A 60,677-nucleotide genomic window follows, 5' to 3' on the forward strand; every position below is an offset into this window, starting at 1 on the left:
AATTTTTTTTTTTTTTTACAGGAAGGTGGGCCCGGATCACTCATGTGGAGTGATCCGGGCCATTCATTGCCCGTGCAGGCAGTGCCTGCACGGGTAAGTTGAAACAAACCAGTTATGTCATGGACAACTGCCTGCACGGGTAAGTTGAAACAAACCAGTTATGTCATGGACGTTTGTCGTACATTGGAAGCGCCTAGGCGCTCGAGGCCCTATTTACGAATGGTTGTGAACCATTTCAAGTTTTTTGCTTTCAATCCAAACAAATGGTATCCTCCGATTTTTTTTTTTTTTTTTTTGGGACCAAGAGACAGCTATATGTTGAAAGAACGTGTTCCCGCGGACAAACAACACAAATAGGAAAATAAAACATCATTTTAATATACTTTCAGATTTTCAAAAAATCATACTTATATTGTTATTGAAGTTCTTCTTTCTTCAAACAAAAGAGACTTTGTATCATTTTTGTTGTGTACTTGTGATTTATTGTGATATTATCACAAGTCAAAGTTTTTGTATCTTTGGAGAAGATTTTCAAATTCCGAAAGCACTAAGAGCTGAGCAAAATCTTCTTAAAGAAATAGTGTTCAACACTAGTCTTAACTTTTTCATTACTCTTAATTGCCTTATTCAAATATTCATAAAACAAATTTACGAAAAAGCTTAAGAAGATTTTCTAATAATTTGAACATATGTTGGACTTAGAGGCCTATTGGGCTTGTTCTTTTTGAATGAGAAATTGGACAAGTAAGGTCTAGTAGATGGTAAGTGGGAAATGTCCCACATAGGAAAATAATCATAGCATTGGTGAGATTATATTGAGTTGCACTTTGTGAAGGTGTAATAATGATTGGTTAAGAGTCTCTCTCTCGCGCACGCCGGCCCAGGTGGTGCAAATCATGGGCCCGATTTGCAATGGAAAAAAGGTTTGACTTGTGTGCAAGCGTACGAGCGCGACCTGTGTGCGTCGAAGTCTGACCGATCAAGGCAAAATTTCCCACCAAGGTTCACTTGGCTTTTGCTATTTTTTATTTTCGAAAATTATATTATGGACTGACCTTTGTTGCTCTAGCTGGACTGGCCTTTGGCCTTTTGGATGGCCAGCAGTGACTGTCCATATGGAAATCCGAGTGCCTATATATAGGCAGCCTCAAGTCCTTCAGAAGTACCCAACACTTTCCTGCATTCTCATTCCTTCAACATTTTGTTGTCTCGGCTGCTGCTCTTTGCTCTGGCTGCTGTCCCTCTGCTCTCGTGATAAAGTTCAGGTACCCTTTTAGTTCATTGTAGTGGTGCCTCGTGCTAGGTTACTGTTAGTTGTTCCGTTGTATCACGAGAAACAGGCGTCCAAGTACATCCTCGAAGCACATAGGGGACAAATCTGTTTTAAGGACACTGTATTTCATACATGTCTCGGTTTGGTTTATTTTAAGCCTTTCTCTACTGTTTTACTTCACTATATTTTTCGCTGGTTTTCTTTGCCAATAGCTTTCTGTACTATACCATTCGATATATTGTTCAACAGGTTCCTCATCAACAACACTCCATTGGCACAAAGAGAAAGAATGGAAAAGTTCAATGGTAAAAACTTTAAAAGATGACAATAGAAAATATTGTTTTCATCTTACAACTTTGAGTCTGATGTGATTTTTTAAGGAAGATCCTCCCATCATATCTAAAGATGAGGTTGATCCTCACAAGATGGCTGTAGAGTATACACGAAATCAAAATGATTTCCTATACAAAAACTGCGTTCTGAATGGACTTGACAATGTATTATATAATGTGTACTATTCAGTTAAAACCAAAAAAGTACTGTGTGACTTGCTTGAAAATAAGTACAAGTCAGAATATGTTGGCCTTAAAAATTTCTCAATAGGATGCTTCATGGATTTCAAAATGGTGTACAAGAATACTAGAACTAATGCACGAGATTCATATGGAAGGGATGAATTTAAGCGAGTCATTTCAAGTTGCTGCACCGATAAAGAAAATCCATCCTTTGTGAAAGAATTTCAAAAATTATTTGAAGGATAAGAAGAAGGAAATGAGATTCAAATATCTGATCTTAACCTACAGACTGAGGAAGACAACTGTGATACAGAAGTCAAAGCCAACAAAATGTCTGCAAAAGTAAACACCGTGGAATACAAAAACAAAGGCAAGAAAAAGAAATTTATGGGTGAACAACAACAACAAAAAAGAAATCTTAAAAAGTTCAAGGGAAATTGCTACAATTGCGGAAAATCAAACAACATGGCAAAAGATTGCAGACGCCCAAAGAAAGGGAATCGACAAAAAAATATGGTTCAAGAAAGGTCAACACCTTTTGATTTTTCTAAACTTGATTTAACTGTATTTGTTTTTTAAACAAACATGGTGGACAACCCAAATGAATGGTAACTTGATACGGTGTTACTCGCCACATATACTCCGATAAAGAGATGTTATCCACATACACTCCAATTTATGGGAAAAAACTTTTCATGAGTAATTCTGTTACATCGGACATTGTAGGAATTGGAAGGTTATGTTAAAAGATAGCTGACATGAAAATAACCCTCGTTGATGTACTTTATGTTCATAAAATTAAAAAAATCTAGTATCTGGGTAATTGTTGGTCAAACATGGATTATAATTTGTATTTAGATATAATAAATTTGTACTGAAATTTTTTATTAACTCAATAAAATACATTATATTTTAGCATTCTTTTCTATTATTGTTGTGCTGCATTTTACTTGTATTCGGTGCTTAGTTTTGTCATCACAAAAAAGAGAGAAATTGTTGGGTTGTAATTCATTGATTTTGATGATAACAAATAGTACCTAATTGTTATAGGATGGTCGAACCGAATTGCTTGAAAACCGGACTTTTCAAATACTAGATCACAATACACATACAAATCGGACCAGAATACTTAAGTACTACAACTAGAATTTATCTAGCCCAACCAGACGCTGCTTGCACTACAAGAAAAAAGGCCTACGACAACGTTTTTTCACCGTTGTCGTAGGTATTTTAAAACTGTTGTTAAAGCCTCTGTTGTTAAAAGGTGCTCTCAAAGACAACAGTTTTTTTCCGTTGTAGCTATAATTTGCGCGTTAGTTCAGTCAAGCTTTCCTACTATACTTATAAAGGGAAAGGAGTTCATAATTGCCTACAAAATTAGCGACGAATTTATGTAAAACCATCGCTATTTAGCGATGGATTAAAAAACCGTCGCCTACAAATATAGCGACGGAATTAAGAAACCATCGCTAAAATTAGTGTGGGGATCCGGACGCCAATCATCTTATTAATCGTCATTGGGACTAATTTAATTAATTATAATAAATAGGGTCTAATTTTTTTTTTTAAAATGCGGAACGTAATGGCATACATCTTAACATACACGTCAGTATTAAAAGTACAAATCTTGCACTATATACAATCAGTCTCAACTAAGGTTTAACAACTACATAACAAGTGTTTAAACCCTAACTCTAGTCCAAGTCCGTAGTCTCCACTCTAACTCAATCTTTCTTAACCTCTGTAACCCTGAACCTGTCCCACATGTTGCCATGCACACATACAGACAAGAAAACAGCCGGATAACTCCGGTGAGATATAAATATCCCAGTATAAACAATGTATCAATGCAATCATATAAACCATATATAAAAGTATAAACAATCATTAAAACATGTATCCAATCTGACTACATGAACCAATACGAATCTGTATTTAAGTCAATGACTTATTATCTTATCTCAACTTATTTCTAACCTAGGGATCCCAATCTAATTTAGACTTTGGTATGCTATATCGAATGTCTACAATAGACGTCGATCTATATCTAAGCTCATCGATACACCGTAAGTCTAGAGTCTTCGCGGTTCTGACAAAGACTCGGCGGTTCTGCCCTAGCTAGGCTGATCTGCCCTAGACTCAAACTCTGGCTCTGCTATAATTCAATAGACTAAACATATCAATATGATAATCTTCAAATATCAATGCAATAAAATAAAGTATGTGATTTTGGGAAACTCAAGTCAAACCTAACTCGAGTTGTGCAATCCCGAATCAACATTTATTTATACCTTTTATTCTGTCGCTCTGATAAGATCGAAGTCTCGACTCAAAGCCTGTCAATGTTCAATCTGGCAATGACAATATCAATATACTGTATCAATATTCTATTCAAATCAAAACATCCCCGTCTTATCAAATTCTGACGGTACAACAGTACAATCTTGCGATACCGGTGATACCACACCAGTATATACTAATTCCAATAATTTATAATCAACCACCGTACAAATCTGACATCACATCTCAGTCAATTTAACTCTGAAATTCATAACAATTCCATAATCAATCTATTTCTTAATCTGACTTCGATTCTATGATGTCTACTATGTCAAGAACACTATATATGAATCGTATCTGATTCTGGACATAGCATAATTTCAAATCTTAACAAAACGTAACAAAACTTACGTCCTGTTGTAGCTGTCGTTGCTAGGAACACAGTACCGAAGTCGGATTCAAAATCTGACGGACGGATCGCAATATAAAGGCGTAAGGATTTTCAACAATTCTCTCGTCCCTTTTCTTATTTTCTGAATTCTGAACGAATTCAATGACACACACACACACACACATATATATATATATATATATATATATCTCGTACATGCAGGAGGACGAGTGGCTCAACCTTTGCAGCACACGTCTCGCGCATATGCGCGACCCCAATCTGCGCATATGCGCGAGACACTCGGTCTCCGCGCGTATCATGCACATCGCCTCGCGCATATGCGCGACTCATCTCCGCGCATATGCGCGAGACTCTCTGGAGTTCCTCACATAGGCTTCGCGCATATGCGCGACATCTTCCGCGCATATGTGCGAGGTCTTCTGCCTTTTTGGCGCATGTGCGCGCATCCGGTCGCGCATGTGCGCCGATGCTACTGTCCTCGCACATCAATTTTCACACGCGATCTCATTTCGTGTATCGGTTAGCCATTTCATAATTATCTCGATTAAAAATCAATAATCGTAATTTAACACGGTATAAAATCTCGGGCATTACAATTAGCGACAGTTTGCTCATATATTCCGTCGCTACGCTTAGCGACAGTTGTATCATGATGTCCGTCGCTAATATTTTCGATAAAATAAAACAAATTTACTCTTAATAATTTAATAAATCTAAAAAAACTTACGATATTATTATGATAACACAATTCCTGATCTTAACTAACACTTAAAAATTTACCAAAAATTAAAGAATTTTTTTTTTACATTAAATTGAAACTAAAATTGTGTAAGAGATGAAAATTTTAAGTGTTGTGAAGTGGTAAAATTGTGTAAGAGAGAAAAATTTTAAGTGTTGTGAGGTGGGGGTAAGAAAATGGATCGAAAGTGACGGTATTTATAGAAAATTTTGCGACAGTTATTGGTTAAACCGTCGCTAATAGCAACGGTTAATGACAAACCCGTCGCTAATTATGGCGGTATTTTAAAATTTTAATTTTTGTGATGGTTTATCTTATGACCGTCGCTATATTTAGCGACGGTAAAGCTATAATCGTCGCTAATATTAGCGACAGGTTTATAAAAACCGTCGCTAAGTGAAAACAGGCGATGGTTTACCTTTACCCGACGCTAAATATAGCGACGGTTTAGTAAAACCGTTGCTAAATATAACGACGATTTTAAGTCAAACCGTCGCAATTTTGAAATAGCGACGGTTTGATTAAATCGTCCCCAAATTTAGCGATGGTTTTGCAAAAACCATCGCTAAATATGGCAACAGCTTACACAACCCGTTGTCGATTATCCAAAAAAAAACGCTAATAGATAACAGTTCACAGAACCGTTGTCATAAATGCTCAAAGACAACGGTTTTATAGAACCTTGTCATTGACCCTAAAAACCGTTGTCTTTGACCCCCAAAAGACAACGATTTTTATAAAACTGTTGTCTTTTTCCTTCAAAACACAACAGTTTTGTTTCAACGGTTTTATAAAACCGTTGTCTTTTGCTTAAAAAAAACACTCTACGACGTTAAAACCGTTGTTAAAAAATTTTTTAACGACAGTTTTAGTTAAAACCATTGTCGTATGTGTGTTGTTGATTTAAAAATTTTTTGCAGTGATGTTTCAGTGAATTTGGTATTAGAATCGGAATCAAAAAGTTTAAAGTTATCTTACCTACCACATGTTGACCAATTATGTACAAGAAACAAGACAAGTACTAAAGCATAATGTCTCCCAATCAGACAAAGAGTTACTATAATATTTTGTTCCATGGAATCAACTTTTCAGACCCATCAATCACTATTTTTGGTAAGATGCCAACAAATCATTAATTGAAGCATAACTATGGTTCAAGAAAGGGCGAAGATAAAGTTACTTTTACATTAGAAAAAACAAAAGTTGATCATTGCAAGGATTTGAATGTTAGATTCAAGAGCAACTACAAATTGAGAGTGTCTTAATTCATTTAAACAAGCACGAACAAACTTACAAGCTTATAAGTTCTCAATTTTCTCAAGATTTTCGAGCACACTTATTTGAATCATCTTCAACTGTTCACAAGCCCCCTCGTTCAAGTTTATTATAGATTTTCAAGGATTAAACTAGGGCTTTGCACAATATCTCAAACCGATATTTAATCACTGCCGAGATTAGTGCGAATCTAAGGATTCATTTACTTATAGTTGTAGTACTGTTGTTCAAGTGAAACTATGATTTTTTATATAGGTCAATGATAAGTCCTAAATTTAAGTGATTTTGTACAAATTGTTGTCAAACCAAATTTTTCTATTGATTTTCTTCTTAAGTGGAATAAGGGAGACATAAAGATTTAACCTTTGAGCATCCATAAAAATCTTCTGCGTTGCTTTCATTGCCTCATTTAATTTTATTCGTTTCACTTTGTTAAAATTTTTGTCATTTGATTATATCATTATCTAGATTCAGCTTCACCTTTGTGAACTTTGAAAAACACTTTTAAATGGTCCAGACACATCTGTCCGGTCGAGAAAATGAATTTTATAGTTAACAATAGTAAAGTCAAGTTTGAGATGTTGGATCAATTATTTATATGGGCTTATATGTGAATAATTATGTGTTGTGGGTTGTCTATTAAGTTAAGCCAAAAATAAAGTGATCAATTAATGGTTCGGGTTATTGGGCTTTAATGTATCTAATGGGTTGTGGGCCTTTAATGTGTAGAGACATAAGTGTAATTTCTGTTTTTATGATGGACTAAAACAGAAATATCAGAAGATATTGGTAAACATTATCTATAAATATGGGTCATGGTCCCCAGATCTCGCGTTATCACTTCCACTATTCTCTCCCCCATTAAGAAAATAGTTCTGAAGAGAAAGTAAAGGATTCTCTCAAGGAAAGAGCGCGTAGATCTGGAAGATCAAGACACGTTTTAAAGAATTCAGGATTATTTATGGCTTCAGGTACGCTTCCGCTTAAGATTTCAGTCAAATTCTTGATGATTTATCATGATGGATTCTGCGGTTTATGAGTTTTCCCCAACAAGTGGTATCAGAGCCATTCATGTTTAAATCATTGAGATTTGTTTAAAGTTTTTGGATACTTTTTGGATCCAGATCTGAAAAAATTAAATTTTGTTTAAAATTTTTTTGATATGACTTCAGATCTGGAAAATATATTGGTATGTTTTCAGATCTGAAAATATTTTGATACGGTTTCAGATCTGAAAATTATTTTGGTTTAGATCTGAAAATTTTTGATATGGTTTCAGATCTGGAAAATATTTTGGTTGAAAACCAAATCTTTTAAAATTTCAGTTTTGGTAAAAATATTTGGTTGTAAAATTTTAAAGATTTGGTATAAGATTTCGATTTTCCTTCCAGTTTTTATTCAACAAAATATTTTAGAGGAAAATCGAAAATTCGGATTAATTTTTTTTTTAAAAAATAAAAATTCGGATTCGGGTCGGGCCGTACGGGCTCGGGTCGACCCGAACCGTACGGATCCGGGTCGGGTCGTACGGAACCGGGTCGACCCGACCCGTACGGAATTTCCGAAATTTTTTTTTTAAAATTTTTTTTTTCGGTTCAGGTTTATTCGGTTGAGGTTAAATATTCATTAATTAAAATAATGACAAGGTTATATGTATTTTAAAAATTGATTAATTGAAATAAAATGTTGCCAAAGTGACCTATTTTATGGAAATCAATTTTATTTTGAAATACAAAAGGATTTTGGGTATATGTGATTTATATGAATATTGATCGGCCCAAAGGAAGGTTATTATTTAATATAAGCACATATGCAATTGTGGTGGTAAACATGTGATAGTTTTTCGGTTTTTTCATGTGAATAATAAATCGGCCCAAAGGAAGGTTGTTATTTGACATGATAATTACTATCAGTGTTTGACTGCTGCGCCAGGATATCACTTACAAGTTAATCTTTTGTCCAAAGATGAAACATTAATGGAGTGCTCGATATTCTGTTTATGGGGGTTTACATTATTTGAATTTATTGATTATTTTATTTAGATATTTGGTTGAGCATTTATATTTGGTTTTTTGTTCTCTGTTCAGATTTGACTCCTGCAAATATTCACTCCAACATAAATTCTATTCCTATGTTAAATGGCTCTAATTTTAAATCATGGCAAGAGAATTTATTGATAGTTCTCGGAGTCATGGATTTGGACCTTGCGATAAGGGTTGACTCTCCTTCTGCCGTTACGGATAAGAGTACCTCTGATGAAAAGAGGGAGTTTGAAAGGTGGGAGAGATCGAATCGCATGTGTATGATGATCATGAAGAGGGCCATTCCAGAAACATTCAGGGACACAATGTCTAACGACATTGCTACGGCTAAGGCTTTCCTTCAAGACCTCGAAAAGAGGTTTGCTAAAAGTGAAAAGTCTGAAATTGGTACACTTTTGGCAAGCCTCGTTTCAATGAGATACAGAGGTAAGGGCAATATCAGGGAGTACATTATAGAAATGTCTCATCTTGCTTCAAGGTTGAAAGCACTGAAGTTTGACCTCTCTGAGGACTTGCTGGTGCATCTGGTTTTGATATCTCTTCCTCCTCAGTTTAACCAGTTCAAGGTGAGCTATAACTGTCAGAAAGAGACTTGGTCTCTGAATGAGCTCATCTCGCACTGTGTCCAGGAAGAGGAAAGGTTGAAGCAAGACAAGACAGAAAGTGCTCATTATGCCTCTACCTCGAAGGATAAAGGAAAGAAACGAAAGTATAAGGAAGCTGCGGATACACAGCCTCTGAAGAAACAACAGAAGAATCCTAGTGATTCTCAAAGTTCTGGTTGTTTTTTCTGTGGCAGTGATGGGCATATGAAGAAGCAGTGCAGTGATTATCACGCTTGACGTGCTAAGAAAGGTATGCTTCTGAATATGGTTTGTTCTGAGGTTAATTTAACTTCAGTGCCTAGACACACGTGGTGGATAGATTCTGGTGCAACAACTCACATCAGTGTGTCTATGCAGGGTTGCCTGGATTGCCGAAAACCAAGTGATGCTGAAAGATTCATCTATGTTGGTGACGGCAACAAAGTTGAAGTTGAGGCAATAGGAAAATTTAGATTATTGTTAAAGACTGGAATATATTTGGATCTTTATGAAACATTTGTTGTGCCGTCTTTTAGACGGAATTTGATTTCCATTTCTGCATTGGACAAATTTGGTTATTCTTGTTCTTTTGGAAATGGAATATTCAGTTTGTTTCTCGATTCAAAATTGGTTGGTTCTGGTTCTTTATCAGGATATGATAATCTCTATTCTTTGGATGTTATTGCTTCATTTAATGAATCCCTGCAAACAAGTAGAGACACTAAAAGAAAATTAACCAGTGAGAATTCAGCTGCGTTATGGCACAAAAGATTGAGTCATATCTCTGAAAAGAGAATAAGGAGACTCGTGTCAGACGAAATTCTCGAACCTTTAGATTACACAGATTTTAATAATTGTGTTAATTGTATAAAGAGAAAACAAACCAACAAAAGGAGATTTGAAGCCAACATGTGTTCAGGCGTCTTAGAACTTATACATACTGATTTTTGTGGGCTATTCCCTTCGGCTTCTTGGAATGGTCAATAGTATTTTATAACGTTTACAGACGATTTTTCAAGATATGACTTCATTTATCTCATTCATGAAAAGGCACAGTCATTGGATGTGTTCAAAAACTATAAAGCTGAAGTTAAAAATCAACTTGGCTTAAAGATTAAAAGCGTTAGATCTGACCGTGGTGGTGAATACTATGGTAGATATGACGGTTCAGGTGAACAACGTCCAGGACCTTTTGCTAGATTCCTGGAGGAATGCGGTATCGTCCCACAGTACACTATGCCGGGTTCGCCCACTATGAATGGTGTTGCTGAAAGACGAAACAGAACGCTTAAGGACATGGTGAGGAGTATGATCAGTCATTCTACCTTACCAGAATCACTCTGGGGAGAAGCACTAAAGACCGCAACATATATCCTTAACAGGGTTCCAACTAAGGCAGCGACCAAAACCCCTTATGAACTTTGGACGGGTAAAAAGCCTAGTCTTAAGCATCTGCACGTTTGGGGATGTCCAGCTGAGGCAAGGCCTTACAAGCCTAATGAAAAAAAACTGGACTCAAGGACGGTTAGTTGTTATTTTATTGGATACTCTGAAAGATCCAGGGGGTACAAGTTTTATGATCCCACGAGTAAGTCGATTTTTGAGTCAGGAAATGACAGGTTCTTTGAGGATGTTGAGTTTGCGAGGGGAGATAAAGTAAGAGATATTGTCTTTGAAGAGGAATATGTAATTATTCCCACAGGTGTCTTGGACATTGGTCAGGATCATGTTCCTCACTTTGACCAAGACACAATACAGGAAGACAATATTAGAGATCCTCTCATTCCAGATGAACAAACTCAAGCACCTCCAGAACCTATGCCATTAAGGAGATCCACTAGAGAGCGGAGAAATGCAGTGCCAGATGATTACATTGTATTTCTTCAAGAACATGAGGCAGACATTGGATTGATGGAGGATGATCCTATTAACTTCCGTCAAGCCATGGAAAGTTCTAACTCTTAAAAAGTGGAATGATGCCATGAATGAGGAGATAAAGTCCATGAAGGACAATGACGTATGGGATCTTGTCCCATTGCCTAAAGGTACGAAGCCCATTGGTTGCAAATGAATATTTAAAACCAAGAGGGATTCGAAAGGCAATGTGGAAAGATATAAGGCTCGTCTTGTCGCTAAAGGCTTTACACAGAAAGAAGGCATTGATTATAAAGAGACTTTCTCTCCGGTTTCTTCGAAAGACTCTTTAAGGATTATAATGGCTTTGGTGGCGCATTTCGATCTTGAGCTTCATCAGATGGATGTAAAGACTGCGTTTCTAAATGGTGACATTGATGAAACGATTTATACGGTGCAGCCAGAAAATTTTGTATCCAAAGACACAAATAATATGGTTTGCAAATTAAAGAAATCCATCTATGGGCTCAAGCAAGCATCTCGACAATGGTATTTCAAATTTCATCAAGTGATCATCTCGTTTGGTTTTGAGATGAATTTGATCGATGATTGTGTGTACCATAAGTTCAGTGGGAGTAAGCATATTTTTCTGGTTTTATATGTTGATGAGATTCTGCTCGCTAGCAACGATATAGAGTTGTTGCATGAAACCAAGAGATTTCTAGCTAAGAATTTTGAGATGAAGGATCTTGGTGATGCATCTTTTGCACTGGGTATTCAGATACATCGGGATCGTTCTCGGGGTATTCTTGGATTATCTCAGAAAGGCTATATCGAGAAAGTTCTCAAGCGATACGGGATGCAAGATTGTAAACCAACAGATACCCCTGTGGCTAAGGGAGACAAATTTAGTCTCAAACAATGCCCAAAGAATGATTTTGAGGAAAAAGAAATGCAGAAGGTTCCCTATGCATCTGCAGTGGGGAGTCTGATGTATGCTCAGGTTTGTACACGTCCAGATATTGCGTACGTGACAGGAATGTTGGGACGATATTTAAGTAATCCAGGAGTGGAACATTGGAAAGCAGTCAAAAGGGTTTTACGGTACCTACAGAGAACAAAAGATTACATGCTCATATATCGGAGGTTGGATCAGCTTGAGATCATTGGGTATACTGACTCCGATTTTGCTGGATGCCAAGATAGTATGAAATCTACGTCGGGCTACATCTATCTCCTTGCTGGAGGTTTCATTTCCTGGAAGAGTGCTAAACAGTCACTTATAGCCTCTTCCACCATGGCAGCTGAGTTTGTAGCGTGTTATGAGGCATCCAATCATGGAATATGGCTGCAAAATTTTGTCACGGGACTGCGCATTGTTGATGGCATTGAAAGGCCACTAAGATTACATTGTGACAATAAATCAGCAGTTATGTATTCCAATAACAACAGGAGCTCGACGAAGTCAAAGCACATTGACATCAAGTTTCTTGGTTGTTAAAGAAAGAATTCAGAGTGGAAAGTTGCCTATTGAGCATATCGGTACAAACTCCATGGTTGCGGATCCGCTTACTAAGGGACTACCACCCAAACAGTTTCATGAGCATACTGCTAGTATGGGTGTTATGTCAATTGAGGAAATCCAGTTTTAGTGGGAGTTTGTTGTTTTAAATGCTTTTCAGTTGTAGACATTTTCAGTTACAGTTATGTAAATTTATTTTCTGCAGAAATAAATTTCAAGTTAAGTCACACTCTGATTATTATTTAAAGTTTGATCTCAATAAGGTTAAAGAGAGGACCAGTTGGAAATAGGCATGTTACGGTCACATTGCATGAAATTTCCATGCTACACATCCACTTCATGATCCATGTCATTCAGTTGTGTTGGCATATGTGACCATTGATGGGTCTAGTTACCTTGAGTGTAGCGAAGACTGCTTTGATCCTATGTTGATGTGATTGATGGACCGGATTGGTTATAGATACATTTCGGAATGACAACAATTTTGAGCTCATAAGGTTATTTTCACAAACATAATTATAAAGTTGCACATATAGCCCAAGTGGGAGATTGTTGGATCAATTATTTATATGGGCTTATATGTGAATAATTATATGTTGTGGGTTGTCTATTAAGTTAAGCCAAAAATAAAGTGATCAATTAATGGTTCGGGTTATTGGGCTTTAATGTATCTAATGGGTTGTGGGCCTTTAATGTGTAGAGACATAAGTGTAATTTCTGTTTTTATGATGGGCTAAAACAGAAATATCAGAAAATATTGGTAAACATTATCTATAAATATGGGTCATGGTCCCCAGATCTCGCGTTATCACTTTCACTATTCTCTCCCCCATTAAGAAAATAGTTCTGAAGAGAAACTAAAGGATTCTCTCAAGGAAAGAGCGCGTAGATCTGGAAGATCAAGACACGTTTTAAAGAATTCAGGATTATGGCTTCAGGTACGCTTCCGCTTAAGATTTCAGTCAAATTCTTGATGATTTATTATGATGGATTATGCGGTTTATAGGTTTTCCCCAACATGAGAATAATCTTAAGTCAAAATATTTCGAAAGAATTTTAAATTCCTTTCTAGACTCTAAACTCGAACCTAACAAATATTTTAATTATTAAACTTTTTATTGATTATAATCCGGAGGTTGCAAGAAACATCGGTTAAAATTAGATAGGGTTGGAGTTAAAAAAAGAAAAAAGAAAAAGAAAAAAAGAAGAGGATTAAGATAATTTCAAAATTTTCTTACTCTGTCGGATTCTTATTCAAACTCATATCTTAAATCTAACTAAACTCATTTTTTTTGTGTAATTGGAAATAAACTCCTTGAGAAAAGTAGGTGTGTGCAATCGGCCCGAACCGAACGAACAGAAAATACCGAAACTGAACAAATCGATTTTTTTACCAATCAAACCGACCAATTTTAGCTATAAAAATCAATTAAACTGAACTAATAAAATTTCGGTCAATAACCGAAATAATCAATAAGTTTTTATAAAAAAATTGTTTTTTTCTCTATAATAAGTTGATGAATAATTATAATGATTTAGGACTTGTAATAATAAAATTGAACTTCAAATGTTTAAAGCCCAATAATTTTTTTATATATGTTTAAAGCTCAATACAAAAAAAAAAAAAAAAAAATTGTAAAAAGTTCGACCCAATAATAATTATATATATAAATTATTGGTAATCCAAATTTTACATTCAAAACTAAAACCGAACCAACTGCTATCTTATTTTTTAAATAAACAACAATTTGACCGAACCGAAATACCAATTTTACATTCAAATGTAATATTTCATCATATTAAAGCGAATTATTGTCGAAACTAACTTTTGAGCTTTACTGAGAGATAGTAACAAAGTTTAAAGTTTGTTTTGAATCAAGAAGCATTCTTGTTGGAACTTGAATGTGTGTCGAACTGATCTATGATCCAACAATTTTACGAAATAAATCAAGAGATGGCTGCAAAAATAGTTAAACCTGACTCCATATTGAACCCGTCACGAACCTCGATCAAATTGTTTGTCAGATGGGTCAACCCAGTCAATTGATCTATAAACAGGTCGGGTAATGGGTTTTAATGAACCTGCACGCTGTACTTGATTTTATTGGAAATGAGGCTAACATGTACTTTTGTATGATTTGTTAAAAAAAATTCTGTTAATCGACAGAAATTATCACTTGTTCAAATGACAAAATTAGCTCCCCTCGGAAAAATAAAGATCAAAAGGAGATGGAAGATCTTACCAAATGTTTTTTTTCCAATAAACTACATACATATAAAGGTTTTAGGGAACTTCCAAGCTTAGAAAATACACTCTAAACACAAATATAATGACATTCATGATTGAAAAATTTAGCATAAAATCTTATGAAAGGAACAACATTGGTCTGCATACGCATTAGCCAATTTCAATAGGGGCAGCAAACCATTATAGGCAAGAATTTTGCCAATTCAATGTATCTGACCAAGGATTGAAAGTAACCTCTAAAATTCGAGATAGTTTTTTCTTCCGTCCCAAAAGACATTAAGCATGCGTTGTCTAGTGGATCCAGGACGCGCCCACCATTTTCGCCATGAAGCTATAGCTGTCTGCGGCTGCATCGATCTGAGATACAGGATTTCAATGTCAGTCAAGTCATTATAGAAAGACCGGGTCATCATGACCATCAGATAAGTCTTACTAGTCTTAAACTAGTGGATCTCTCGCCTCTTGATCCCAAATTACACTAGTCATGATTGAAAACTCGAGCAATTAAAACAAATGCAAATCTTAGTTTACCACTTTCTGGGTTGGCATTCCGGCTCCATGCCCTGCCTTACTTTCTATACGTCCTATTATTGGGTTGGTTTGAGGACTTCTTTCCAAGCTTGTGCAGAGAACATGCTGCATCGTCTGTTAGTAAGAACAAACAAGCAAAAGGTCGGTGAATGATTGATGAAAGGTGAAGTCTATAAGTTTAACAAGTTTCTGAAGTTCATCGAATTCATCAGAATCAGTTTGTGCTATTAATAGTGATTATTTTTTACAAGCTTCTGCCTTTCTGAGAGTGGTGAAATAATGGCATAATATAGAACCACAAAGTTCACAGCCATGTAAGGAAGTGTAACCACCAGAAACAAAAATTATGAAAGAGGAAAATGCGATTTTTTAGAACCTTGTGAAGAACGTAACAGAGTCTATAGTTAAAACTTTCAGTAGCAAGTCACGTACCGCCAATAATTTCAGTGAGTGCAGTGGCACAACCCGATCATCATGGTCAGCAGTCAGTATCATGGTGGATGGATACTGAATTAGCTTGTCAGAAGGTTTATCCCAGGGTCGCCTCACATTATGCAGGGGCGAGTACCTGAGGGAACAGTCATGGAAAACAAAAAGAGAATAAAAGCAAATGAACTTAGAGAAGAAAAGAAACCGTGGAGAGAGAATCAAACAAAATTAACTGAAGCAGCTTCAAATTCAAAAACTGCCAAAAAAAAGAACTAATAAACAAACTAAACAAGTTAACTTAAGCACATGTTTTGTGCTAAACAAACATATTAAAAAAATTATAGCACTACAATTTGTATGTTTATTCCCATCACATCATGAAAAACACAAGAAGTTGATTTTCTTTTTCTTTTTGATAAAAGCCAGATAATTTCAAAATTTTTAGAAAAAAGGTAAATAGCTCACTTGATTAGCCAATGAAACTCTTCCTCCTTATCTGAACAGCCATAGTCTGAGGTCCATGCATGGCCTAGTTTAGCGGCAGAAAGTATTTTAAAGACCGTTAAAGACATAGACATAATTTAAGAGCTGAGAGGAGCATTCTTTAAAAAGCTTTCCTCACCAATGGTGAACTTATGAAATCTTAGCATGTCCATAACGCCAACATGAGCAAGAGCACAGCCAAAAAGATCAGGTCTCTGAAGTCACAAGCATCCCATGATTATTGTATTGAGCAACTGAGATAAAAAGTAAGCCGGATAAAGGTGATTAAAAGATGATAGCGAGATATACCTGATTGATGCAAGCCCCAACTAGAAGCCCTCCATTGCTTCCACCTTCAATACACAAGTTTTTGGGCCGAGTATAACCAGCAGAGACAAGATACTCAGCAGCTGATATAAAGTCATCAAAGCAATTCTGCTTCTTTGCTAAAGCTCCAGCTTTGTGCCATTCTTCTCCATATTCTCCCCCTCCACGGATGTTTGCAGAGCAGAAAACAACATCTAAATGTTTTGCCATAACTATACGTCCAACAGTAAAATATGGTGTAATATTGATATTAAATCCACCATATCCATAGAGTAAACAGGGATGTGATCCATCCAGGTCTAGTCCCTTTCTAGACACTATGAATATAGGTACCTTAGTACCATCTTTACTAGTTATAAACACCTGATAAAAAAAACCCAATCAAGAAAATGAAAATATCAAGGATACACATTATTTTTCATCAACTCCTCTTTGCCTTCAAACAAGTGAAACAGGTTTTTTTTTTAATGTGTAATGCAATATAAACATCAAGGTCGTAGACAAAAGCTAAAATTGAAATCTATTTGCAAGAAAAAGTGTCAAATGGAACTCCCACGTAGAAAAAGAAAACTTGTTTTTTTACAACCGATGAAGGCAATTCATAACTGAAAGTAGATTTATCTGCATGGTTTGGGAACTTCACCACGTCAGACTTGAGAAGTGATTCATACCAGCACTGGCTCAGCATCATCTAATGGGATACCACAGAAAAATTAGTTCTAGCATTTCAATTCTAGAGGCATATTTGTAGAGGCCCGTATTTTCGTACTTGAAAATTTGCGGAATAATTTAAAATTTTCTCTTTAAATAAATTAAAATGCCTCATTCATAAAATATACTGATAAAAAGATTCAATATTTAAAGTAGCAAAATAACAACTTAAAATAATTCAACAAAATAAAAACTGAGTCTGGAATAAAAATAATAAGTGCTGAAAATGAGGTCCTCGGGTTCCTACTACTGTCGACCCAAGATGGCTCACCGGTCCCCGCCATCGGTCCCGACCTCATCAGTACCTACAACAATCAAGTCTAGTGAGTCAGCATGCATATATCATGGATAACAAGTAAAAATATCGTAAACATCTGGCGTAACGTAAAATATCATATCATAGAGCGTAACGTGAAAAGTCGTGCCATGAATAATTATAAATACGTGCATAACTGAAAAATCGTAAGTGAAATGTTTGCTCGACAGAGCCCTGTCATAAAATAGCATATCATAATTTTATGTTGAGAATATGTTCTACGCAAGTGGCCCATAACATGAACTGAATCGTCTGATCAGAACCACAGTATACTGGGCGGTAGAGATCATCACAGCCCTTGGACTGGATATCCGTACCCATACATGAACATGAACCGGTCAGTAGCCACCGGATGAAGTAATAATCCCATGATAAGCTGCAGTCCCATGAGCGTGAGGTGGCCACCAGCAATATCGCATATATCTCAAAAAATGAAACTTTTATATTTTACGCACGTACTATAATTAAAATCCTGTCTTATTTTACCGAATGGGTTGGATCGTTCCCAGGCTCGCTGCGACCTAAATCTAACATGAAAAACATGCAAATAACTTAACTTGACCAACGCTTCAAAATCGAACTAAAAACGAGACTATTACGCCCAACAAACTTAATATTTTACCATGACTCCGTACCAACTCGAACCAACATCGAACCATCATTTAGTCATGATTAAAATACACCTAAAAATACTGGAAAATAATTACCAAGGGCTGTAATACACGAAAATTGTGCATGGAGGCCAAAATCATGAAACGCTCTTTCGAGAGTCACTTTGGCACATTGCACCGTAAATTCTCGTACGACCTCTAAACTTAACCAAATCAGAAACGGCCAAAAACATGACCTTCCTAACTTGATGAGGTACTGTCCAGTCCAAGGCCATATGCTAAAAGCCAACCAAGAACTCAAACGAGCCTCTGAACCGAAGCACAAAGTTGCTGTCAAGAAAATTACAGCAGCAGCTGTTGCGCTTCCTTGCGTCGTTTGCAAGGCTAATGGCCATTGGGGCTTGAACCACCGACCAGAGCCTCTTGCCAACATCCTAAGGTATGGTTTGAACCATGGCTAAGGGCCCTAGGCCAACCACAATTCCAGCAAACACCTACGACAATACAAGCTTCACCCGAGAACACACACATGGCACGCGTGGGGGTGTTGCTTGTTTTGCTGTCAAATGAAGGATCCAATGGCTATGAGGTTAACCATGGTCCATGCTAGACATGCTAAGGTGTTGCATGAGTCATGGCTAAGGGCTAGAAGCCAACCACAACCCACTTGACACCATAAATTCGAAACTCAACACACACAACCAAAACCAGAAAATGAATAACGATGGGGTGCTGTTCTTGTTTTATTTTTTTTTAAACCGATGGGAACGTGAACCAAGCCATGAAAGGGCATCTTGGTCACGTCCTAGGCATGTCAAGAGCCAACCAAGATTCGAACCTCCGTGTACAAACCGAAAACCAGAATTTCGAGACACCAAAATGCACCATGGACGAGTTGCTGTCCATTCGTGTTGCTGGGGGGGGGGGGGGGGGGAGGCTTTAACCAATGGACAAATCCCTTCCTAACACACCCTATATCATGTCTATAAGCAGCCTTGAGCCCCTGGAAATCGAGCCAACCCTGAAACCACAAAAACATCAAAACCGTGAGAGCATAGGTGGAAACGGAAAAATTCTGCACCATATTTTCGAAAATTCCTTGACATGATTTCGGTTTTGCTTCAAAATTTAAGAACAAATATGGTTTAAAAATATGTATATGACTTGATTGAAGAGCAAGGGATAATATAAACATGCCTTGGATTTGTTTGAAACGAAAACAGATCAATACGACGACGCGGCGCGGCGGAGACAGAGTCCTCTTTTCTTACTTGTTTTTCTCTCTTATTTTCTCACGATTTTCTCTTGTGCTCTCTCGATTTTCCTCTATGAAAATGCTCTGAATTTTCGAGAATGGTGAGGGAGAAAATGTCTAGGAGAGGAAGGGAAAGTCTACCAATTAAATGGGATGGAATGGCAAGATTAAAAAATCTTTCTATCTAGAGTTTGAGAGATAAGGAAGTTGCTATGATATCAAGGGATTTGAGGGGGATATGTGGGAGGTGTTGGCCGAATTCTAGTCTAGGTTTAAGGTAGAAAATTGTTTATTTGTTTAATTATTGAAGATTAAATGGTGAGGGAATTATCTACCAAGAATGGATTAAGGAAATGAATCAAGTGGTGAGTTGTCTACTATTTTAAATCTTTTAGGGGTGATGGCCGAAAATTACTAGATAAAATGGGTAGGAAAATTGCTTAATTAATAATTATTGAGGATTTAAAGTTGAAGGAATTATCTATGCCATGAAAGGATTAAGGAAATATATAAGAATGGAGAGTTGCCAAAAGTTTTTAAATTTAAATGTGTAGTGGCCGAAAATTGTTTGATAAAGGAGGAAAAATATTGCTTAAATATTGTATTTTAAATCTTTAAAGTTTTATCTACTCATTAAGTATTTTAGTGAATAAATAAATTAATTATTGAACCTAAAAGAATTATTTACTATTTATCTCAAATTACTTAAATAAATCCTTTAAACATTATTTTACATTAAATTAACTTATTATTTATCTTAAATAAATTCTAGGAATATTTTCTCATTATTAAAATTTATCTCTTTACTTTAACTCCAGTCCGGCCTCACTTATTTAACTGAAAAGATAAAATTATACTCATGTGATTTAAAATAAATAATCAAGACTAAATAACTTTAAAATGCCTAAAAATAAAGAAATCATTTTTAATTTAAATACTGGACATTATGCATGGCTTAGACGTAGTCTGGTTTAACGAGTTCTACAACTCTCCCTCCCTTGAAAGAAATTTCGTCATCGAAATTAAAACTTACCGAATAACTCGGGATACCGACTCCTCATCTCTGGCTCAGATTCCCACGTAGCTTCCTCCTCTGAATGATTAAGCCATTTGACTTTCACTCGCTTAACCATCTTGTTCCGAAGCTTCTTCTCCTGTCTGTCTAAGATTTGCACTGGTCTCTCTTCATAAGACAGGTTCGGAGTGAGCTACAACGGTTCAAAATTCAGGACATGCGAAGGATTCGCCATATACTTCCTCAGCATAGAGACGTGGAACACATTGTGTACTCCGGCCAGATTCGGCGGAAGAGGCAACACGATAAGCTAGCGTCCCAACCCTGTCGAGGATCTCAAACTGGTCCGATGAATCTCGGACTGAGCTTTCCTTTCTTCCCAAATCGCATGACACCCTTCATAGGTGCTACCTTCACAAAAACATGGTCGCCAACAGCAAACTCTAGATTTCTCCTCCTCTGATCCGCATAACTCTTCTGTCGACTCTGAGCAGTCCTCATCCTATCGCGGATCTTGACTACTACATCGGCAGCCTGTTGAATGATCTCCGGACCCAATTCCGTTCTCTCCCCTACTTCATCCCAATGAACTGGCGATCTGCACTTACGACCATACAGTGCTTCAAACGGAGCCATACCTATAGACGACTGGAAGCTGTTGTTATAGGTGAACTCTACCAATAGCAAATTCGACTCCCAACTCTCTGAGAAATCCATGACACAAGCACGGAGAAGATCCTCCAAAATCTGGATAACTCTCTCTGACTGACCATCTGTCTGAGGGTGGAAAGCTGTGCTAAACAACAACTTCGTACCCACTGCTGAATGCAGACTCTTCCAAAATGCAGAAGTGAATCTAGGATCTCGGTCAGACACGATAGAACCGGGAATACCATGAAGTCTAAATATCTCTCGGATATACAACTCTGTATACTGAATCATGGTGAAAGTCGTCTTGATAGGCAAGAAGTGCGCTGATTTGGTAAGACGATCAACAATCACCCAGATAGTATTTGATCCTCTGACTCACTTCGACAAACCTACCACGAAGTCCATGGTAATATTCTCCCACTTCCACTCGGGAATAGGAAGAGGCTTGAGCATACCTGCTGGTCTCTGATGCTCCGCTTTCACTAGCTGACACGTCAGACACTCGGATACGAAACGTCTGATATCCTTCTTCATCCCGGGCCACCAATACAACAACTGCAGATCTTTGTACATCTTCGTACTCCCAGGATGAATAGAGTACGGCGACATATGGGCCTTTGATAATATATCTGCTCGAATAAAATCACTGCTAGAAACCCACATTCTGTCTCGGTATCTCACAACACCGTCGCTAACTGTATACAAGACACTGCCATTGGCCTCATCTCTCTGCTTCCACTTTGCCAACTGCTCATCTGCTGACTGCCCACTGCGAATACGGTCTAGAAGAGAAGACTGAATCGTCAAAGTAGATAGACGGGGAACTCAACCTCGAGGATAAGTCTCTGGATCAAACTTCTGCATCTCAGACTGAAGAGGTCCTCGAAATCGCTAGATGAGCCATCACTGCGACTTTCCTGCTCAATGCATCCGCAACTACATTAGCTTTACCCAGGTGGTAGCTAATGTCACAATCATAGTCCTTCACTAGCTCCAACCAACGCCTCTGACGCATATTCAGCTCTTTCTGCGTAAAGAAGTACTTGAGGCTCTTATGGTCGGTAAAGATCTGGCACTTCTCTCCGTACAAATAATGCCTCCAAATCTTCAAGGCAAAAACTACGGCTGCCAACTCTAGATCGTGGGTAGGGTAATTCTTCTCATCCGTAAGTTTGAGAGGGGTTGCCATTTCGTGAACCTGATTGCCAATGATGCGGGAGCTAAGTTGAGACAGTTTATGAATGGTCTACGGCCGATCTTGTGCCGTGATGTTAGGGTGGCTGGCCCTACTACTTATGATGTCGCCGTCTCCAGAGCTCTAGTTGCAGAGCAGGATCTGATTGACAATGAGAGAGATCGCCAGGGCAAGCGACCAGTCCAAGTACCGCACCGCCCTCCTCCTCAGCAGCAGCCACAGAATAAGAGGTCTTTCCACGGTCCACCCAGAAACAGAGGACAGCAGCAGCAGCGGGGACGCGCAGTCCCGAGGACTTTTGAGCACCCAGTCTGCCCTAGGTGCACACGCCGCCATGCTGGAGCGTGTATGTATGGTTCAGGGAAGTGTTACAAGTGTGGTAGTCCAGACCACTTGCTGTAGCAATGCCCATGGGGGAGTCTGCCTGCCCAAGGCAGAGTTTTTGCACTCCATGCAGCGGAGACGAACCCAGACACCATGCTCATGACATGTATCTTAAAGCTTTAAGTTAATATTTGAAATTCAATGTTTTGGGAACCTGGATTAAGATTTTGAACTTAGAATTGTGATAGGATTGCATGCTCTAATCAGTGATACTTTCGGGAATTAGGTTAGAAGAACTTTGACCTTCGCATGTCTATAGGTTAGTTCTTGTGATTATTGGGTTCAGCTTAGTGTTCCAATCTTTCAGGGAGAATTTTTATAGCCGGTTCAGCTACGAATGCCTTGATAGATTCAGGGGCTACTCATTCGTTCATTTCAGAGGCCTTTGCTAATTTCCTCAATGTCAAAACCATTGGGCTAGACGTGGCGTATTCAGTAGTACTACCTTCTGGAGAGGAGCTAGCAGCCACTAATGTGATCCGAGACATAGACCTCGAGCTTCATGGCAATCTTGTTTATGCAGATCTTATCGTTTTGCCGATGCCAGAGTTCGACATCATTCTGGGGATGGACTGGCTATTACGGAACAGGGTTTTGATCGACTTTCAGCGGAGATCTGTTCTAGTCCGACCGCCTGGGATGGCGCAGTTCTTATTCGAGCCAGACAGGTACTTTCATTTACCGCGTTTGATATCATGTGTCCAGGCTAGGAAGCTCATGCATAGAGGGTGTCGAGCGTTCTTAGCGACTTTTATATCCGTTCCCGAGGCACCCAGTCAGTCAGCCTCCGATGTCCCAATTGTTAGGGATTTTCTAGACGTGTTCCCTGACGACGTCTCTGGTATGCCACCCGAGCGAGAGGTGGAGTTTTCTATTGAGCTTATGCCAGGTACGGCTCCGATCTCCAAAGCACCGTACCGATTAGCACCGACAAAGATGGCAGAACTTAAGAAGCAGATTCAGGAACTTCTTGACAAGGAGTTCATTCGCTCGAGTTTTTCACCATGGGGCGCGCCAGTCTTGTTTGTGAAGAAGAAGGATGGCACGATGAGGCTTTGCATTGACTACCGGGAGTTGAACAGGGTTACAGTGAAGAACAAATACCCACTTCCGAGGATTGAAGATCTATTTGATCAGTTACAGGGAGCTTCAGTATTCTCTAAGATCGATCTACGTTCTGGCTATCACCAGTTGAGGGTGAAAGACGCCGATGTTCTCAAGACTGCCTTCAGGACTCGTTATGGCCACTTCAAGTTCCTTGTGATGCCGTTCGGTTTGACGAATGCGCCAGCGATCTTCATGGATCTCATGAATCGCGTATTTCAGCCGTATCTTGATCAGTTTGTGATAGTATTCATAGACGACATTCTCGTCTACTCAAAGAATCAAGAGGATCACAGCAGACATCTGACCGCAGTTTTGCAGACCCTACAGAAGCATAAGTTATTCGCGAAGTTCAGTAAGTGCGAATTCTGGTTAGAGAAGGTGGCGTTCTTAGGCCACATCGTTTCTAGTAGTGGTATTGAGGTAGACCCAACGAAAGTTGCAACAGTCAGAGATTGGGTTGTGCCGCAGAATGCATCAGAGATCCGTAGTTTCCTTGGGCTAGCAGGATATTATCGGAAGTTTATTCAGGGATTCTCCTCTATCGCAGTTCCACTCACGTCGTTGACAAAGAAGAATGTTAAATTTGTGTGGAGCGATGAGTGTCAGAAGAGCTTCGATACTTTGAAGCAAGCTTTTATCTCGGCACCAGTGTTGGCCATGCCGTCGAGGCCCGGAGACTTTAGGTTCAATAATTAATTTAAGTAAATAATTTATTTAAGTAATTTGAGATAAATAGTAAATAATTCTTTTAGATTCAATAATTAATTTATTTATTCACTAAAATACTTAATGAGTAGATAAAACTTTAAAGATTTAAAATACAATATCTAAGCAATATTTTCCCTCCTTTATCAAACAATTTTCGGCCACTACAAATTTAAATTTAAAAACTTTTGGCAACTCTCCAATTCTTATATCTTTCCTTAATCCTTTCATGGCATAGAAAATTCCTTCAACTTTAAATCCTCAATAATTATTAATTAAGCAATTTTCCTACCCATTTTATCTAGTAATTTTCGGCCATCACCCCTAAAAGATTTAAAATAGTAGACAACTCACCACTTGATTCATTTCCTTAATCCATTCTTGTAGATAATTCCCTCACCATTTAATCTTCAATAATTAAACAAATAAACAATTTTCTACCTTGAACCTAGACTAGAATTCGGCCAACACCTCCCCCATATCCCCCTCAAATCCCTTGATATCATAGCAACTTCCTTATCTCTCAAACTCTAGATAGAAAGATTTTTTAATCTTGCCATTCCATCCCATTTAATTGGTAGACTTTCCCTTCCTCTCCTAGACATTTTCTCCCTCACCATTCTCGAAAATTCAGAGCATTTTCATAGAGGAAAAATCGAGAGAGCACAAGAGAAAAATCGTGAGAAAATAAGTGAGAAAAACAAGTAAGAAAAGAGGACTCCGTCTCCGCCGCGCCGCGTCGTCGTATTGATCTGTTTTCGTTTCAAACAAATCCAAGGCATGTTTATATTATCCCTTGCTCTTCAATCAAGTCATATACATATTTTTAAACCATATTTGTTCTTAAATTTTGAAGCAAAACCGAAATCATGTCAAGGAATTTTCGAAAATATGGTGCAGAATTTTTCCGTTTCCACCTATGCTCTCACGGTTTTGATGTTTTTGTGGTTTCAGGGTTGGATCGATTTCCAGGGGCTCAAGGCTGCTTATAGACATGATATAGGGTGTGTTAGGAAGGGATTTGTCCATTGGTTAAAGCCTTTCCCCCCCCCCAGCAACACGAATGGACAGCAACTCGTCCATGGTGCATTTTGGTGTCTCGAAATTCTGGTTTTCGGTTTGTACAGGGAGGTTCGAATCTTGGTTGGCTTTTGGGCCTGTAACCATGGTTGGAACCCTTCCTTGACATGCCTAGGACGTGACCAAGATGCCCTTTCATGGCTTGGTTCACGTTCCCATCGGTTTTAAAAAAAAATAAAACAAGAACAGCACCCCATCGTTATTCATTTTCTGGTTTTGGTTGTGTGTGTTGAGTTTCGAATTTATGGTGTCAAGTGGGATTGTGGTTGGCTTCTAGCCCTTAGCCATGACTCATGCAACACCTTAGCATGTCTAGCATGGACCATGGTTAACCTCATAGCCATTGGATCCTTCATTTGACAGCAACACCCCCACGCGTGCCATGTGTGTGTTCTCGGGTGAAGCTTGAATTGTCGTAGGTGTTGGCTGGAATTGTGGTTGGCCTAGGGCCCTTAGCCATGGTTCAAACCATACCTTAGGAAGTTGGCAAGAGGCTCTGGTCGGTGGTTCAAGCCCCAATGGCCATTAGCCTTGCAAACGACGCAAGGAAGCGCAACAGCTGCTGCTGTAATTTTCTTGACAGCAACTTTGTGCTTCGGTTCAGAGGCTCGTTTGAGTTCTTTGTTGGCTTTTAGCCTATGGCCTTGGACTGGACAGTGCCTTATTGAGTTAGGAAGGTCATGTTTTTGGCCGTTCGTGATTTGGTTAAGTTTAGAAGTCGTACGAGAATTTACGGTGCGATGTGCCAAAGTGACTCTCGAAAGAGCGTTTCATGATTTTGGCCTCCATGCACAATTTTCGTGTATTACAGCCCTTGGTAATTATTTTCCAATATTTTTAGGTGTATTTTAATCATGACTAAATGATGGTTCGATGTTGGTTCGGGTTGGTACGGAGTCATGGTAAAATATTAAGTTTGTTGGGCGTAATAGTCTCGTTTTTAGTTCGATTTTGAAGCGTTGGTCAAGTTAAGTCATTTGCATGTTTTTCATGTTAGATTTAGGTCGCAGCGAGCCTGGGAACGATCCAACCCATTCGGTAAAATAATCCAGGATTTTAATTATAGTACGTGCGTAAAATATAAAAGTTTCATTTTTTGAGATATATGCGATATTGCTTGTGGCCACCTCACGCTCATGGGATTGCAGCTTATCACGGGATTATTACCTCATCCGGTGGCTACTGACCGGTTCATGTTCATGTATGGGTACGGATATCCAGTCCAAGGGATGTGATGATCTCTACCGCCCAATATACTGTGGTTTAGTCTGATCAGACGATTCAGTTCATGTTATGGGCCACTTGCGTAGAACATATTCTCAACAGAAAATTATGATATGCTATTTTATGACAGGGCTCTGTCGAGCAAACATTTCACTTACGATTTTTCAGTTATGCACGTATTTATAATTATTCATGGCACGACTTTTCACGTTACGCTCTATGATATGATATTTTACGTTACGCCAGATGTTTACGATATTTTTACTTGTTATCCATGATATATGCATGCTGAGTCTTTAGACTCACTAGACTTGATTGTTAGTAGATACTGATGAGGTCGGGACCGAGGACGGGGACCAGTGAGCCATCTTAGGGTCGACAGTAGTAGGAACCCGAGGACCTCATTTTCAGCACTTATTATTTTTATTCCAGACTCAGTTTTTATTTTGTTGAATTATTTTAAGTTATTATTTTGAAAACATTATTTACTTCCGCTGCTACTTTAAACATTGAATCTTTTTATTAGTATATTTTATGAATGAGGCATTTTAATTTATTTAAAGAGAAAATTTAAATTATTCCGCAAATTTTCAAGTACGAAAATACGGGCCTCTACAATATTTGGTGAAGTTCCCAAACCAAGGAGATAAAGTGTAGTTTTAATAGCGAGTTTCTTTGTACAATCAGTAATACTAAGTGGGACACCACAGAAAAAAATAATAATATCTTTTCACTCAACCAAGATGTATGGGTTTAGAATTTGAAAGTAGAAATGGTATCTCATACTGTATTCTCGCTGAGACAAGGGACTAAAAAAAGGCCTTTTGGAATGCAGGTAGCATTTGACCTGGAGGTGTATGAGTCTATGACAGTGAGTTATGGGTGCTTCATTTGCCCCAAAAATGGCCCATCATTGGACAAAGCGAACTCACACCATTGATTCGATAAGAAGGCTTTCCCTAACATGAAAGACTTTGAATATTTTTAACAATCATATCTTAAAACTCTAATAAAAATGTGAAACAATTAATGACAAAAGCGTCTCATGCGTCCCAACTAGCTCTAATGCTTTAATTTCTCGATTTATTTATTTTTTCTATTTTATTTTCTACTACTTCAAAATTCTGTCTGATTTTAAGGGGATATCTCAGTGATTATCTACACTTTACTAAGCTTTAAACTTATTACAGATACACTAGTAAGCTTAGTTAAAAGGGATTGTAATAAGCTAAAGCTTCTTACACTTTCAACTAATTCTCCTTACTCTTCCCTCTAAAAATCAAATTAATCTAACTTATTTTCGTGCCCTAATTTTTTTCTTTTACTTCAACTCTCAAGAACAATTCATTGATAATCCCCATTTTTTCATCCTAGTTATGTGATTGACATCTCAATATTTTTCTTCCACGGTATTTTCTAGTTTTGAATCTGTTAGATTGCTAATTTCATTTTCTATCATTTAGTAATTTAAAGTACAAGTTTTTAAAAAGATGTAAATGATTTTCTTAGCAATTTTGTCTTTTAAAAAACTAACCTGAAGTAAAAATTAAAGGAACTTATAAACATTTCAAATTTCTCCAACGTGTATGACACAGAACCACAATATCACAACAAAACAGAAAAGTTTTAACAAGGTGTTGTTCTGTCGCAAAACTGCAAATGCTCAATAAATTATTTACCTGACTGGTTTCAAACTCATTCCTGTCAAAGCCAGGCACAACAATTTCACGAAAGATTCTCATCTCTGGGACGTCAGCTTCTAGGTTGCACGTATATATAATTCCCGGGATAAGAAAGCTTGTAAACCCTATAAAAATAATGCTGTCTTTCCGTCTTGAAGAAATCTCAGATACTGATCCAATTTCCAGTGGTAGGAAGTGCAGAAAGGTACCAGTTTTCAAGTCCCTTAACTGCAAAACATTTTTCACATCACTCAAATAATTCACCACAATCTGATTTCCATTAACGGCCACAGCAGATTCAAGCACGTCTTTTTTATCTTCTTGAAGTACTTCAGTCCAAAGACTGGGTTCTTTCAAATCAACTCGGATTAGCTTGTTTCTAGGAGCATCCTTGTTAGTAAAGAATGTGAAAACTGTGTCATCATTTGCGACATATCCATATGAAGCATCAAAGTTATCAACAAGCCTGACAAAAGGAAGCAAGTCCTTCTTCCCTCTATAACCTTCAAGCCCGTTGGGGAGCACTGACATATCGCAGTAATAAACCTTGTTGACAGGATCACAATTTTCAAAAGTGTACAAAAGTACGTACTGCAAATTCAAAAATAAACAAAAATCAGTGATTAGTTCCAAAGTGAATGAGATATTAAGTCAGCGTAAAGTATAAGGAAAATTATTTGTTACTCAAACCACACGACTAACTGAAGCTTAAACAACTTTTAAAAATAATATAAAAATCTCTAATTGCACCTAGAGATTGGATAAGGATTATGAAATAACGCATTTTTACAAATAATATCAGATCTATAAGTGTCCATTATAAGGCTGTTCAACAGGTTCAATTTAGAAAAAAATCAGCCATCGTCTCTTGCTGTGCCATGCAGACATCACAAACGTAATGTCATATCATGATCAACAATTGTACAAAAATAATAACTTTTCAACTCCTAAAAATTTGATATATATTGTTATTTTCGGATAACATGAATTGATGTAACTGCCTCTTAGCAACCATACTTTTGTGCCTATATTTAATTATTATTAAATTGTGACCACAAAATTAAAAAATAACAACGCCAGACAGTTCACACTTTATTCGGATCCCCCTGGTGAAATCAAAACTATTACCTTCCCATCCTCACTAACTGAGGCTGACCGTGTATTTTTGGGATTGTCGGGATCATTCCAACATAGGATATCTTCCCACTGATCAGTACCCAAAAAATGATAATACAGTTCATGGTGCAGGTTGGCATTAGTCTCTGTGCCAGCATCCAATATATCTTCTTCCCTTTAAAAAAAATCTTTCAGAACGTCACAATCACAACTAACCTTTAGTACAAAATAACACAATAGAACAACCCAAATGGTAAATCCACAAAACATCAATTCCAAATTAATTGCTTAAGGCGCTTCCAAATTTTCTACTTTTCATGACAGGTTAATGTCGAAACTCAATAGGAGCTAAAGATCAGTCAATCAATTTGTCATCTTATAGAAAATTTTTGATACCTATTAAATGCTTCGTAGAAATATGTTTTGCATGAAAAAATCCTTACGAAGGAGCTGGATATCGGCTGTAGAAAAAACCTTTACTATCATGAGTCCAGCTAATTGCTGAAAACTTAACCTGTAACAAAAAAACGCATATCCAGCTTGATCAACACATTTCAACAAGCATAACCCCATCTAAGATTCTTTTTCAAGGTAAAAAAGCGAATAGAATAATCATGAAACCAGTACCCATGAAATGGCGTAAGGCTCAGTACTCTTATCCTCAATTCGCATAACTTTAATAGTAACCCAATCGCTTCCACTCGAACTAATGCCATACGCCAAGTACTTAGCATCCTCACTCACTGCATGTACACTCAGAGCCACGGTTCCGTCTTCACTTAATGTGTTAGGATCAAGCAAAACCTCGGGTTCTTCATCCAAACCATCCTATAACATAGTCTAAGCTTAAAACTCAACATGAAAAGAATCGTATGCAGCCAAAAAAATGTCATTCAGGAACCTGAACATATAGAGCTTTCTGTGCCTGCAGACCGGTGTTATGGAAATAAAAGTACTTGTCACCAGCCCTAAATGGAGCATCATACTTGGGAAAGTCGTATAACTTAGTGAGCTTCTCACGGAGTTTTTCCCTAGTTTCGCATGTTTCGAGCACAGAATCAGTCAATTTCATCCTGCTTTTCCACGAACTCTTTGGTCTCCTCGGAATCAGGATCCTCAAGCCTAACCACAACGGTAAAAATTCACTAAACTAAACAGGAAAAGACACACAAATCCTCTAATATCAAAAGTAAGGAATCGAACTTCATAAAGTTCTTCCAAAATAATCAATAAAAATCCCATTTTGCAGCATTTAAACCACATATTCCACTTCTTTACTGCCAGATTTCGATGCATTATGATACCGTTCTTAAAGGACCGGTGACTAAATCTGATATTCAAAAGTAAAGAATCAAACTTTAATTAAATTCTTCCAAAACAATCAAACATATTCCATTTCTCAGAATTTAAACGCCATAATTCCACTTCTATACCGCCAGATTATTACGACTTCCACCGATAATGGTCGGGATGCTAAAACCGACATTAAAAGAAAAGAATCAAGCTTTCATTAAATTCTTCCAAAATAATCAATCAATATTCCATTTTCCAGAATTTAAACTACACATTCCACTTATTTACCGCCAGATTTCAACGAATTACGATTACCATCGATAAGGGTCGGGGACTAAAACCCCGTGATAATCATCAACCACAGAATCATCCCGTCGAGGCGTCGGGTACTGCAGTTGCCCGTCAAATGCGGATAGGGATCCCATTTCCGGGTGCGTGGACAAAGAACGCAAGCGAAGAGGGGAGTAGCGTTGCCTTATCGCTGAGAAAAGTACCAGAGATCGCTCCTGTTCGTTAAAATGCCTCGGATAAGTAGCGAACGACAAATTGCAACGGGTGCCGGGATAAATCAGGCGGCTAATGTGTGGGACAAGCGAACGTAGGAGCATTCTTTAGTACTTACTACAAAAGGTTTTGGAGAAGTTGCAATGAAATTACCAAGTTAGTTCGGGCTTCAACATTGGTGGTTTTCAAAATTTTCCTCATTTAATATTTTTCCCAATTTTTAAAATAATTAATATTAAAGAAATATAAACAAAAAAATAATATTTAGACCTGTCAGAACGAACTGTCTGATTAAGGGTATCAAAATCAGACACGATCCACCAACCCGACACAGTTCAACCCGAAAAAAAATCAGGTTTGGGTTTGGAGTTTCGGGTTCGGGTCAGATTGGGTTGGACTTGATAGCTGATCCGAATAAAATGATCGAACCGAAAATTTTAAATTTTTTTAAAAAAAATATAATTAATAAATATTTCCTATATTTTTATATATTGTATATCTGAAAAAATATTTATTCTATATTTATATCATAAATTTTCATATTTTATTATTTATTTTGAACATTTTTTTATTTTTTAAATAATTGTTTATTTGATTTTGTAAATATACTTTATTTTTCTATAATTAGATTGTCAAATTTAATTCATATATATTAGAGAAATTTTATTATTATGTGTTTAAATTAAAATATTAATATTATATTTTTTAATTTTATTTAATTTTCTTTAAAAAAAATTTATAAAAAATTCAAATCAGGTTATAAGGGTTGATCGTGTTGATTTGGGTTCATATTCGGGTTGAGAGTTTTCGGGTTGGCTCGGGTTCGGGTTGGACAATTTTTGAATAGTACTATTGCTCAACTCGACCCAACCCATCCAAATTGACATCCATATGCATGATCCTACAATCAAATAGTTGGGACCTGTTTTGGGTTACGGGCGAGACATGTCAAAATATTTTTTAAAAAACAAAACTGAAAAACAAATGTAACAATCTTTTCTTAAAATACAATCTTAATATGTATGCTTAATAAAAACTAGTGCACCGACACTATAATATTTTTTATAATTCATTTGATTTATATTTAAATGAGGATCAAAATATAATTATAAGAAATAGTGAGAGATTACACCGTAATTTAGATATATAAATTAAAAAATAAATTGAAAAATAAAAGAATAACAAATGACCTCAGGTGAGAATTAAATCTATAACCTGAAGTCCAAGAAACAATGACTCTATCTGCTGAACTACATATAACTTACATTAAAATTTTAAGATTTTATTAATATATATAATTATTAAAATAGATCATGACACCAAAATTAGTTACTCTAAGTATCTCAAACTTAATAATATAGTATAGATATAGTATAGATTATCAAATATATACTATATCTAGAACAATAGAGTATATATATATATAATATATATATATATATATATATAGACTCAATAGAGTATATACTTGAACAATCAAATAATATATTTTAAAAATAATTAAATTATAATTAGCACGTACATAATTTGTTTTATCTGACTATGGATGAGGATAATTGCTAAATTTAATTTTTTTAAAAATATTATATATTCATTATTTTTTCTCACCAATAACGGGCTATAGTTTTTATTATATCATATAATGTCCTCCTATATTATCTAAATTTTTGAATATTTCTAGTTTAATTTTGGAAATGCTAGTAACAAGAATGATGAGTCATGTAATATCATATAATATTAATCTAAATTTTTGAACTCCCCAATTTGATATAGTAATCGGTAACAGAATGACGAGTCATGAGGCAAGCAACCCAATATGTTGTAAGTGCCATAGAAGCATAAGGTTTTAATAGAATGCCTTGGCCCGGGTTTTTTTTAATACTCGAAAATCTACATCCAGGTGATATGTATTTGGAGCATGCATAAATTGGCTTAGAAATTAGACCACATAACAGATGTCGGGTCAAGTTATAGTCAGGTATATCAGTCGACCAACCAAGTTGGTATTCATTTGGGTCAGCTAGTAAAGCATACTCATAATCATTTCTATGACTTTGGTGCATGATAGAATCAAGCTCATGGCCAGTGAACTTTCTGTTTAATTCCATGGGTGTATCAAATGGTCTAGTGCCTGCCATATCTGTATCAGTAACAAGTTCTATAGCATATTTATGTTGATTAAGGTAAATACCCTAGGTGGAACGGGTTATTTCGATGCCTATGAAGTATTTGAGAGGACCAAGGTCTTTAAGTTGCAACTTGTAATGAAGGAACACTTTTAAATTCTAGATAGCCACTGTACTGCTCCCCGTAATAATAATGATATCGACATACACCACAAGTAGAGTAATTGAAGTATCATCATGTTTAAAGAACAATGAATGATCATGTTGAGATTGACTGTAACCACCTTCAATCATGAAATTCGACAATTTTGTATTCCATCGACAAGAAGCCTGTTTTAAACCATATAATGACTTTCTCAACTTGCAAACCTCGTTGTCCTCCTGAACTTTGTATCACTGTGGAAGATTCATGTAAGTATCCTCATCCATATCCCCTTGGAGGAAAGCATCGGTCACATCCATTTGAAAAAGAGGCCAATTATGAATTACAATCATATTGAGGAGACATCAAATTGTCACAATATTTGCAGAGGGAGAAAAGGTGTCATGGAAGTCAATACCAAGTTGTTGTATGCATTCCTTCTACACTAGACGTGCCTTAAATCTTTCTGCACTCCCATCAAATTTGAGTTTAACTTTGTACACCCACTTGCATCCAATAGATTTCACTTGTGGTGGGAGATCCACAATATCCCATGTGTGATTTCTCTCTAGAGCAGTAAGTTCTTCATCCATAGAGCACACCATCTAACATTAGCGATTGCCTCATGACAGAAGTGAGACTCTTTAACTAAGGACATGGATGCTAAAAAGGGATGGTGTGTCTTGGAGAAGTGATCATATGTAAGGTAGTTAGCCATGGGTTTAACACAAGTGTTAAGGGTCTGTTTATGGGTGAAAGAGCAAGAATAATCATGTGTCCAAATAGGAGAGAGAATGTTTCTAGTGGACCTGCGTAATGAGATATTCGAAGGTGCAAGAATAGGGGGTGAAGGATCATTTAAAGGAAAGGTAGCTGTTGGTTCATCAGTGGCAAGTGAGGATCCACTGTAGTAGATGATGGATTGAAAATGGGAAGGGATTGATTAGTGAAAGCAAATGGAAAGATGAGTTCATGAAATACCACATCTCTGGATATTATTGTCTTTCTTGATCGAAGATTAAGTAGTTTATATTCTTTTTGTACACTAGAGTATCTAATAAAAACACAGAGTACAGCAGAGGGTGAGAATTCGTGGCATATTGGCAAAGCCGAGACATAACACAAGCATCCAAACACTCTTACGTTAGTCAAAGAAGGCGTCTTGTTAAATAAGAGTTCAAAATGAGATTTATCATCTAGCAATGGTGTGGGTGCTCTATTGATTAGATAGTGATAGACTTAATTTAGTTGTGGTGATGAGAATCAAAATCAGTAGGAATAACAATTACCAGAAGTCATTACAAAGCAGAAGCTATCGATTCGCTTTATAGCAGTACTTTAGTTAGTACTCAACGGCTTAGAAAAACAGAAGCAGAAATAAGCAGAACTTGGCTTCACTAGAACAGTACTTAACGGCTTTTACTCGATTGTTTCAACCTTAAATGTTACCGTTACTTTACCAAGTACGAGTATTAAATGCTTCATTAAATGCTGAACAAAGTCATTTAATACGCTTTACCTATTTTGGTATGAAACAAGACTGATTGTTTTATAGTCTTTTTGCAGGAACCTTTTTAAGCAATAAAGCTGTTTCTATCAGAAGTCAAAGAAGACGTTTTAATTATAGACATTGGATTCAAGTTATCTATATATATGGATCAAACCCATTTAAAGAACAACGATGATTATTTTATCAAGAAACATATTATCTATCCAACGTTACTTTGAGCAACCGCGAACAAATCGTTATCTTTCAAGCTCAATTTGCAGAAAAGCAGTACACGCTTCATATCTTACATCTGATCTTTGGAGATCATTTTGTACTGTTGTTTCTTCACCTTTTCAAGCAAAACACTTTACGATAATTTTCGAAGAAGAGTTTATAATCTGGAAAAGAGTCTTTTCCAGAACCTTGTTGTATTGAATTATATTGTGTTGAGTTACTAAGAGTTTCAGTAGGCAAAAGATAAGTCCTGCTGAAGTGGGTGTGTACAAGTGAGTAATGTAAAATCCAAAGTCTTTTAGTGATACCTTCTGGAAACAGAAGAAGGGGAGACGTAGAAGATTTTATCTTCGAAATTCCAGAAACAACTACTCTTCTACTGCCTACTGTTATTACTATTTTTCACCTTACTTCATCGGATCGTTTCCGCACTTATATTTGTGATCTGCTGGATTTACGTTTGAACAAGAACAACTACAATCTCTAACAGGATTCTAGCACCCTTTGCAAAAACTATCTTCAAAGGAAAGAGTTTATTCATCCCCCCTTCTAAACTCTACATCGATCCCCAATAAGTGGTATCAGAGCAGATTTCTCTTGTTCTGAAAAATTTACAACAGTTATGGCATATTTTAGCAAGTTTCCCATGTTCTCAAAAGAAGACTTTGATGACTGGAAGATCCGGATGCAAACTCACCTTGCAGCACAAGATGATGACATGTGGTATGTCATCACAGATGGTCCATTAAATATTTTAAAGCCTAATACAGATGTTGCTGTTATTGATGGTGCGCTGCAAATGGTTGAAAAACCAAGAAGCGAATGGACTGGCGAAGATAAAAAGAAAGTCAATCTCGACAACGTCGCGAAGGACATTCTTTATAAAACTCTTGATAAGAACATCTTCAGCAAGATCAAGATGTGCTCTACTGCGAAAGAAATTTGGGAAAAGCTCATTCAAATATGTGAAGGAAATGAGCAGACGAAGGAAAATAAAATGTATGTAGCAATGCAGAAGTTTGAAAATCTGAAAATGAAAGCTGGAGAAACTCTAAATGAGTTTGATGAACGGTTCAGCAGCCTGGTTAATGAACTAGCAGCCTTTGGGAAAAAGTATGGCAACAGGGAAATAACACTCAAAGTAATGAGAGCTTTGCCCAGGGAATGAGACGTTAAAACAATGGCCATGAGAGTCTCTAAAGATCTAAACAAGTTGGAGCTACATGACTTGTTTGCTGACTTGAAAGCCTATGAGTTCGAGCTAGAAGTGAGAAGTGGAGAAGAGCCCTCCACAAATCTACCAACCATGGCTCTTGCTGCTATTATTGCTACTGTTGCTACTCTTGCTGCTGCTGTTACAGCTGTTCCACTTGCATCACCTTCTTCCATTATTGAGAGCACTTCTGAAAAGAATGCCGAAAAGATCAGCAATGATGCTATGTCTCTCTTTGTGAAAAAGCTCTTCAGATTCATCAAGAAGAATCACCGAGCCTACCAAAGCCCTAATCGAAACTTCAAGAAGGATTCACCACATGGTGACATGGCGTGTTTTAACTATGGAAAGATTGGTCACTTTATTGCTGATTGTCCAAAGCCCAAGAAAGATTACCAAAAGAAGAAGGAATACAAGAGGAATGACAAGAAATTCAGAAGAGACCGCAAAGCGATGATTGCTGAGGAAAGCAAATCTAAATGGGCGGATTCTAGTTCTGAGTCTTCTGACTCAGAAAGTCATTCTAGCGAAAGTGATGCAGAAGAGATCAAATGTCTCATGGCAGATATTGAACCAACCTCGACATCTGGAGAGGTACTTGACTTTGACTCTGACGAATTTACATGAACTGATTTGATTAAAGCACTGCATGACATGGTAGAAGAGTGCTCAAGACTTTCTCAATCATTCGAGGAAGTTAAGATTGAAAATCAAGACTTAAAAGATCAAGTCAGTAAATTCACTTGCTTGCAAGAGAACAGCTGCAATGATTTAAAAGTTGAAATGAGTAAGTTAATAACTGAGAATGAAAGAGAATGCAGATTACCAAACAATGAGGTCTGAAAACCAGAAGCTATCTGTTTTGGTAAATGCATGGAACAAGTCTTATGTTTCTTTAGAGAAGATGCAAGAGTTGCAGAAGCAATCCGGTGACAGGAGTGGTCTCGGATTCAGCAATAATGAAAGCACTTTTGAAACCAGTACCAAGCCAGAACTGGATACAAGCAAAGGGAAATGCATTCTTTTTGTTAAATCCAGTGTGATATATGAACCAGAAGTACCAACTGTTCGAGTTGAAAGTAATGTAAATCAGATGAACAGAAGGAAGCATTATGGTCTGGATTATGTTGAACCTACGGGAGATTTCACCAGAGTTTTGAATCCAGTAGAGGATTCAACTCAGGAGGACAACCCTCTATGAAGGTTAAAAACTACTAGTACTATAATTCTATACCTGTCCAGAAGAGATACAGGCCAGACAACACAAACAGAAGGGAAGAACAACATTCTAAGATGCATACTGTTAGAAATAACAGGCCTTCTGTTGCATACACCTCTTTGGATACCCGAAGCACAAGGTCACCAAGAATTGTAAAATGTGGGTCCCTAAAGGACTGATAAGGCTTGGACCCAAATAGATATGGATACCAGATACTAAAATTTGTGTTTGCAGAAACAGAAGAAGAAAACCAACATCATCAATTCTACATGGTACCTGGACAGTGGTTGTTCTAGACATAAGACTGGACAAGTAAATCTACTTTCAGAAGTAATGAGTTGTGCTGGACCAAAGATAACTTTTGGGGACAACTCTAAAGGTAAAACCGTGGGTAAGGGTAAGATTATCCATGATAACATAACTATTAATGATGTACTCCTGGTTGAGAATCTTTGTTACAATTTGATTAGCATTAGTCAACTGTGTGATAATGGTTATTCTGTGGTTTTTCAAAAGCACACATGCACAGTTAAAAATGTTGATGAATATACTGTGTTAACTGGAAAAGAGAAGGCAACACAAACAAAGTTTCTTGGAATACAGATCCCATCAATGTTCCTACATGTTTAGTTGCCTCTCTTAGTGATAAACATTGGCTATGGCACAAGAGATTGAATCACCTGAATTTCAAGTCAATCAACAATCTCAAGAAGCAGAATTTAGATGATGGTTTGCCTGATATTAACTTTGTCAAGAATCATGTTTATTCTGCATGTCAACTTGGCAAGCAGGTGAGATCTAGCTTCAAGAACAAAGGTAGTAAATCAACTTCAAGGTGTTTAGAATTATTGTATATGAACTTATTTGGTCCAATCCCTATCATGAGCTTAGGGGAAATGAAGTATACACTTGTTGTTGTTGATGAATTTTCTAGATTTACATGGGTAATATTTCTTACTGGAAAAGATCAAACCAGTAGCCTCCTGATCAAGCTTCTGAAAAAGATTCAAAATGAAAAATCAGTTTCTGTCATTAAAATCAGAAGTGATCGGGGTACTGAGTTTACTAACAAGATTCTTCAGTTTTATTTAGATGAACAGGGCATTCATTCATCATGAATATTCAGCTGCCAGAACACCTCAACAAAATAGAGTACCTGAAAGGAGAAACAGAACTATTAAAGAAGCTGCTAGAACAATGCTAGCAGATGCAGACATGTCTCAGCGCTTCTGGGCAGAAGCAATCAATACCGCATGCTATACACAAAACAGAACCATGATCAACAAGAGGCACAATCAGACTCTATATGAAATATGAAAAGGGAGTAAGCCTAGTGTATCTTACTTTCATGTATTTGGTTGCAAATGCTTTGTGCACAATAATGGTAAAAACTATTTGACTGCATTTGATTCAAAATTAGATGCTGGACTTTTTCTTGGTTATTCTGCAGTAAGCAAAGCTTTTAGAATCTTCAATAATAGAACTCTCAATGTTGAAGAATTTGTTCATGTTGTCTTCGATGAAGACAGTAGTGCTCCTGAAATTTCTAATTTGTCTAATTTGAGTAACAGATTAGACATGATTCATCTGGAACTGGATAGTGAAGACGATGCAGAACCAAAAATCAAAGATGCCCAAAATCCAGAACCAGACATTCCTCTGGTAGAACCAATTGTTCAGACACAAGATTTACCAGAACCAGAAGTGAACATTCCAGAACCTGCTACTGTTTTGGCTGAGCCTATTTTGAATACATCAAACCAGGAAAAAATTTCTTTAAACCATTTCATTTGGAGAAAATCACATCCTCTATCCTTTTTTATTGGAAATCCAGCAGCTTCTTCGAGAACCAGAAGGCAAATGATTAATGAATATATGGATGCTGCTTTCATTTCTCAGGATACCGAAGAAAATTGAAGAAGCTCTTCTGGATCCTAGCTGGATCGAAGCCATGCAGGAAGAACTGAATCAATTTAAAAGGAATGAAGTTTAGTTTCTAGTACCTAGACCAACTCACCAAGCTGTAATTGGAACTCGGTGGGTATTTAGAAACAAGCTAAATGAAGAAGGCACTGTGATCAGAAATAAAGCAAGACTGGTGGCCCAAAGTTTCAGACAAGAAGAAGGAATATACTATGATGAAACTTATGCACCAGTAGCAAGGCTTGAAGCTATCAGAATATTTTTAGCCTTTGTTGCTTTTAAGAATTTCAAAGTTTATCAAATGGATGTGAAGAGTGCCTTCCTAAATGGTCTACTACAAAAAGAGGTCTACGTCGAACAACCTCCAGGTTTTATTGATCATTTTTCACCACATCATGTATTCAAATTACAAAAAGCCCTGTATGGTTTAAAACAGGCACCTAGAGCGTGGTATGACACCCTCTCTCAATTCCTTGTCAATCATGATTTTACAATTAGCACAACAGACAAGACTTTGTTCACTTTAATAAAGAATAAGCACATTCTATTAGTGCAGATTTATGTTGATGCCATTATTTTTGGGTCAATTAATCCCAAACTGTGTGAAAAGTTTTCCAAATTGATGCAGGAACAATTCGAAATAAGTATGATAGGGGAATTAACATTCTTCCTAGGACTACAAATCAAAAAACTTGATACTGAAATTTTCATAAATCAAGCTAAGTATACCAAGGAACTTCTGAAAAAGTTTGGTATGGAAGCATGCTCTGCTGTTTCTACTCCAATGAGCTCATCTACCAAGCTTGATAAGGATGAAAGTGGAATTCCAGTAGAGGTAACTCAGTATCGTGGTCTTATTGGCTCACTATTGTATTTTACTGCCAATAGACTTGATATTTTATTTGATGTTTGCATTTCTACAAGATTTCAATCTAAACCCAAGCAATCTCATTATATTGCTGCGAAACGTATACTGAAGTACTTAAAGGAAACTCAAAATGTCGGCTTATGGTATCCCAATGATTCATCTTTCAATCTTATTGGATATTCAGATGCTGATTATGCAGGTTGCAAACTAGACAGGAAAAGCACAAGTGGTTTTTGTCAATTCCTTGGTGATAGACTGATCTCCTGGTTTAGTAAAAAGCAGACTTCCATAGCTATATCTACTGCAGAAGCAGAATACCTTGCTGCTGGAAGCTGCTGTTCTCAAATACTGTGGATGCAACAACAACTCAAAGACTATGGAGTCAAGCCTCTGAATCACCTAACTTCTGTGACAATACCAGTGCTATTTCAATTACGCAAAATCCAGTACTTTATTCCAGAACAAAGCATGTAAGGACCGTGTATCGTATTTTCGTAAATCCTGTGTGATTATCGATAATTTATGAAATTTTCATGTGATTATGTATTTGATGTATATCATGACAATGGAATTGAGAAAATGAATATTGAATATGAATTGACGTTGTAAGAGCTCGAGTGGAGAAGCCGGACGCCAATATAGTACAAAAATTTATATTTGTACAGAACGTGTGGCGCCCGGGCGGTAGAAAATGACCGCCCGAGCGCCAGGGTATGTAAAATTTGTGTTCGGGCCGAAAACTCCGTGCCCGAGCGGTAATGTTTGACCGCCCGAGCGCGGCACAACTCACACTCGGGGACAAAATGTCTCGCGCTCGGGCGCGAGAATTCTACCGCCCGAGCGCGAGAGCAGTGGAGATAAGATTAAGTTTTTTGTTCATTTCTTCCTTCACCTTCCGTTAGCGGCTTCGAGAGAGAAGAAAAGAAAATCGATTTCTTTCGTCCGAATCGACTTCGAAACGCTGTCTAAACGCGAAACAAATTATATATTCGGAATCTTCGCGTCGAGGGCTTCTGACTGAGGTAATTTTCTTCTGGTTCCAGCAGCTTTAAATATCAAAGTGCTGGAATAGCATGTATTTGAAGTTGAAATTCCTATATGTAGTAGAATAACCGACAATAAACTCATATTCGAAGTCAGAATTGAATTATGATATGATTTGGATTTGATATGAATTTTTGAAGTTTCAAATGATATTTGAAACTCATATTAATGATTTTGGATAATGTTATTGATTGGAATAAGTATGTTATTGATGTAGATAAAGTATTATACTGATATCTTCGGGCTACATCAACTGGAAACGAAGAATTGAGGTATGTTGCGACCGGGTAACATACGACAGGTATCTGTATTATATGATATATGTTGGATTGGTTTGAGTGATTGGAATGAGAATACATGTCTATATGCCTTATTTGTTGAGTTTATGTGGCATACATGACATTGTGATTGGAATATCGATGTATAAAATAAATATTTTGTTAACACACATCGTTTGATGCATACATCGATACATGACATGCACGTTGAGCTATGATCCTTGGATACCCTGATATGATTTGATTGGATTCTGGGGTTTGTGAACACAATGTTATGTTTGGTATTACATGACCCTTAAAACATAGACATTCGTGGCCCCGACGATTGATATGAGATTTGGGATTTGATGGCGCTTCGTCGACGCTATCATACGAGTATCCCTTATTAAGGCCGGTGTGCCAGCTCGAGCATTGATTTGATAACGATTCGTTTGATTCTGACATGTGCTCAGTGGATGGGCATTTGACCTGATACCTCCACGACATACATGCATTGCATACCATATATCATTGTTTAGATATCTGTGGTATATATGATGGTTGTTCCATACGGAGCTTTGCTCACCCCCAAGGGGGGGCTGTTGTTGTCTTTGTGTGTGGACAATGGCAGGTACTCCAGAATATCAGGAGACCGGAGAGGGTATTTCTGGAGGGAGTCACAGTTTGAGTTGAGGTTTATATTTTGTTCCCAGTATATATGTATATGTATTTATATACCGGGGCGTGTCCCGAGGATATGAGTTGTTTGTATATGATTGGTTTTGATTACGTGTGGGCATGTTTATGATGTGAGATTAAATACTATTTTTAGTATTTAAATTATAGAAGAAATATTTTGGGCTCATGGTAAAGAAATTTTAAACTCGTTTTCCGCTGTAATTAGTTAACCCTAATCAAAGTGTATTGTAATAACGATTAGGAGCTAAGGACCCTACAAAGCACATTGACATCAGACATCATTTTATTAGAGATCATGTGAAGAAGAAGGACATTCGTCTGGAATATGTTTCTACTGATTTACAGGTAGCAAACATCTTTACAAAACCTCAGCCTGAGAATAAGTTTTCTTATTTTCGAAATATACTGGGTTTAACTGATTTGACTTGATTATATTGGTGTTACCACCATGTTAAATATTATCAGTTATATATTATTCGACTAACATTGAGTTATTTGCAGAAGAGTAAGGAGACAACATCGTGTAACTACTGAAATTTCTTGAATCATGTATCGAATTGGTGTTTTTCAACACTTGTTGTTATCTTATAGACATGTCACATTTAATATTGAAGAAGTTGAAGAATCGCAAGTCAACCGAAACGTCTTTTGATTTATTCAGACTGAGTTTTTCTTATCCCTTATATACATTTACATTTACATTTCAATAAAAGCAGTAAATAAACAAAGACATGACAAAATGAGCTTTTCATTCATAAAACCAGATGCGTTACAATATGTTTATCTACTAAATTTGTTGTCAGCATACTGAAGTACTTCAGTGCAAAGTACTTTAGCAGAAACCTAACTAAGGACTGTTGAGATCCCCTCTCTTCGAATGATTGTGGTTGTGGAAGAGGTGATTCCACAGTCCAGTCCTAATAATTTCGAACAATCTAACTAATTGTTCGTATTATAAACTGAGGATTTTCTTCTAAGTCTTCATATCTTGAAAAAAGATGTCTTCAAACATCTTCTAACGAGACGCTGGAAATTGCCTCTGGATCTTCTCTGCTGATTCAACTCCGGAGAAGACTCCGAGAGATTACTTGTTCTACCCATTTGATTTGATTTGATAAAAGTATAAATGACTTAGTTTGTGAAATTGCAGGCACTTATATAGAGTCTCAGGAAGCTGAAGAGTGAAGAGACATCCATCCACATACACGAATACCAAGAATCGTCTGTCATTCCCTCGGATTTCGTATCTTCACATTTATTAGTTGCATTAATTAAGGGGGAACATTATCGTTTTCAGACTTATTTTCGTGCTTTGTCAGAAGCAGAAATGGTGTTTGTCTTTTCGATAAAACAATGTGTCTACTGGTTTTGTATCCAAGTGCTGGAAATATTTCAGCACCTTATGAATTCCAGTAGATATTATCATAAAACGACAAACCCTCTTCTGGATATTTCAGTAACCAATTGGACAGCCCGCTCTTTTTTACCTGTCTAAGTTTTAAAATCATTAGTCTCTCTGACACCCTCTGTTTAAATTTTCAAATACTCAACCGCAAACATATTGACATGTGTCCTTATGTTTCACTATCGGCTGTACATTTTTGAATATTAACCGTCTCTTTCATTTCATCTTACTTTTTCGCTTCCAGACTTTTGCTTACCAACTACTGATTTCTCTTGCTCTCATTTCTCTTACAGATCTTACTTCAAATTTATCTTGTTTACAGAAATGGCCGGAGCTTACACTTTGAACACTTATCAAGTTAACTTTGCTTCCGTCCTAAATATCAAGGATGAACATCTTGTCAAGATGTTTCAAGCTATTGAGAAACCCGGTCTCAAAAAATTTTGGAAGCACCTGCCATTATCTACAAAACTGCTCTTTTGGATTTCTATGCCAAGGCAACTGTACAAGAAGAAAAAATCATCTACTCTCAAGGGAACGCATCTATTTCCATCGACGGTGCATTATTGGGATCTACTTTCTTTCTGCCTTGTTCTGGTTTCTCTGAACTTTCTGGCATTTCTAAGGAGGAAATGTCTACTGCCCTACTCAAATTCTCAGCTTCTGGAGAGGAAATCTCTCCATCCTGTTTTAAGAAGCTTTTGAAGATGGAATTTCAAGTGCTCGCTGACTTTGTTGCAAAAGCATTGTTGGTGAAAGCCGGAACGTTTGATCGACTTACCAAGGAAAAAGTTCAGGTGATGATTGCCATCACTTCTGGGTATAAGGTGGACTGGAGTCGATTTCTCTTCAAAATCATGACGGATATGATTGTTCAAAAAAGTTCTGGTTTTGCTGTGCAGATCAGCACAATGCTCAAGGATGCTGGTTTTACTTTTACTACTGAACAGGACGCCTCCTACGTCACAATGGCTGATGCTGACAATGTGCTTGCGCTAAGGCCAAAGCCAACTGTGGCTGAATTTATTTCTATGAAAAAGGAAGTTGGAGATGCACAAACTGAGGGTCAAGAACCTCAGAAGAAAATCAAAAGGAAAAGAGTGGTTATCTCCACTAATTCTGACAAGACAGTATCTGAGGAGTCTGCTGCTCCCACCAAGGCATCTCTGCCAACAACTCCAAGTCAGAAGAAGGCTTGCGCTCTCCTTCGCATCAAGAAAGCAGCAGCAATTGCTGATTTAGACACTGTCCCATTATGACAAGTGTTTCCAGAAGCCGTTTCTTCTGTACCAGAAACCACCTCTGTCTCTAGACCTGCTGCTGCTTCTGTTACCACAACCTCTACTGCTCTGACTCTCAGACCTTTGTCTAGTATTGTTATTCGTGAATCTACTGCAGGGTCTTCTGCTTTTAGACCCGTGTTGCCTGCTTTATCTTCGGGTAAAGGCAAAGGTAAAATCATTGAAGAACCACCACTTCACGCCGCCAAATCATTTGTTTCAACTGATGTTGATCTTCATTTGGAAGAAATTGAGAAATCTGCCAATGAAGAAATGACTTTCTTTGATGATTGGCACAAGGTTAGAGTCTTCCATCCTCTCACATTCTTCAGAAAACAAGGTGCATTTGGTAAAATGGTAAAGAATGAAGAGAAAGTATTTGCTCTTTCCAAGACGGAAAATGTGATTGAAGCAATGAGACGCCGAAGTTTCATTCTTGAGCAGCTTAAACGACATAAGCTGGAATCAGTGTTGAAGACTCTTCAGTCAAATTTTGATGCCTTGATTCCCACTGCTGCTCAGGATCATACTGTGATCCGTATTCTAACTGACCGATTAAGAATGATGGATGAGCAACTTCTTGCTCAGGAACAGGCTTTTGAAGATCCTGTACCATATTCAGTAGGCTTCATTCCAGAACTTGGTAAGCCAGTTGAGGAAAGAATTATAGCTCCTCCAGAAGCTAAGGTTTCTAGTACTCCTGCCTCCCCCGAGTTTCCTACTCAATCCTCTCCTCTCATCTCTGTCCGTGAACTGGCTTCAGTGGATGAAGTCGTTCAATCTATTGTTGTTGGTATCTCTGCTGCACCAGAAGAAGCCTGAGCTGATAACATGGTCCAACCAGAAACTTCTCCAGCAGCTCAACAATTAGCAGAATCAGATGCTGCCCAATCTCCATCACTGCCGAATTTGGAGATCTTCTCCTCTGAACATCAATAAAAAATGGTAGCTATCTTGAGTGATCAAGTTCCAGCCGCTGAACAGTTGGAGGTCATAGAAGCCAAGCAACCAGAAGAAAGAGTACTTCCTGAATCTTCTGCTGCTGCTGTAAGATCCTCTGCTGAACAGTTTACTGTTATCACTACTGCTCCACCAGATCCTGTTTCTTCTACTGCACTAGTTGTCCTTCCTACTGACTCACCTTCTCAAATTGCTCATATTGCGCATCTTACAGATATCAAAGAAAGAATGCTCGCCAGAAGCCCATCTCCACAAGAAGAACAATTCAATCTTGAGTTTGAGATTGACACACTCAGACGGAATATTGAAAGAATCTCAGAGATCGTCAAGCAGTTATCTCATGCACATGCTGGTGAGGTTTATGCCACCACAAAATTCAGAGAATGAGTCACGAAGTATGTCATCAACTCAGCAGAATCATTGGCAAACTTGAGGTTGGATCCGACCTTTTCAGAACTAATATCCTGAAAAGCTACGCTGACCTCGTGCTTGGTCAATCTGATGTTTTTTGTAGAATCTCTGCTCATGACGAGTCTCTTCACTCCGTCTCTTCCAAAGTTGAATCAATGGACTCTAGACTCGAAACTATCAACACTCAGATTGAGTCCCAATCTCAATCGATTCAGGCTCTGAATGAACAAGTTTCGAGTCAAACACCACTTCTGGAGATACTGAACAATGGCATTGTTTTTCTTACTGGACGAGTGGATCTCTTACTCACTCGAGTGCAGGTTACTGATGCCAAAAAGTGGGAAACAGAGAACAGAACAGAAGCAGAAGGAAGAACTGGATGACATCGAGCAGAATCATCCTTCAGGAATCAAGATCCTCAGGATGAGGATACTTTGTTCCGAGATATTGGAACAGATGACTAAAATCTCCTTCCATTTTTTGAACCTTGTTCAACTATTTATTTACTTATTAATCATATGTTCTTTAATTGCTATCTGCTTTATTATTTATCGCTACTAACTTCTAGGTTTTGGCATCACCATAAAGGGGGAAATTGATAGACTTAATTTAGTTGTGGTGATGAGAATCAAAATCAGTAGGAATAACAATTACCAGAAGTCATTACAAAGCAGAAGCTATCGATTCACTTTATAGCAGTACTTTAGTTAGTACTCAACGGCTTAGAAAAACAGAAGCAGAGCTAAGCAGAACTTGGCTTCACTAGAACAGTACTTAACGGCTTTTACTCGATTGTTTCAACCTTAAATGTTACCGTTACTTTACCAAGTACGAGTATTAAATGCTTCATTAAATGCTGAACAAAGTCATTTAATACGCATTACCTATTTTGGTATGAAACAAGACTGATTGTTTTGTAGTCTTTTTGCAGGAAACTTTTTAAGCAATAAAGTTGTTTCTATCAGAAGTTAAAGAAGCCGTTTTCATTATAGACGTTGGATTCAAGTTATCTATATATATGGATAAAATCCACTTAAAGAACAACGATGATTATTTTATCAAGAAACATATTATCTATCCAACGTTATTTTGAGCAACCGCGAACAAATCGTTATCTTGCAAGCTCAATTTGCAGAAAAGCAGTACACGCTTCATATCTTACATCTGATATCATTTTGTACTGCTATTTGTTGACCTTTTCAAGCAAAACACTTTATGATAATTTTCGAAGAAGAGTTTGTAATATGGAAAAGAGTCTTTTCCAGAACTTTGTTGTATTGAATTATATTGTGTTGAGTTACTAAGAGTTTCAGTAGGCAAAAGATAAGTCCTGCTGAAGTGGGTGTGTACAAGTGAGTACTGTAAAATCCAAAGTCTTGTAGTGATACCTTCTGGAAACAGAAGAAGGGGAGACGTAGAAGATTTTATATTAGAACTTCCAGAAATAACTACTCTTCTACTGCCTACTGTTATTACTGTTTTTCACCTTACTTCATCGGATCGTTTCCGCACTTATATTTGTGATCTGCTGTATTTACGCTTGAATAAGAACAATTACAATCTCTAAAAGGATTCTAGCACCATTTGCAGAAACTATCTTCAAAGGAAAGAGTTTATTCACCCCTCTTCTAAACTCTACATCGATCCCCAACAGATAGACAGTTGTTAGGACACAATCCCCCAAAATTTGAGTGGTATAGACGATTGAAATCGAATTGCTCATGCTACATCAAGGATATTGTGCCTATGCTTTCATTCCACTATGTCATTTTCTTATGGTATATAAGGGCAATAACTATAGCATATCACTCTCAAAGAAAAAAAAACAAAAACAAAAAAAAAAAAAAAACCATTGACACTCATTTTTTGAAGAAGTAAGTGGCATTATCTGTTTTGATAGCTGGAATTTTGTTTGAAAATTGGTTGTCCACTATAGCAAAAAACAACTTAATTAATCTAAGCACGTCCATTTTAGATTGCACAAGATATTTGCTATGGTGTAATTGAACGGATAATTGCTAAATTTAATTTTTTATAAATATTTTTTTTATTTTTTCTTTTACCAATAACGAGCTATAGTCGTTATTATATCAAATAATGTCCTGCTTTGTTATCTAGTTATTTTGAATAGTCCTAGTTTAATTTTGGAAATACTAGTAACAAGATTTCACTTAGCTTTAACCACATCATATATAAATGATACAATTTTCCAAATTTTACACGACCACAAAAACTGATAAATAATTGTTTGATAAGGACTATAAATTTTACTTTTTAAAACAAATGGATGACAAACTAGCAACCAAATTACGCTCATCTTTTTCTTATACAAAATGGAGCATAGTTATTGGTACTTAACTTAGAGTATTTCCTATCGAGTTGAAGACTGCGAACGATCTCGTTTAGAGGTGAGCAAGATTTCGGTTAAACCGAATTAACCGATCGAATCGAGCCAATTCGAAAATTCGTTTCGGTTATTTCGGAAATTTCGGTTTTCCAATTAAAAAAATTCGGTTATATCGGTTAATTCGGTTCGGTTACGGTTTTCAAAATTTTGAAATCGATTAACCGAATTAATCGATATAATAAATATTATTATTTAATAAATTTTTATTTTTTATATATATTTTAATTTTTAATTTTAAAACCAATCATAATTCTAATCTATAGTCTCGTTCTCACTTCTCTAAACGAATTTCTCGTTCTCACATCTCTATTCTTCACTCTTGACTTCATCCGCCCTCAAGAAAAATTACATATATAATTAAAGTTAAATCGCAATGTTTTTTTTAAAACTAATCGGTTAACCGATTTCAATTCGGTTCCGTTTTCATCGGTTATAAAAATTAATTTAGTCGGTTCGGTTATGACTAAATATTTCGGTTCGGTTATGGCTAATTCGGTTCGGTCGATAACCGAACCGACCGAATGCTCACCCCTAATCTGGTCGATGATTTGAGCCTGAGTATGTTTTCCCTCATATGTCTCCATCAATCCCTCTGCTATATATTTGTTCATAGAGACGGGTAGTCGAAATTCCTTGTCAGTGCATCTACCATAGCTGTTAATGCTACACTACGTGAAAATTACAACTTGTAAATTTACGATCTTAATTTATTAATTTGTATTTTTTTCGATTTTCCAAAAATGTAAATTTTTTTAATCATAGGAAACTTTACTCTTTGTTCAATTTTGCGCTTCGTCATCTTAAGAATTAATTAAGAGATTTTGAGTTACAAATATAACTTTTAAGATTAATACTTGATGATAATCCGAAATCGAGTCTCACTCACTTATTGGTTTAAAACATATTTTAATTGTCTCTAGAATACGTCAAATAAACTATAGCATAATCAATTTATTTGAGACAGATAATCTATTTTGATCATTCTTGAAAAAATATTATTTTTGTTAAAAATATGAGCAGGATTGACTCGTTTCATAAATAAAAATCTTCGAGACCGTCTCGTAAGAGACTTACTGTTTTTTTTTGTTACGAGAGGTTTATGACACGATTCTTTAATATTAGGGAGTAGGGATCGTTTATGTTCAATCATAAAATTATAAATTGAACAATACTAATTACAAAAAAAATGTTCTTCCATTTACAATTTTTTTATTTATTTACAAAAGCTCTATCTTAAATGCTTTTTATAGAGTGACTTTTTTATAAAAATTTTAAAAAGATCTTTTTGTGTGATTAAAATAAAAGACAAAATTGAAGTAAAATTCTTTGAAGCAGACCAAAATGAATCGACTCTCAAGTATATGACATGCATTATAGTCATAGATATAGCAAACCGCTGAAAAACACTTTGAAAACCCGAAGAACATTACCAAGAAAATCTGCATTCAAGCACTTCTAGGAGTTCTGCATCTCGACCACTTTTTTCCACGACTCTCTGCTCGAAATCTCACCCCACCACCTACCAACGTTTTCTCTCGACGTAAAAATCTCCCCTCGATCAGTTCCGTTCACGAGGTACTGCGTGTTAGGCAGGTGACTAAGATCTGCCAAAGTGAACTCATCGCCAGCCAAGAACCTACTCTCACCGAGCCTCTTCTCATACACGTCAAGCACTTTGGCAAGCTTGGCTTCGTTCTGCTTGATCTGATTCTCATCTTGCCTGAGCTTCATGCGTGGAGCAAAGGCCAGCTGAAAAACAAGGACCGAACTCGGTGGATTGAAGCTCTGCCCTTCGGCTTCTAACCATTGATCGATCGATGCTTTCTCGAGAGGGTTCATCCCGAAGAGTCTTTTGTTGCCTTGATTTGGGTATTTGTTGCAAATGTACTTAGATATAGCTCTTGATTCTGTTTATTTTTTTTAACGACAAAAGAGACAACTTATATTGCTTTAGAAAAACTTGAAAGCATGCAACAAAATATCCTACATATAAATTCACAAAATTTTGCATTTCCTACTGAACCAAGTCTAAAATTTACAATACAATACAATGTTTTTGTCAGAGTAGGTGTCCAGCGAGCCAGCTTTTGACTTAAACTTTATTGACTCTAATGTAAAAACGATCTTTATTTTAATAATATTTTACGTTTTTATTCAATTATGACATTTAACTTTATCTGTATGATCATGCTAGCTGTGTAGATAAAGTCCTTGAATATATAACAGATAACATGAGGTCTCTCTCAACGTAAGATCATGAAACTCATTATGAAGTGTATCAAATATTCTAAACATGTATTAGTCGAATGAGCCACCTGAAATAAAGATAAAAATGGTTTGAACTCGAGACTGGCATTTGTTATGAAAACGCCATTATTCATTGATAAAGACATGTAAATAATTCAAATAGATGATGTACCAAGTCAAATATTTATGCTATATATCAAACATCAGCTCATCAAAATTCACATCAGCAGCCTATTGTTCAAACGAAACAAGAATGCGAAGAACCCAAAGAAAGTGGAGATTTTTTATTTTTTATTTACCGAAGAGGGTAATGCTTTCATCTTCAAATGCGGGTACTTGCCCAAACGGCTGTCCACAAAAATCACAACCCAGATCAATAAAAACACCACCATTGCAATATATAAGATTTTCTTTATCATAATCATAAACAGAAAGGAATCTCACTTAATTAATGTATCCAAAGAAGAGAAAAAAGAAATCAAAATGACCTGAATCTTGAGGTATTCGGGCTTCTTATGCTCGCCTTTGGCCATGTTCACGGGGACTAGTTGGAAGCTGACATCTTTCTCGAGGAGGCAGGCCAGGACCCTTGACACGGCGGCGGAGATAGGAGGACCGTAGACTTTCACCGGAGCAGCCATTGGAAGAGCTTCCGCCTCTCGGACGTGCCTATATTATCTTGCTTTCGCCGCCGAGTTCTGTTCTCAACTTTGAAGTGGGAATCTTGCCACGTTCGATTTAAAAGAAGTAGATGGGGATCGATTTTATCCAAGAATGCAAATAAATAGAGTCTAGCCCATTTATGATTTATGGTCAAAACGGTAGAAAAACTATTTTAGAGTTTCTCGTCTATGAAAAATATTATTTTTTATATAAAAATACTTATTGGATAAGATAAATATAGAAGTAGACATACTTTTTTTATTTTTTATAAACTGAATTTCATCAATGACTATAAAAAACCCAAATATGTAGCATCTTTGTGGCTGCGTGCCCACTCCATCGTCGTCATCTATTACTACTTCACACATGTCGTTATTCATGACCATCATAACTGTCAAAGAACTGAAGATAAGGGAGAATTGAGCTTGCTAAGCCAACTGAAATCTCATTCTCGTATATTGAATCCAACCTCTGTACATGGCATTTATATAGTACATGGAAGAAACTAATAAGCGTGCTTTTGGAACAGTATATGGAAGAAACGCATTTGGGTACAATTAACACTCCTCCTTCAAACTTGGTGTGGTTGTGAACAGCAATTTTGAACCAGAGAACCATTTTCGTACAACAAGCTCGAATTGGTATGCCTTGCAAGTATGATCAGGGATGATGCAGATCATAAACACCTAGAAGCCCAAGCATGTAGGCATGTTGAGTCTTCCCCAAACTTTTTGTGAAAATGTCACCAAGTTGTTGACGTGTAGAAACGTATTTGGTGCAGATAAGGCCTTCTTTAATCTTCTCACGAACTATATGGCAATCAATCTCTATATGTTTGGTTCGCTCATGGTACACTGGATTAGCCCCAATGTGAATGGCAGCCATATTGTCACAGAAGAGTGTAGCTGGACCGTGAACTTGAACTCCCATATCATGCAAAAGACCAACAATCCAAATGACTTCACAGGTGGTGGTTGCCATTGCACGATATTCTGCCTCTGCTGATGATCGTGAAACAGGTGTTTTGTTTCTTGGACTTCCAAGATAAGAGTGATGCCCCTAGCTTAATACAATAACCAGTAACCGAACGACGAGTCATGGGGAAAGCAGCCCAATCTGAATCACAGTATGCTGTAATGGACAAGGAAGCAGTAGGTTGCAACAGAATTCCCTGGTCGGGACTTCTTTTAATGTACTTAACAACTCGAATTGCAGCATCCATGTGAGAAGCCTTCGGAGCATGCATGAATTGGCTGAGAGATTGAACCGCATAACAAATGTCAGGTCGAGTTATAGTTAGGTATATTAATCGACCAACCAAGCGCTGGTATTCACTCTGATCAGGCAGCAAAGCATCTTCAGGAACCTTACTTTGAACTTGCTGCATACTTGAATCAAGTTCATGGCTAGTGAATTTTCTGTTCTGTTCCATAGGAGTATCAAATGGTCTGGCCCCTGCCATACATGTGTCAGCGATGAGTTCCAAAGCGTATTTCCATTGATTAAGGTATATACCCTTTGAAGAACGGGCAACTTCAATACCTAAGAAGTATTTGAGATCCCCAATGTCTTTAAGTTGCAACTTGGAGTGAAGAAACATTTTCAAATCATAGGATAGTTGTTGCACTACTCCCAGTGATGACAATGTCATCCACATACACTACAAGCAAGGTAATTGAAGCATTATCTTTTTTAAAGAACAAGGAATGATCATGTTGAGACTGACAGTAACCACATTCAATCATGATAGTTGAGAACTTCGCATTCCGTTGACGAGAGGCTTGTTTTAGGCCGTATAATGATTTTTTTAACTTGCAAACCTTTCTCTCCCCCTGGATTTTATAGCCTTGCGGAAGATTCATGTAAATGTCTTCATCCAAGTCTCCTTGCAGAAATACATTGGTCACATCCATTTGAAAAAGAGGCCAATTGCGGATCACAGCCACATGAAGGAGGCAACGAATTGTCACAATCTTTGCAGTAGGGGAAAAAGTGTCATGGAAGTCAATACCTGGCTGTTGTGTGTATCCTTTTGCCACTAGACGGGCCTTAAATCTTTCAACACTGCCATCGGACTTATGTTTAGTTTTGTACACCCATTTGCATCCAATGGGTTTCACTTGTGGAGGTAGATCCACAACATCCAATGTGTGATTTCTCTCTAGAGCATCCAGTTCTTCGTCCATGGCAACACGCCACTTAGCATCAGTAATTGCCTCATGATAGTATTGGGGCTCTTTGACTGATGATATGACAGCTAAAAAGGACTGGTATGGTTTAGAGAAACGATCATATGTAATGTGGTTAGCAATGGGATACATACGAGGGATAGGATTGTATTTGTGAATGAAGGAACAAGAATAGTCATGTGTCCAAATGGGAAGGACTATAGTTCTTGTGGATCTGGCAATGGGATGTCTAAAGGTGTAGGACCAGGTCCAGATGGTTCATGGATGATAGGTAAGACCATTGCTGGCTCTTCACTGGCCAGTGAGGGATCCACTACACCAGATGATGGATTGAAAATAGGAAGAGATTCATTTGTGACAGCAAATGGAAAGATGTGTTCATAAAAAACAACTTCTCTGGAGATTAAGATCTTGCTTGATTGAAGATTACGGATTTTGTATCCTTTTTGTACGCTGGAGTACCCAATAAAAGCACAGGGTATGGCTCGAGGTGAGAATTTATGGCTTATAGGCAGAGCCGAAGCGTAACACAAGCATCCAAAGGTTCTCAGATGAGTTAAGGAAGGAGGCTTGTGAAACAACAATTCAAAAGGTGATTTATTGTCCAGTAGGGGTGTGGGGGCTCTGTTCATAAGGTACACAGTCGTCAATACACAATCCCCCCAATATTAGAGTGGCATAGATGATTTAAATCGAAGTGCTCATGCTATGTCAAGGATATGCCTATGTTTCATTTCCACTACTCCATTTTGTTGCGGTGTGTAGGAGCAAGAGTTATGGTGTATTACCCCCAAAGATGAGAAGAAGAGCTGGCACTCAATTTTGAAGAAGTCAGTGGCATTATCTGTTCTAATAGCTTGGATTTTCTTAGAAAATTGGTTGTCCACCATAGAAAAGAACGATCTAATTAGCCTAAGCACATCCATTTTAGATTGCATGAGATATATCCATGTTCCTCTCGTAAAATCATCAACAATGGTAAGAAAGTACCTCTGACCATTGTATGTAGGGGTACGAAATGGACCCCAAATGTCCATATGAATCAGCTGGAACGCAGAAGAAGACTTGGACATACTAGTTAGTGGAAATACTAACCTACTTTGTTTGGAGATTGGACACACATGGCAATTAGACAATGAATCATTTCGTTGTATAAAGGGCAACAATTGCATTCTTGATATGGACATATGTCCTAACCTTTTATGTCAAGTATCAATATTCACAGCCTTACAAGGACCATTAGCAGAACAAAAGTATAGCCTATCAAATGTAGACGCGAAAGGTGGAAAGGTAAAATTATCCTTGGGAAGTGATCTTGCAACTGCCTTTGAGGTGAAGTGGTAGAGTCCATGCTTTTCCTTACCAATCCCCATTACTCTCCCAGTCTTGAGGTCCTGAAAGACACAAAAATGTGGGTAAAATGTGATAAAGCAACCATGGTTTTTTGTGAATTTGGACACGGATAGAATATTGAATTGAAAACGTGGTATGTACAAGACATGGTCAAGCTGGATGGAAATGGTTAATGGGGCGGAACCGATCTTATTAACATTGGCTTTACTACCATTTGGCAAGTTCATTGTGCCAGTGGAGTCTGCCAGAGATTTAGAACCTTGCAATAGAGAGACATCACCAATCATATGCTCAATTGCTCCAGTGTCGATAATCCATTCAGAGTCTAAAGATTGTGAGGTAGTACCTGCCATATTTACTACTGGTGCACAATCATTCTGTACGTTGTTGCTGCCTAAAACCTTCAGAATTTCAGCATATTGGCAAGGAGTGAAGAGAGACGGAGCTCCAGTTGATGCTTTTGGTTGATCAGTGTTGCTTTCTTCTACAATGTTGGCATCCGCTGAAAACCTTCTGTGTTTCATAGTATTATCCGTGTATACCTTTTTGTTTGGTCCTTTGTTTGGAGGAGGTTTGTACAGCTTATGCCATGGAGGATAGCCAACAATTTTGTAACAATGCTCCATGGTATGGCCACTCCGACTGCAGTGATCACAAATCAAGTTTGCTCTCTCCTTCATGGAGCTACCAATTCTGGTCTGATTAGTGTAGAAAGCTGCTGTTGGAACTTCAACCGAGGACAATACTCTATGAGATTCCTTCTGAGATATCAATGAGAAAGCCTGTCCAACCGTAGGTAAGGGACTCATCATCAAAATTTGGCTCCTGATATTCAAGTAGCTGTCATTAAGTCCCATCAAAAACTGAAGGAGCCTCTGCTGCTGCTCATGCACTAGGTACGTCCTAGCTGTGTCACACTCACACGAAGGCAAGGTGACAAGAGCTGAATACTCATCCCAAAGTAGCTTAAGCTTGCAATAATACGTTGAGATAGTACTATTACCTTGGGTTAGACGTCCAATTTCTCGGTGCAGCGAGAAAATTCGCGAGCCATTAACTTTTTCGAATTGCTCCTTCAGATCCGTCCACACTGAAGAAGCGTCTGATGCATAGACAATACCACCGAAAATCTCCATCGACACTGTGTTTATTATCCATGACAGCACAAGGGCGTTGCATCTGTCCCATTGAAGCGAATTTGGGCTACCAATCGGTGGTCTTCGACAATTTCCATCGATCAATGCGATTTTGTTCTTCACTCGCAACGCAATCAGCATAGCTCTGCTCCAAATACCATAGTTGTCCACACCGATCAGCTGATCATTGACTAAGTTCATGCCCGGAGTATCGGACGGGTGAATGTATAACGAATCGTTAAAATTGCAATTGTTTGCCATCAATTCGCTGGAGGAAATCGATATGCTTTTACAGCTATTTGATCGAACAATTGAATCGAAAACGATGCCCTAGGAGTGAATCCCACTGGCTCTGATACCATGTCAAAGAACTGAAAATAAGGGAGAATTGAGCTTGCTAAGCCAACTGAAATCTCATTCTCGTATATTGAATCCAACCGTTGTACATGGAATTTATATAGTACATGGAATAAACTAATAAGCGTGCTTTTGGAACAATATATGGAAGAAACGCATTTGGGTACAATTAACAATAACCATCTTTGTTGGCAAAACCAACATACTTTTCCACACACCACTGTTGCCGCCTTCTGTGGCAAAAAACAGTCTCTATCTCAAACTCGCTACTTCTCGCGATCCAAACCCTCACCCATATTGCCACTCGCAGCCAAGCTCTTTTCCGTGCTGGCCAAAACCTTCACCAATGCCACCTACTGCGGCTGAACATCCCACACTGCCTCCCGTCGCTACTCGCAACCCAAACCTTGCCTATGCAGCCACCCATAGTCAAACTCTCGTCCGTGCCGCCACTTGCGGCTAAACTCTCTCATGTGCTACCAGCCATAGCCAAAACAACCTCCCACTGCCACCCGCAGCCTAAACTCATACCTGCTACACCCTCTAACCACCACCACGAGCATCTTGTCACGCCGTCTAACCTGTGACCCATGATCGGAGAGTTTTGAAGTCCCAAGCATTGTTGCCCACAATACCATTATCATTGGGACAGTACATCGTATACCTATGATTGGCACATACCCTTATTAGGACCACAATATGTGGTAGTACCCCATGTTGGGATCAGAAAAGAGTTTAGAGGAGGGGTATATAAATTCTTCTAAAATTGAATGTTTTTAAATTTGTTTTCAAGCATTTTTAGGCGGTTGAAACTTTTCTCGAACAGTTATAAATATGAATAACTTAAAAATGCAGAAGATGGTTCATAATTTCTAATGATAGCTACAATCGGTTGGTTAGCTGGTTAAAAAACACGGTTCAAAATGCAAGAAATCGCAGAAGGTAAAAACACAAGGTTTTATGGATATTCGGAGATAAAATTCCTACGTCACCCTTTCTTCTTTTTCAGGAAGGGTTCCACTAAAAGACTTTGCATTTACAAACTTTTGAAACAGCCTACTCCAACCAGGACTTATCACACTGCCCATGTTGAAACTCTTAGTGGTCACTTTATACATTTCGATATTTAAGGACCCTAGGTTCACCAGAGCACACTGTAAATCAAACAACCCAAAGGTCACTGATATAAATAAACAATAGGCTTGAGTAGCACGAGGTTGATCTTCGAATGATCAGATAAATTTCTGATGAGTACGTGCTTGAATGTGTGTTGAAAGATAAAACTTTAAGTGCGCTCAAGGTCTTCAGGTATGCAAGCTTAGTGATACAGTAATATAGCAGTTTAAAAGCTTGTATGTCGGAGAGTGCAAAAGTCAACGAGCTCTTTCGTGCATTCTTCAGCTCTTCATTTATATAGGCTAACAGACCAATGGTCGATAGAGGACATGTAACGTAAACTTGTAACGTTAAAATGATATGTCACTATCAGCTGCCGTGCAAACATTTAATGTTATATTTGTTTGTGAAACTTTGACTCTCGTTCTTCTGAAAAGTTGCTGCTAGATGTCCTATTTATGGTAACTGTTAGCTCCATCAGAACTAGTTGAGTATTTGAACAATCTTTCCCTTTTTGGGATAGTGACAGAAATATATGGAAGATAAAAATCTTTATCGAGACTGGAACAAGACACGGTTGACTTGTAGCTGTGCAAACCATTGAATATCATGAGCCGGTCAGAGAATGTTCTTCATCAAGTGTTCAATAAATAGCTCCTTAAATGAAGCAGTTGAAGTCTTTAAACAGCCGGTTGGAAAACATCTAACAGTTGAAACTCTTCAAGCTGCTGAGATGCTACAGGAGGTTGAGATCCAAGCGGTTGAAGCGTTTCTATTGTACAAGAGAGATTTTGACTATTTCTTGAAATTGTTAAGTGCTGTTTTTATTTTTCGATCACCAAAACTTAAAGGTAATAACAATATCTTAACACTCCACCTACCTACCCGACAACATTACTACCAACTCGAATTCTACTAACTTTTGTTAATTTATAAAGATCGCAATCAGTATAGTCCTTCTGAAACTATACTAATAATTTCTACTGAAACTATGTTGATAAAGTCCTCCTGAAACTCTACTATTAGAGTCCTCATCCAACTATATTATTATACTCAAATGAAGCTCTACAATTTGAATCCCGCATAAAGTTCTACTCTTTACCACTCCCAACTTGCTGACGCTAATCGAGAATGGGTGTGTTTGATTGGTTATGACCCAATCATTATTATTCCCACTAAATCAGACTCGGTATATTTTTAATAGGTCGTGAAATTTTTAGAGATGTTTATGTCTGAATTGATTTTATATTGATTCATATATTTAATCTATGTGCTCGAGTGAAAATGCTACTGATTGAGCATAGTAATTCACATGTCATTATGGGCAGTTCAAAACACCCTATCACTTAATGCTGATTTCTGGGGCAAATATTTTTCACGTGCTCCGTATTGACTGCGGGGTCTTGTGTACTAGATTCTACTTGCACAACATGAATATTATTGTTCCTATCACTTTCTAGATACTGCAAACCATGTTTGGTGTTGGACCAACATATGGAAGCAACAATTGTCACATCTTTGCGGCTGAATAGCATATTCCATCGCCCTTGTCGCCTTACTACTTTGAGACAGAGGAGCTCAGTCCCTCGTCAGAAAATTTTGAAGTCCCAAGCACCGTCGCCCATGAAACCGCTATAATTAGAATAGTGCATCACCCTACGACTTGCATAACTCCTTACTTGAACCACAATATATTGTACCACTCTTACCTACGACCAGCATTACCACCAACTCCAATTCTACTAACTTTGGTCAATTAATAAAGATCACAATCAGTAGAGTCCTTCTGAAACTCTACTGATAACTTCTACTCTTGACAAATTCCAGCCTGTTGACATTACTCGAGATTGAGGGTGTTTGATGGTTTATGACTCAATCATTATTCATCCAAATAAATCAGACTCAGTATATTTTTAATAGGTCGTGTAATGTTTAGAGTTGTTTATGTCTGAATTGATTTTATATGTTTGGTATATTTAATTTAAGTGCTCTAGTAAAAGCGCTTCTCACTTGAGAATAACTATAGACATGTTATTGACTTACATGCTGTTTTTTGGGGATAAAGATTTATCACATGATCTGTATCGACTATAGGGTCTTGCGTTTCAGATTCTACCTGCGCAACCTAAAGATTATTGTTCATGCCTCCCTTTTCTTTTTAGTAAACCATCTTTGGTGTTGGACAAAAATGTGGTAGCAACATTTGGATTACTTTGATTGAGAAGCGCCAACATTTCCCATGGTGTACAATTTATTCATATCAATAATATTGGAGGGCAGAGAAGGTTGAGATTTTGTTGGAAAAATTTAATGTTCGCAATCTTGATTTTGATGTTAACAAAACTTGTTATTTTGTTTCTAATGAATTTATCCTAAGTGCGCAGAAAGCTACCGAGCCTAAACTGAAGCTATGGAGATGCAAACTGAAAACGTCAACTGATTGCCCAAACTGAACCAGTTCAGCTGATATATCAAAGATCAGTTCAACTGATTGTCCAGCTGATAGGTAGTTCAACTGAAGCAGTGAAATCAGTTCAGCTGACGAGCCAACTGATTTCATCAAACCAGTTCAAGAC

At 37.4% G+C, this 60,677-nt stretch overlaps 3 protein-coding genes across 3 annotated transcripts; all 3 read right to left on the reverse strand.

Annotated features, from left to right (window-relative positions):
• Positions 1 to 14,733: 14,733 nt before the first annotated feature.
• Positions 14,734 to 31,510, reverse strand: LOC142520453 (uncharacterized). The gene is given in 13 exon segments (XM_075623427.1): positions 14,734 to 15,101; positions 15,276 to 15,389; positions 15,708 to 15,843; positions 16,170 to 16,233; positions 16,327 to 16,402; positions 16,497 to 16,877; positions 28,448 to 29,041; positions 29,579 to 29,741; positions 30,010 to 30,080; positions 30,194 to 30,394; positions 30,468 to 30,638; positions 30,640 to 30,688; positions 31,175 to 31,510. Coding segments are annotated over 13 exon segments (2,379 nt in total). The 5' UTR covers positions 31,468 to 31,510; the 3' UTR covers positions 14,734 to 15,035.
• An 18,841-nt stretch (positions 31,511 to 50,351) lies between these two features.
• On the reverse strand, positions 50,352 to 52,054 carry LOC142521203 (glutathione S-transferase PARB-like). The gene is made up of 3 exons (XM_075624428.1): positions 51,776 to 52,054; positions 51,587 to 51,635; positions 50,352 to 50,947 (listed from the first exon to the last, which is right to left on the reverse strand). Exons 1-3 carry the CDS (start codon positions 51,926 to 51,928, stop codon positions 50,496 to 50,498), a joined length of 654 nt encoding a protein of 217 aa, XP_075480543.1. The 5' UTR covers positions 51,929 to 52,054; the 3' UTR covers positions 50,352 to 50,495.
• Positions 52,055 to 55,344: 3,290 nt separating this feature from the next.
• On the reverse strand, positions 55,345 to 56,889 carry LOC142521318 (uncharacterized). Its single transcript, XM_075624536.1, has 2 exons — positions 55,639 to 56,889; positions 55,345 to 55,533 (listed from the first exon to the last, which is right to left on the reverse strand). The coding sequence occupies exons 1-2, from the start codon at positions 56,887 to 56,889 to the stop codon at positions 55,345 to 55,347; spliced, it is 1,440 nt and encodes a 479-aa protein (XP_075480651.1).
• Between the last annotated feature and the right edge of the window lie 3,788 nt (positions 56,890 to 60,677).

The sequence above is a fragment of the Primulina tabacum genome, chromosome 12 (genome assembly GCF_025594145.1).
Source record: "Primulina tabacum isolate GXHZ01 chromosome 12, ASM2559414v2, whole genome shotgun sequence".
Taxonomy (NCBI): domain Eukaryota; kingdom Viridiplantae; phylum Streptophyta; class Magnoliopsida; order Lamiales; family Gesneriaceae; genus Primulina; species Primulina tabacum.

Excerpts from the sequence above, each read along its gene's own strand:
- LOC142521318 (XM_075624536.1), bottom strand. The coding sequence starts at position 56,889 with ATGGCAAACAATTGCAATTTTAACGATTCGTTATACATTCACCCGTCC. Across the intron at positions 55,534-55,638 it reads TTTCCATCCAGCTTGACCAT|GACCTCAAGACTGGGAGAGT; the intron begins GTCTTGTACATA and ends TGTGTCTTTCAG.
- LOC142521203 (XM_075624428.1), bottom strand. The coding sequence starts at position 51,928 with ATGGCTGCTCCGGTGAAAGTCTACGGTCCTCCTATCTCCGCCGCCGTG. Across the intron at positions 51,636-51,775 it reads CCGAATACCTCAAGATTCAG|CCGTTTGGGCAAGTACCCGC; the intron begins GTCATTTTGATT and ends TTTTGTGGACAG. Across the intron at positions 50,948-51,586 it reads TGAAAGCATTACCCTCTTCG|AATCAAGAGCTATATCTAAG; the intron begins GTAAATAAAAAA and ends AAAAATAAACAG.